At 39.5% G+C, this 72089-nt stretch overlaps 1 protein-coding gene across 4 annotated transcripts; it reads right to left on the bottom strand.

The window, feature by feature from the left end:
• Positions 1 to 18276: 18276 nt before the first annotated feature.
• On the bottom strand, positions 18277 to 65482 carry PLSCR4 (phospholipid scramblase 4). 4 transcript variants are annotated; one of them, XM_051818692.2, is made up of 9 exons: positions 65345 to 65482; positions 49775 to 49802; positions 48153 to 48257; positions 32693 to 32928; positions 27642 to 27684; positions 26513 to 26739; positions 23422 to 23583; positions 21348 to 21506; positions 18277 to 20314 (listed from the first exon to the last, which is right to left on the bottom strand). In XM_051818692.2, the coding sequence occupies exons 2-9, from the start codon at positions 49779 to 49781 to the stop codon at positions 20267 to 20269; spliced, it is 987 nt and encodes a 328-aa protein (XP_051674652.1). In that variant the 5' UTR covers positions 49782 to 49802; positions 65345 to 65482; the 3' UTR covers positions 18277 to 20266. The 4 variants fall into 4 exon arrangements, with proteins under 4 accessions (XP_051674652.1, XP_008264510.1, XP_002716645.2 ...); XM_008266288.4 differs by having other exon boundaries at positions 65327 to 65465; XM_002716599.5 differs by lacking the exon at positions 65345 to 65482 and adding an exon at positions 64905 to 65042.
• Positions 65483 to 72089: the final 6607 nt, after the last annotated feature.

Genomic DNA, 72089 nt, shown 5'->3' with positions numbered 1-72089 from the left:
GAAGGGGAGGAAAGGAGAGGAGAAATATTTTCCATTTGCTGGTTTACTTCCCAAATGCCAGCAATAGCCATGACTGGTCTCCCTTATGTGTGGCAGGAACCCAAGTACTTGGGCCCTCACCTGCTGCCTCACAAGCCTGTTACCAAGAAGTTGGATCAGAAGTGGAGATGCAGGGGCCTGCGCTGTGGCTCACTTGGTTAATCCTCCGCCTGCAGCACCAGCATACCATATGGGCACCGGTTCTAGTCCCAGTTGCTCCTTTCCAAGCCAGCTCTCTGCTGTGACCTGGGAAAGCAGTAGAGGTAGAGGCCCCTGCACCCACGTGGGAGACCAGGAAGAAGCATCTGGCTCCTGGCTTCGGATTAGTGCAGCTCTGACTGTTGCGGCCATTGGGGAGTAAACCAACAGATGGAAGACCTTTCTCTTTGTTTCTCCCTCTCACTGTCTGTAACTCTATCTCTCAAATAAATAAAATCTATTTTTTTTACTTTTTTTTTTTTATTTTTTGACAGGCAGGGTGGACAGTGAGAGAGAGAGACAGAGAAAGGTCTTCCTTTTGCCGTTGGTTCACCCTCCAATGGCTGCCACGGCCGGCGCGCTGTGGCCGGCACATCGTGCTGATCCAAAGCCAGGAGCCAGGTGCTTCTGGTCTCCCATGGAGTGCAGGGCCCAAGCACTTGGGCCATCCTCCACTGCCTTCCCGGGCCACAGCAGAGAGCTGGCCTGGAAGAGGAGCAACCGGGACAGAATCCAGCGTCCTGACCGGGACTAGAACCCAGTGTGCCGGCGCCACAGGTGGAGGATTAGCCTATTGAGCAGCGGTGCCGGCCCTAAACAAAATCTTAAAAAAAAAAAAAAGAAAAAAAGAAAAGAAAAGAAAAGAAGTAAAGAAGTGGAGATGTGGAGATGGGACTCCATCCCAGGTACTCCATACTATATGGGATGGAGGCATCCCAACCAGGAGTATAACCTGCTGTGCCACAATGCTCACTCCCATCATCCATACTCTTTTAAAGATTTATTTATTTACTTTGGAAAGCAGAGTTACAGAGATAAAGAGAAAGAGAGAGGCAGGAGAGAGGCAGAAGTACAGAGAGAGAGATCTTCCATCCACTGATTTACTTCTCAAATGGCTGAAACAGCTGGAGCTGGGCCAATCCGAAGTCAGGAGCCAGGAGCTTCTTCTGGTCTTCACTTAGGGGCGGACTTGGGCCATCTTCCACTGGTTTTTCAGATGCATTAGCAGGGAGCTGGATGGGAAATGGAGCAGCTGGCATCCCGTATGGGATACCGGCACCGCAGGAAGTAGTTTTATATTCTCTGCCACAGCCCCTATCTATACTCTTCTAGATTCCTTTCCTATCTCTGCTTCCAATCCAGCTCCCTGGAATGTGCCTGGGAAGCAGGAGATGGTTCTTGCCACCTAGGTGAGAGATCTGGATGGATTTCCTGACTCCTGGCTCTCATTTCTCTTGGTCTTGGTTATTTTTTTTTTTTTTTCGACAGGCAGGGTGGACAGTGTGAGAGAGAGAGACAGAGAGAAAGATCTTCCTTTTTCCATTGGTTCATCCCGCAATGGCTGCTGTGGGCGATCCGAAGCCGGGAACCAGGTGCTTCTCCTGGTCTCCCATGGGGTGCAAGGCCCAAGCACTTGGGCCATCCTCCACTGCACTCCCGGGCCACAGCAGAGAGCTGGACTGGAAGAGGGGCAACCGGGACAGAATCCAGCGCTCCGACCGGGACTAGAACCCGGGGTGCCGGCGCCACAGGTGACAGGTGGAGGATTAGCTTATTGAGCCGCGGTGCCAGCCAACTGGTCTTGGTTCTTACAAGCATTTGGGAGATGAACCAGCAGATGGAAGATCTCTGTCTCCCTGTCTCTCCCTCTGTTTTTGTCCTTCTGCCTTTCAAATTAATGAATACTATTTCAAAAAATAAAATGAAATCGTGGTGTGCTTTAAAAAATTGTCCTCATAGAGGCCATTATATTTTTTGTCAATATTGAATGGCATTTAGCTCACATTTATTTAGTCCCTGCTTCTTGTTATCACTGTTGCAGACAGGGAGAGTGTAGGGTAAATACAGCCAGCAAGATCTCTGCCTAATCAGTACTTACTATAAGCAAACAAACACATTGTATTTCTGATGGTGCTAAACGGAGGGAATGAGTTAAGTAGTCTGGGAGGACAGGCCTTTCTGAGGAGGTGACCAAAAATGAGTAAGCCTAAGATATGGGAAGGTTAATCTAGGGCTCTCCAGGGAAACAAGGCTTGCTTTATGACAGAAGAGTCAATGGAAAGCCACCAGAGGACTTCAGAGGGGAGTAATTCAGTTTGGTCAGTCTCCAAAGGTGGACTTGAGATCAGTAGTGAATGTGGTGAGTGGTTCAACTGAGTCACAGAGTTTAAGGTACAAGTTGAATTTTGTAGTTTGGGGAATGGAGAGTTATTTCTAAAAGATTATTCCCAAAACTGTGTTATTGAAAGAGACCTGAGAGCTGCCTCTTATCAACCTCACTATAACTTAGGGCACACTAAGAATAAATTTTGTTCATCAAGGCTATCATATTATTTTGCCGCTATCCAGTGGCATTTATTCAGCATTTATTTAGTCACTGCTTGTTGTTAGTTACTGTGTCTTGTTAACTGTGGGAATACATATATGTATGTATGTATATGTATACACACACACACACACATATATACAAACATATAAAGACAGTTATATTGCAAGGTGTCCAGCGCATAACAAATCTTCCCAGGCAGATGAATCAATTAATTCACAAGCTTTTATTGGGATTCTGCTCCCGGGTGAGGTTCCCCAGTCCCAACAGAGCAGGGGCCGGGGAAGTCGTGTGTCAGTGGTTGGGAGGGCTCCTTTTACAGATACGGGCATGGGGGTTAAAGGTTGAGGCGGGTCTGATCCTCACTGATTGACGTTTAGGCACCCCTGGGGACCTTGACAAGGACTTTTCTTCCCCGGAAGTGCGGTTAGGGACTCTCCATTCCCGGAAGTATAGGCCTTCTCTCCTTGCGGATCCCAAAGCTACCAATGTTTCTAAATTAATAAATAAAATTTAATTTATAAAATAAATTTATAAAAATAAAATTTAATTTATCTGGGAATTGGCCATATGAATTATATTTAGGTCAATAACACTGTTACATTTTTTTTTCTTTTTGAGAAGGTTAATATGTTGTTTATTTGTAACATTACACTTTAGAGTTTCTTCATATTTAAACATAGAAGAGCCCAAATAATGCTGTCTCCATGATCTCTAAAAGCAGAAGTGGGATCTGGTTCCTGAATGGAACGTTAGCTACCTAACAGAGGGAAACATAGTATCCTCACACAGTTTCTCCCATTTCATTTACTTTCCCGCTCAGACTTCGGGGATCTTCCCGTAAGTTTGCCTGTGACTCAGCTTCAGTTTCAGATGACTTAATGCTTCCATCCAACCAAAGGAAGGGAACATGATTATTTAACCAATCCACCATCCCCAGTTAGGATGCCAGGGGCCTCAAAGAGGGCTAATCTTGTGGCTTGGCACTTTTCATCCTTTCTTTGTCCTGCTAACCAGATACTTCTTTCATCCCTCTGTGGCATTTCTGGGTCACTTTGCTTTGATCACTCATAGCAGACTATACAAGAGCCTAAGTTACTTTATGTAGAGTTCAGTTTCTATACTTTCTGTTTTCCCCTTTAACCTAGTAAAAATGCTGAGGTTTTCAAAAATCTATTATAATCCACATACACCTATTATCTCATTTGGATTCTCCCAATAATACTGGTATCAAAACAACTCAGACATTATCACTTTAAGTCTAGAGAGGCAGAGGTGGAAGAGTACAGAACTGTGTGTTTAGCTCTGAGCAAAGTGATGGCTGGACTCTTCCCCAAGTCTGGGCCCCATGAAGTCTGGTGCACTCCTGATAATACATCTCAGCGTCTCTGTAGAAAACATCAGTACTTACCAGACACAGACTTCTCCATCCCCGGGTGAAGAGTAGACATTGCTAGGATCTAAGCGTTGTGCTCTTATCGTACATTTGAGTGGCAACTTGTGTGGTTAATTGAAAAATTCTTAAAAATAGAGCTTACAGGTTGGCAGTGATAATAGCCCTTCTTTCTCTTCAGACCCCTTATAGGAGGAAACTGCATGGTTTATCTTTGAAATTGACACTGAAAGCAGCCTTCAGGAGATAAATTGACCTAAATTCCTAGTTTAACAGTGACACCTACACCCACTGATGCTTACATTTCCATGTGAATAAAAGCACATTATACATGGAACTAGCATCCTAGAAGTCCTTGGGCCCCTGCACCTGCGTGGGAGACCTGGAAGAAGCTCCTGGCTCCTGCTTCAGATTGGCTCAGCTCCAGCTTTTGCTATATTTGGGGTGTGAACCAGAGGACAGAAGACCTTCTCTTCTTCTCTCTGTCTCTGCCTCTCTGCAACTCTGACTTTCAAGTAAATAAATAAAATCTTAAAAAACAGGAGTGGAATTTTGAAGTTGTTTGCTTATGTATTGAATTGTGTCCTGGAATCCAGCAAGGAAACCAAAGCAGTAGTTACAAAGTTTAAGACTATTAGGGAAGGGAGATAAGAAAGAGGTGTTTCCGAGTTCTTGGGGATTAGCATGGTGACTGCTCTTTGCTTTCTCCTCGAGTATTCAATCTCTTTAATGCTTCTATACAAACAGAGAAAATCTACCCTGTTCTCCAGTGATTTTGAGAATCCCATGTGGTTTGTTGTACAGTTGCCAGATTTCACAAATTAAAATACAAAACAATTCAGGAAGCTTTCCAAATTACATCTGATTTCCTTCAGGGATATTCAAATCAGCAATAAATGTGTGTGTGTGTGTGTGTGTGTGTGTGTGTGTGACTAAGTCTCAAATGTTGCACTGGACATGTTTCTAAAACTGGTGTCTGACATTCACATTTAACCAGGCATCCTATGTTTCATTTAGCTGCTTGGCAAAGATGGACAAAATAAGAAATTATGTTGTATTGGCTTGCATGTGAATTGGAGGAAAGTTTCCTGGAGGCTTTCAGCTTGTAACAGCTGTGCCAAACTTAGTTGCACATTGGAATCACCTGTGAGGAGCTCCAGATGGCAGTGCAGTTGCTCTGGGATTTGGCCAGGGTGTGGGGTTTCTCAAAGCACTCCAGGTATCTTCTGTGCAGCAGCGAGGAGCCAGGAACTGATGCTGAAGGTTCTTGACCTGCCATACACATAATACACACATAGGGGGCTTTTAAATAACATTCATGCCCTGATTCCATCCTAGGGAAATTAAATCCATGTCTAGGGGCAGGATTCTCATATTGCCACTGGGTAAAACTTTCCAATTAACGTTACTCCAGTGTTAGAGCATTGTAAATTCTAGCCTCAAATGACATTTTCAGGTATTTCCAGCTATAGAAGAGGCACTTGCAAATATAAGAAACTTTTAAAAGTTTATCTTCAAGATTTTTTAGAAAGATTTTTTTTAAATTTTTACTTGAAAGGCAGAGTTACCACACAGGGAAAGGGAGGGAGGAGAGAAATCTTTCATCCATCAGTTTACTCCCCAAATGGCCACAACAGCTGGGGCTAGGCCTGGCCTAAGCCAGGGCCCAGGAGCTTCTCCCAGGTCTCCCACATAGGTGCTGGGGCCCAAGGACTTAGACCACCTTCTACTGCTTTTCCAGTTGCATTAGCAGGGAGCTAGATTGGAAGTAGAGCGTCCAGTACTCGAACCAGTATCTATATGGGATGCTGGCATTACAGGTGTTTACTTACACCACAATGCTAACTCCTATCTTCAATGTTTTAATTTATAAAATTAATATTTACTGTTATAAATTCACACAGTGCAGAAGCCTCTGAAGTAAAGGTAAACTGACCCAGTGTGGCTTCCATGTACTTCACTCTAAGACTTTGATCTATGTGTTTTCTATGGCAAGCATACTATTTTTAAACTATTATAAAGCTTTCAAGCATTTGACAAAATATGGAGAATTGTATAATGAATCCTCTTCAACTCCTGACTTGACTTCAATAAATATCAACAGATTGGCAAGGAAATTATTTATAAAATTTCTAATTGAGGATTAATTTACATACTGTTAATACACAAATCTTAAATAAGCAGGTCAAATATAATTTTTAGTTAATAATTGGGCAGAAATTAAGGGGTAGTGGGTAAAGGAACCATAGGCAGTTTGAGTCCCAGCTGCTCCACTTTCAACCCAGCTCCCTGAGAATGTACCTGGGCAAGCAGTGCAAGATGGCCCAAGTCCTTGGGCCCCTGCACCCACGTGGGAGACCTGGAAGAAGATCTGGCTCCTGGCTTGAGATTAGCCTAGCTCTGGCCTTGCAGCCATTTGGAGAGTGAACTAGCAAATGGAGGATCTCTCTCCCTCTCTCTCTCTCTGTCTCTCCCTCTCTATTTCTTTGTAACTCCGCCTTTCAAATAAATAAATAAATACATCTTTATGAAAAAATTAACAATAATTGTATGTATTTATGGAGTACAGTGTGACATTCCAATACATGCCTTCAATGTGTCCTGATCAAATCAGAATAATCAATATTTCCACTTCTTTGACACTAGCTTATATCAAAGATTATGGCTCCTTTCTTCTGTTTGCTCATGAATATATAAAAGGTTACTGCAAATTGCAGTTACTCCCCTATGCCTTGTAACACTAAAAGCATATTTCTTTCATATAATTCCTATTATTTTTAAATATTATACTCAAATTCATATGTTCACAGCCAGATGGTTTAAAACTTATATCCACTCAAGATGGCCTTCCCAGTCAGCCCATCCCAGACAATGGCTTTAAAGAACTACTATTTGGACCTTTATCATCACAGATTAGTTGTGCCTCACTTTCAACTTCATAAAGAAATCATGTAGTATTTTGTTCAGTCTAGCTAGCTTATTTCATTCATAATCTTTCTTGCATTTGGGGACTACTAGGAATACAGGTACTGTGAACATTATTGTGCATGTTCTGTGGTAAAAATGTTCACTTTTCTTGAGGAAATACTTAAGAGAAGGATTTCTGGGTCATAGGATAAGTATATGTTTGGTTTTAGTAGAAACGTCCAAATGGTTGAAGCATTTTATGAGAGTACCAGTTGCTATACATCCTCAATAAGGTTTAAGTTTAATCCATTTGGACCAGTAAATTTTAAAGTAGGTAAGAATTTGTGTACCTCTGCCTGTTGCTTTCTCCCCAAGAGTAGGAAATAATCACTTCCTATGTCTTTCAACTCTCCTGCATGCTATTTTCATTATCTTGCACCCCATAAAAACCCTCAGAGCTTTCACTGCTCTTACTCTACTGCCAAAGAAATAATGAGATAATAAATAAGGCAGCAAGCATCACCCTGCAAATATTTTTTAAAAAATGTAACTTTGCTCATATTTATAAATCAGGACATTTCACATAGTAATATAGATTTGGGGCTCTTTTGAAGAAAAAGCCAGATCCACATGTGATATTCATTAATGTTGTTTATAAACTATTTTATTTCCTTTCAGGAATGTGGTAAGTTTGCATTTTCTGGCTAGGGAAGTAAGTTATAGCTATAAGACTTGCTTTGGCCAATAAATTGTCATCACAGGGGAGATGTATTACTTCTACACAGATACATTATAACTCAGTCTGTAAGGTGCAGTGTCACTTGCCCTTGCCTTGCAATTATGGAAGCATGGTCAATGTGGAGTCTGCCAGCAGGGGTCCCTGAGTGGGAGTGATGAGTAGACATGTCCTGATGACCTGCATCTAACACACAGTGTAAGTAACGAACACATCCTTTGTTCAAATAGGGCAATAGGACTTTGGGGTTTCTAGTCACCAAGGCACAGCCTAGCCTATCCTGATGGGCAGTCTGTCCATGTAAGTCCAACATGTTCCAGTGGGATAATTTACAGGTGTTAAGTTTTAGTTTCTCCATTTTGAGACCATGTGTGAGCTCCAGTTTTCCAGCGTCTCCAGCACTCCTAACTGGCTCAATGTGTCACTTACACATTGTCACACTTGGCCTTTACATGAAGTAGTTTGTGATAGGACCATGCGTTTTGGACTAGGGACATTGTATGCTACTGAGAAAATCTAGAATACTAAAGGTTTCATTGGGTAACTATTCATGAATTTTAAATAGTAGTCTGTTTGCTGATATCTCTTGAGGCACTCAAGTATAATCTGACACTGCATCAATTCCGTTGTTGTGATAAAATCTAATCAATCTAATTACAGTGATTTAGAAATTCGCTTACATTTTGAGAAAATGGCCCAGAAGAGTTGGTTCATTTGAGAATGAGAAAGGGAGAAATGGATAACTGGAAACTGCCTTCAGAAAGAATACTTCTTCCAAGAGTCAAGTATAGCCACTTGCCAAATTATAAGAAAAGTATTGACAGGTGACTAAGGATGCTTTAAATCTGACAAGAATATACATTAGATAGAAAAGTATAAAGAACCAATTAGAGAACTGGCGCTGTGGTGCAGCCGGTTAAGCTGCAGCCTGCAACGCTGTCATCCCATATGGGTGCTGGTTTGAGTCCTGGCTGCTCCACTTCCTATCCAGCTCCCTGCTAATGAGCCTGGGAGAGCAGTGCAAGATGGCCCAAGCCCTTGGGCCCCTGACCCTACATGGGAGACTGGAAGAAGCTCCTGGCTCTTGACCTTGGTCTGGCCCAGCTCCTGCTGTTGCAGCCATTTGGGGAGTGAAACAGCAGATGGAAGATCTCTCTATCTCTCTCTGTCTCTCCCTCTCTGTCTCTCCCTCTCTCTCTGTAACTGTACCATTCAAATAAATAAATACATCTTTAAAAATAATCAATTAGATTATTATATTTAAATAAATTCATCAACACTTACACATATTTTTAAATGAGCATCTGGCTTCTGGATTGTATATTAAAAAGCATTGATGATGGAAGGTAAGTCTTTTATTACCTGGTTTAGCTAGGAGTAACAAAAACCCCGAGAAGGTGGACATTTTCTGTCTCACATGGGAGTGTGTCATTGCGCAGTCTGTGAATCGTAGAGCAGATCATGGGTCACACAAAGCTTTATCTAAGAAGTGGCACAGTCCCTTCTCTCTTATTCTTCTATTCATGAACAGTTGACAGTGCAAGAAAGGGATTCCAGCCAACACATTCACAGTGGTGTCCACAGAAAGGAGGAACTGATCAATGCAAAGCAAAAGATATGTGTATTATCTTTTATAGAGTCAAGACACTCACGTCTGATGACCAGAACTCTGTCATGTCTCCACATGCAGCTACAAGGGGATACCGTGTTTATTCCAGCATTCACTGTGAATCAGAGAAATCTGAAGCCATAATATCAGGGAAGAGCAAGACAACAGACTTGAGCAAACAAACACAAACTTGACCGCAGTCCCTCCCCTCTCTTGACATTTCCATGTAGAAATTGCCGCGTCAGAAAATAGTCCAGACCACTCTCTATCCCCTCATTTACTTACAGGGAAGTTCATCCAATTCATGAGTTTGAAAGAAGAAACTGGGCGTGACTGGCTCAGCCCCTTCTTTTTGTCTTTCTCTGGGGAGACGGTCGGTTTCTAGGGAGCACACATTCCTAGCTCCTCCATGGGGTACGTTTTACAGGGAAAAGCTTCCCCTGGAGGCTCCTCAGGTTTCCCAGCTCTGCCTGAGATGGTGTGGCAGGGATGGGGGTGGAATTCTGGTTCTGCATTGTTCTGTGAACCTATTGCTGTGGGAGAACTTGATATGCCTTTGAAAACAGTCAGATCAGAGTAAAAATGAGTTTTGTTCCCCTCCTGTGTCAACCTGTCAATTGACTTCATTCAGAATGTAGTATCTTGGAGCACAAGCAATGAAACACAGTTACTCTTTGAAGTACAGAGCCACAGTGAAGAAAACACAACATAAAATCTCTCTGATTTCTGTGTCCAGGCTGGTCCCCTGACAATGTCACAAATATGTACCATGATCTCTTCATAAGCTGAAATGCATAAAGCCATAAAGAATGGAGAGACATAGGCAAACACAGAAAACAGAAAAATAGAAATGTTGTAACTACTAGAAAAAGTAATGAGGCAATTTAAAGGGGATGGAATAAACACAGGCATGGGCAGGAATGATCTTCATACTTAACTGTCATCTGATTTGCCTGAACTCTGAATAAATGTTCCCACATCTCAGCCACGTTGTCTATTGCATGTCATCTGTCAGATCAACACTCATGCTAGGCCATGTCAGGGCAGACTTTTATTCCATGGCCATTAACCATATTTCCTTAACCTTACTCAGGTAATGGCTGGATTCATCTTTGCTCATCTGACATTCCTTTTTGTGTAGACAAAAAAGAATAGGGATATAGGAATATTATTTGTTATAATATGTGTATTTAGATTTTTCTGTGTGGAAGGTATTGATAAAATTTTCTGCTTTGAAGAAATGTAATTAGAAGAAATACCTTACCCACACACATAAATCTATGTTTTTGTTTAAATTTTCATACATATTTTAAAGGTTTATTTATTTGGAAGGTAGAATGACAAAGAGAAAGTTAGAGACAGAGATATTTTCCATCTGTTGGTTCACTTTCCAAATGCCCTCAAGTCCGGATTGGGTCATGCTGAAGCCAGGAGCCAGGAACTCCATTCAGGATTTCCATGTAGGTGGCAAGGGCCCAAGTACTTGATACATTACTGCTGTCTCCCAAGTAATTTGGTTGCAAACTGGATTGGAAGTACAGGGTAGCTGGGACTCAAATCAGGCACTATGGAATGGTGAGCCAGTCTTCCAAGCACCAATTTAACCTGCTGTGCCACAATGCTTACCCCTAAATTTTGTATTTTTATGGTAGACAGTTTAGTCTTGATAAGTAAAAACTCACAACATTTTAAACATGTTCTCATTTTCAAAAGCCATGAACAGGGCGGCCTGCAAAACCTGAAACCAAACAGCATAACCCGTAGAGATAAATTCGGCTCATCAAAGTAGCAACTGTATGATGCCAAGCCAAAAGAAAAGAAATCTCAAGGTCATCTTCTCTTTCACACACTGAATCCAGATTAAAGGATAAACTATCAAAGAATTGGATGCAATAAATTTCATGATTTTTTTTCTTCCAGAACAATGTGACCGATGAGTTTAGACTTCTGTGTCTTTACTGAATTTTTCTCCCATAGTAGAATTAATTTTCCATTTGGTAACAGGGTAACAGTATCATCTACTTTGTGTGTTGTCTGTTAGTGCAGAGCTCAAGTCCCTTAATTGTGAAAGAATGTCTCCATGAGATGCTGGCAGTGTGCCTGGTGGCTGAAGTTGGTATTTTCAGAGACCAGTAAATGTGCAGTAGGCTCTTATAGTCTCTGCAAGAACTATCTGTATGCATTTTATAAAGAATTTGAACTTGGATGTGAGTGGGGGTTACAGAAGATACAAGTGTATCAGTGTATACTTGTATGTACTAATAAGATAACTTTCTCATTTATCCATCACATGACACACACATATTACATATATATGTGTATACATGGTTACATATAGGCATAATTTTCATTTCTCTACTTCAGAGGCAAAGAAAGAGAAACACAGAGAGGAAGACAGGTAAGGAGACAGCCCCTATCTCTGAGTTCACTTCCAAGATGGTCTCATCAATGGGGGCCAAACTGGGATCCATGAGGAAAGTTAGGAATTCAGTCTAGTTCTCCTACATCAATGGCAGGAACTCAGATACTTGAGTCATTGCTACTTTCTCCTAGGATCGGCATTATCAGGAAACTGAGTCCGGAGTGGAGAGCAGGAGTTAAACTCAGCAGGCACTTTGATAATAGGAAATAGGCACTCTTACCAGTCTCTGCACTCGTGGGCAAATCACTGATCCCAGTATAAGTAATTTAAATGTTCTTGTTTTTTTTTTTTGGTAACATTGTAATTTATTTTATTCTTCATACTTGGAAGAATTCTATGAAATTAGTCTGGTTTATTGTAGTAGACTCTATGAGTAGGTGCTTAAAAACGATTTTAAACCTGAAAATATTTTGAACCTGAGTTTTCATTTTTCTGATTAAAATCTCATTATAAAAATGTTGTTTCTTTAAAATGTTTGATATTTATGTTAAGCTTTTGGTGTGGTGGCAAGTAAATTGGAATAAATAATGGAAATCTGTAATTTTAGTTCTTGTTCTACTATTAATTCCAGGTCTAACTTTGGACACATAACCTGGGTCTCTCTCAGTTTCTGAAATTGCATATTGGAGCTTAGAGTGGGCAGTCCTTGATACTCCTTCTAATTCAAAAATTCTTTCATTCTACTCATTAAAACATATATACCAGTACTAATATATTGACTGAAAACAGCACAGGATTCAATAAAGGAATCCATGAGCTAGTGCTGCCCCCTATTGTACATTGTTTTATTCAACTTTTTTCATGTGGGAAGGGGACCTCAAAGCTAGCTAAATATTTTGTCATCCTGTTGCCTATTCCCAGAAAATTTAGCTTTAAAATTTAATTTGTAGTTCTGTTTTATGTCTTATAATGGAAAACTCAAATTATATTTAATGTCAGTTAACACAATTTGAGCAAATGTTTTAAAAACTTTTGGTAGTTCTACAATTTCTGAAAATAAATTTACCTGAGTCTAGAGTGTGGAAGTGCTGGTACCTATTAAATGAGTGTCTTTTACTCAGCTACACGATTAGAAATATTGTTTATTTTAAGATAACCTAAATTTTAAAAATGCGTTCATTGAAAGATAATGTCATCTCAAATAGAAAATATTTAGTTGTGGCTTGCGCCGCGGCTCACTAGGCTAATCCTCCGCCTTGCGGCGCCGGCACACCGGGTTCTGGTCCCGGTTGGGACTCCGGATTCTGTCCCGGTTGCCCCTCTTCCAGGCCAGCTCTCTGCTGTGGCCAGGGAGTGCAGTGGAGGATGGCCCAGGTGCTTGGACCCTGCACCCCATGGGAGACCAGGAAAAGCACCTGGCTCCTGGCTCCTGCCATCGGATCAGCGCGGTGCGCTGGCCACAGTGCGCCGGCGGCGGCGGCCATTGGAGGGTGAACCAACGGCAAAGGAAGACCTTTCTCTCTGTCTCTCTCTCTCTCACTGTCCACTCTGCCTGTCAAAAAAAAAAAAAAAAAAAAAAAGAAAGAAAGAAAGAAAATATTTAGTTGTAAATCAGCTTTAACAAATAGTAATCTTTTTTTTTTTTTTTTTTGACAGGCAGAGTGGACAGTGAGAGAGAGTGAGAGAGAGAGACAGAGAGAAAGGTCTTCCTTTCTCAGTTGGTTCACCCCGCAATGGCCACTGTGGCCGGCGCGCTGCGGCCAGCACACCGCACTGATCTGAAGCCAGGAGCCAGGTGCTTCTCCTGGTCTCCCATGCAGGTGCAGGGCCCAAGGACTTGGGCCATCCTCCACTGCACTCCCGGGCCACAGCAGAGAGCTGGGCAACCGGGACAGAATCCGGCGCCCCGACTGGGACTAGAACCCGGTGTGCCGGTGCCGTAGGCAGAGGATTAGCCTATTGAGCCACAGCGTCGGCCACAAATAGTAATCTTTAAAGTTAAAATTAGTTATATTTATACTAAATCATTTTTCTCAAAAAGTTTTCATTCTAGAAATGTTGCTTTTTAAGAAAAAAAATAGATCACTTTCATTGCTAGCATTGTTACAAAAAATTCCTCTTCCATAAGACACCTGGAAAATATCTCTGAAGCAGAACCTAAAGCTGCTTACATGCAAAGTGCAGCCCTGAGGTAAGAGAATTTAATACAGATAGAAAATCAGGAACAATCTGAAGCATCTCTCACAGGCCTTTCTTTGGATTCCCAGAGAGGGAGGAGTCACCAATCTTCATTCATAACAAGCTTTGATTTCAGCTATTACAAGGAAGCAGGAATTGAGATCCTGGCCTTAAGCCGGGTGTAGCATTGGAACAGAGAACCTCAATAAAATGAGAAACTTCAAAGGGACACTCTGTGGTGCAAAGAGCAATGAGTGAAAAATTCACCCACTGGCAAGCAGAGATTAAGAGTAAGTTTGACTATTTTGGTCCCCACTAGACGTAGGTAAAAATTTGCCTAAAATTCGAAATCAAGATTTGTCCTACTTGTATAGGAGTTCATATGTAAAGAACATACATGAATTGGGAAGCACAAAGCTGAGAGAATAACATAAAAAGTGATCTGCCCCGAGCAGCACCACCGGGCACCAGCAGAAGACTTCAGAGTCTCATGAATAACCTCCATAAGTCTCAGCCTAAAACACACAACCTTGCATGCTACCTCCTTCCCCTTCCTCTGCTTCCTTGCATTTCTTTTTTCTTTCTTTTTAAGATTTGTTTATTTATTCTGAAAGGCAGAGTTACAGAGAGGGAGAGGCAGAGAAAGACAGAGAGCTCTTCATCCGCTGGTTCACTCCCTAATTGGCTGCAATGGCTGGAGCTGTGCCAATCCGAAGCCAGGAGCCAGGAGTTTCCTCTGGGGCTCCCACATGGGTGCAGCAGCCCAAGGACTTGGGCCATCTTCTACTGTTTCCCCAGGCCATAGCAGAGAGTTAGGTCAGAAGTGGAACAGCTGGGTCTCAAACTGCCTCCCATATGGGATGCCGGCACTGTATGCAGCAGCTTTATCTGCTATGCCAAGGCACCGGCCCCTCCTTGCATTTCTATGTCACTAATTAATCAAAATCACCCAGAGATAAACAAATTATGTGGCATAGTGGTTTGGGTTGTAACCTTTAGAAACAGCTTCCTATAATGTTGGTGGTGGGACTGGCTCTGTGGCATAGCAGATTGAACCTCCACCTGCAGTGCCAGCGTCCCATATGGGTACCGGTTTGTGTCCTGGCTGCTCCTCTTCCTATGCAGCTCCCTGCTAATGGCCTTGGAAGGCAGTAAAAGATGGCCCAAGTGTTTGGGCCCCCACACTCACATGGGAGACTCAGAAGAAGCTCCTGGCTTTTGGCTTCAGATCAGATCAGCTCCAGCTGTTGTGGTCATTTGGACAGTGAACCAGTGGATGGAAGACCTTTCTCTCTGTCCCCCCCCCCCCCCATTTCTCTCTCTCTCTCTCTCTCTCTCTCTGAAACTCTACCTATCCAATAAATAAATAAAATCTTAAACAACAACAAAAATGTTGGTGGACATATGGCTGGCTGGGTGATTTTATGTGAGATATCTGCGGCTTCATTTTCTCACCTGTAAAATGGGAGCTATCATGGTAACTTATCTCATAGCATTGTGAGAACTGAGTGAGTTAAAACATGGGAAGTTCTCCAGGCAGAACAGTGCCTCATTTAAAAGAAGTGCTAAAAGGAGCTAGCAGGTTCTATCATCTCCATCATGGTTATTCTAGGTAACTGGTCACCTTGCTTCACCTAGCCCATGATTAGGTTGCTTTCCCTCTCCTTAGGTGCCCAGATGCATATCTAACTGGCCTGGAATTAAACCATGAGGTAAACCCAGCAATTATTCATTTTAAAATTGTATGATTTCATATGGCTGGCTGGTTCCTTTGCTGAAGCAGCAGAACTAAGAATTGCAGGAAAAAATTTAATGGGCAACCATTAAGCTAGCTAATTATAGAACACAGAATTTTCACAATTTTCTTTTCTTTTTTTTTCTTCTTTTTTTTTTTTTTTTTGATATATGCAGTAGCACTGGCATCACCCCAGCCCCAGTACCTACCCACCCTCACCCGACACACACCAGTGCACACTCACTGTCAACCCTTTCTGGGCAACTCGGAAATAGGATTAGAACGATAGATCTAACCAAACATCTGGTTGGAAACTTTAACCTGGGTAGCTCTGCAAGCTCCTGCATTAGCTAAATTCTCCTTGTTCTGCTCAACTTTTCCAGGAGCTAGAATGATATTCACCTTTAATGCAGCCCTTTGATTTTCCTTCATTTCAATTGCAGTAGGGGAAGACAACCTCATAGCAGCCCTTCTCCTTATTATTACCACTTCTATGAAGTTTGTTCTTTCCCTAAAGGGCAGGTTGGTGTTCACCTCATGATGGAGTTGTGAGAATCCAGTAATACACTTTTTAAACAAACAAACAAAAAGAATTGGTGTTTGTTCTATGCAATTATTACTTAGCTTTGCACTGCAGTTCTGTGTTTCCTTGCTTTATCTTTGTAGAGGGATCCAGGACTGTGTATTTATGTCTCTTTACAACCCAGCACAACATCAAACACACATTAGGACTTGCACTCATTCACTCATCAAATATTCACTGCGTTCTTACATGCCCTAAGGTCATTGTTTCCTGTAATAAACAATAAATTCCTTCTTTGCTTGATGAAATTTGCTACCTTGTTCTCTTCAATTGTGATTACCATGTGTTTAGCTTGCAGATAGGGCTATAAAATTCATCTTATTCCCCTCTAGCAGTGCCAGGAAGTTTTCCTGGGCATGACACAACCAGCCTCCCTTGCCTGTTCAATTAAATGGTAGAGCACCTGATATAGTGCTAGTGTCATCGATTCTACTGAATATGCCAACATCCCATTGAGCACGTATCCATTGTAATCCTCAGATGTATGCCTCATTTGTTGTTTATTTAAAAATCTGTCATATCTGCTAGTCCCTAAATGCAATAATTATATATTTTTCATGTTATATTTCCCTCAGCCTTTAGAAATAGCTCCATATCTGATCTAGTAAATAATTTAAAGTAATTATCGATGGAATGAAATCATGGAATGGATGGCAATGTCTTCACTGGCTGCTATAATAAGTATTTCAAACACATATCCATTTACTGTATTTTATTTATTTAGCACTGAGTGAATGCCTATCATGTACTGTAATTAGCTATGCCAAGTGTTTTCATGTTGCACATTGTGCTGCCTTTCTTTGAATACAGATGGAATGTATCATTCTGCTTCTCTCTTTTCTGGGATTTGCAACTTAAAAGGCTTAGATGCAAATGAGAAATGCATTCTGTGAAGTTATGGAAAAAGATCTATTTTAAATATTAGCTATTCCCTTGCCAAACAGCTGAATTTGATATTACTTTATTAAATCCAGATCTATGGGTTTTTTAAGCTTGTTTTTTTTTTTCAACATAAATTAAACATCAGGGAATAAAGACTGAAAAGTACTCAGTTTCCCAATAAGGAAATGATGCCATACCCTGGAATCACTCTCACCCTGCACGTTCTATACTTAAACTTCATTTAACATGGAGTTGGTTGGAAAATTCAGCTAGCAAATCAGTCTGGTGAATTGTTTCTTTATATACTTTTTGGAATGTCTGGTTATTAAGAAAAAATTGTTTAAAATGGACCCTTTGGGGCTGGTGTGGTGGTACAACAGGTTAGCCACAGTCTGGAACTCCAGCATTCCTTATGAACCTTGGTTAGCATCCCTAACTGTTGGGCTTCCTATCCAGCTCCCTGCTAATGTGCTGGGAAAAGGAGCAGATGATGGCCTAAGTGCTTGAGTCCCTGCCACCCATGTTGGGGACCCAGATGGGGTTCCTGGCTCCTGGTTTCTGCCTGGACCATCCCTGGCATTGTGGCTATCTGGAGTAGTGAATCAGCAAATGGAAGAGCTCTCTCTCTATTTCTGTCTCTTTCTCCCTATTTCTCCCTTTCAAATAAATAAATAAATAACTTTCTTAAAATATGGACCTTTTACTAACAACTACAACTACAAATTCTAAAAGATTTCCTTTTTTTTTTTTTTAAGATTTATTTATTTGAAAGGCAGAGTTACAGAGAGGGAAAAGCAGAGGCAGAGAGAAATGTCTTCCACCTGCTGGTTCACTCCCCAAATGGCCACAACAGTCAGGGCTGGGCCAGACCAAAGCCAGGATCCAGGAATTCTTCTGGGTCTCCCACAGGAGAGCAGGGGCCCAAGTATTCGGGCCATTTTCTGCAGCTTTCCCAGGCACGTTAGCAGGGAGCTGGATGGAAAATGGAGTAGCCAGGACATAAACTGGAACTCATGTGGGACACTGGTGCTGCAGGCAGTGGCTTAACAGGCTGGCCCCAAATTCTAGAAGTCTTGTTGTGAGACACACTGATACTAAAACTATATTTGAAATTTAAATGCATGTTAATAACTGGATTAGGCACTAGCATTTATATAACAAAGCTAGTAGCACTATGCAACAATATAGAAATGATTTTTATTAGCATTAAATATATATAAGAACTCAAAGTACCAGAATGAACCTCACAGTTTATTAGAAATTACATAAAAAGTTCCTGTGGGAAAAAAGCAGTCAAAGACTCAATCACAAATCAAGAACAAAATATATTTTACTATTATCCATATTATATTTATTTAGGAGCCAAAACTATATGAGGAAGCATGAAAACACAAATTTAAGAGAACAGCATTATTTACTTTTATTGTTTTTTAGTCAACTCGATCAATAAATCAAACACAATGACATGCCATTAAGAAATATAGAAGTTACACGTACTATATTATAAAAATATGACGTATATTATTATTTTTAAAGAAAACTTGTAACTGTAAAATACATGTCACTACCACAAAAACTAAACAGACATTTAAAATGTTATGTATTATGTTAAATACACATAAATTTTAGAATTATGTAGTCTAAGAAGATAAGGATGCAGGCATGTAAAAAAGTTTCTATGGATAAACTTTCTGAATGCCATTTGTCTGATTTTCTATATAAAAGGTCAGACCTCATTATAGGAAATACATGTCTGTTTAATATCACAATTATATTTTAAAATACAAGACAATTATTATTTTAGAAAGCAGCCTTTACTTTTTTTTTTTTTAAAAAAAAGCTAGTAGCAGCATGTAAAAAGGGCATTATAAAAAACTGAACAGGGCAACTTTTATCATAAAATGATTTTAAGGATTTATTTATTTATTTTAAAGGCAGAGTTACAGAAAGGGAGAGAAAGAAAAAAAAGATCTTCCATCCACTGGTTCATTTCCCAAATAATTGCAACAGAATGGGTTGGGCCTGGCAAAAGACAGGAACCAGAAACTTAATCCCAGTCTCCCTTGTGGGTGGAAGGGGCCCAAGTACTTGGGCCATCTTCTGCTGCCTTCCCAGGCAGGGAAAGCTGGATCAGAAGAGGAGCAGCTGGGACTTGAACCAGCTTTCTTATGGGATGCCGGTGTCTCAGGTGTCAGCTTAACCTACCATGATGCTGGCCAATACAATGTACTTTTAAATCATTGTACTGATAAACTGTAGATCACAGAGAAGTAGTTATGTTTGCAATTTTTATTTTCTTTGTGTAGATACAAAGTTATCTATCATGTAATTGAAAAGTAGCAAAGTGCTGTTATCGCCTTCACTGTTACAAAGTGCTACACAAAATGTCACATTTCAAAATATGTAACTCCTGGAGATCACAAGGCATCTCCTTGATAGAAGAAACAATGATTTTCTATGTCGAATGAAATGAGATATAAAGGATTAACAGGCAATTGTAAAGATTATGCCAAATACATTTGGTACATAAGGGATTTGGGACAAAGAGATGTTTCTTACACAGAAAAGGTATAAATGTATTTAATGCAAGTTTCATATAAGGGCATCTAACTCCTTCAGTTGTTCTGAGATCTTGATTGGCTGTGGCACTGGTCAGTTCTTTCCTGATTGTCTTATGCCAGCGAATAAGGGAATAAGCATGGAAAATATAAACCTTATGATAATAATGAATGTACATGTTATTTTGCAATAAAATCTGGTTTCTCACTGAAATTTCTATATACTGTTCAGAATGAAGTTTTGATGCATGTGTATGAGTAACATTTTCCTGTTAAAATAAAACACAGAATTTCAGTGTGCCTTCCTCACTGTTTAAAGACGAAGAGTATCACAGTTTTCACCTGAATCTGAGTTTGTCTTCTGTAACAGGACATGGTGAAGGGGCAGAGAGGTTTCACAGGGAAAGAGACAGAAACCATGTTACTCTGTTCCAAAAAAGATCCACCGTTTACTACCTATTTAAGTCAGGGCTTTGGGGTTTTCATGTTCCCTTATATCTTCTTTATAACATTTTATGTGTCTGTTCACTTGGCTAATAGTTCTTAGCTTTTCATGAAGAACTCCTAGTCTCCCAAATGGACACTCAATTCAAACATATTTAGATCATGTTGTTGCACAAGCTCTTAGCCTATCTGCCAAAGCTAACATCCAATAAAAACAGGCTGCAAAGCAGAGAACTATACTTGCAAGTAATTGAGGTTGACTCTCAGCCTAATGCAATGTTTATATTTTCCATAACTGATGATTTGCCGTGTCTCTCTAGATTGATGAATGTTGTGGTGGAGATCTTTCAAAATACATGAAGTCCTAAAATTAGAAAGAGAAGTATATGTATGTAGATTAATGGATACTTACATATAACGCATACAATATCATTCTTCATATCTTATCAGGGAAATCTGTTATAGTAAAAAATAAATAAATCTGATAAAATCTTTATAAAGAAGACCTAATGTGACCAACAACAATTACAAACTCAGAACTGTTGGTAGAAAAAATGTGTTCCAGTTTGAGTAACAATGAACTAAATTCCATTATTAAAGGGAGGAAAAAACTGATAACTCTGATGCCACAGCAAAGAATACACTGACAGAGAGGCAGTAAAGAAGGGGAGAAAAGGACATCATCTTTAGAGTTATTATATTTCATTAAAAGAATCAGATGATAGGCATTTTTAGGTACGAGAATAAGTAGCATTGCAAATAACATGTAATGATGGCAGTTACACCAATTGAATATCTAATATCTCCAAGCATTCTCCTGGCTACTTTATTTATGATAGTTACTATTCGTAACCTTGAAAAACCTATTTTTATTTAGATTTTGAATATAAGGAAACAGATTTTTTTTTTTTTTTTTACAGAGTGGACAGTGAGAGAGAGAGAGACAGAGAGAAAGGTCTTCCTTTTGCCATTGGTTCACCCTCCAATGGCCGCTGCAGCCGGTGCACCGCGCTGATCCGAAGCCAGCAGCCAGGTGCTTCTCCTGTTCTCCCATGCGGGTACAGGGCCCAAGAACTTGGGCCATCCTCCACTACACTCCCGGGCTACAGCAGAGAGCTGGCCTGGAAGAGGGGCAACCGGGACAGAATCTGGCGCCTCTACTGGGACTAGAACCTGGTGTGCCAGTGCTGCAGGCGGAGGATTAGCCTATTGAGCCGTGGCGCTGGCTAGGAGACTGAGATTTTTCTTGTGCTAAATGCTTTGCAAAATTATGCAACTAGTAAGTGGCACAGACATAAATTGGCCAGGTTTCAAAACTTATTCCTTTTCCACTGCATTACACTGCTTGTCATCAAAAAGATAAGCCTCTCAGGAAAATTCAAAAACCAAAGGCTTACAATGAGGAAGCAAGCTCCAAAAATCATAGCTTTCATCTTCACGTCCATGTCCATCGGGAAGTGAATGTCAAAGTGGTCAGCATCCCCCATTGCTGATAACAAACCGTTCCACTTCCTAATGATATTGCCAATGTTGGATACACCATCAAGGGATTGAACCTAGAATGTTAAGAATGTAACTTCATGAAAACTGAAAGGTATAACTGTAAGGCTTTAGACTGCTACACAGAAGCAGTTTACACTGAGCTAGCATAAATACAATGCAGGAACAGAATGTCATTAAATAGGATCCAGTTGTGGTAGAGCTGATTAAAACTACCGCTGGAGACACCAGCATCACATATTTCATATAATTACATAATTACAAATGAGGATATTATGGCCAAGAAGGGTTAAGGCCTTAAAGCTGGTTAATACCTAAGCTGGGATACCTTACAATTTTCAGGCTGGTGCTCTGTTTTCATCTTCAAATTATTAGGAGACTTTGTCAGAGGGCATGTGATTTGAATAGATTATGTGATTCTCCATGTTGCAATGGAAGGTGTCACTTCCAATCCAAGAAAACCTACGAGTAAAGTAGGGCACTGGTACTGTGTACTCTGCAAAACTCCAGATTCTTGTGGGCCAAGCCGCACTGTCATTTTCACATGTCAGAGTAGCAAAGGGCTTCAGCTTCTAAGAGGGGCACACTGGCAATTGCCATGGGGAAAACACTTGAATACTAACTTCTAATGTCACTTGGCATAGGAATTGTCACACACTGATTGCTGCAGCAATTGGCTTATCCACATTTTCTAAAATGGTAAATGATACAGTGATAAAAATTAAGAAATGTTTAATAATCATAAGATTTATCATCAGAAAGAGGAAACTTAGTAGATGATGAGCCTTGGTAAGTTGCAGGGTACTCAAAAAGTACTCTTAAGGAAGTCCAAGAAATATTACTAGGAATTTCCTTTACCAGGTGTATAAGGTAATAAACAGCCATTTTGCAGCCACTGTAGACAAGGCAAAACAAAAAGATTGTTCATTTTCTTGAAAGAAAGATAAAATGCAACCTGCTATGCATTTTACCTATGCTATCAGTGTTATCCTATATCTTGAGTATGCATACAGACTTCCATCCTGCAAATAAACAATCTGTAAAACCTTAGAAGTGTTGAGCACTTGTGTTAACTACAACCTATATTCTCATTATGAAAATCTTTGGGAAAATGACTAATTAAATATAGCCAAGAATTAAGGGCATTTGAAAAGCACAGAGACAGACAGAGAGAGAAATGTTCCATCCACTGGTTCACTCTCCAGATGCCTTCCACAGCCAGGTCTGGGCCAGGTGGAAACCAGGAGATTGGAACTACATCCAGGTGCCCCACATGGATGGCAGGGACTCAAATACTTAACTCAAGTACTTGAGCATCACACGCTGCCTTCCTGCATGCACATTAGCAGAAAGCTAAATTGCAAGCAGAGAAGCCAGGACACTGAATCATGCACTCTGATACTGCGTTGTAGGCATTCCAAGTGGTGGTTTACCCTGCTGTGCCATGGCAGCAGCTCTCAAGGTTTAGTATTTTAAATGCTTTCTTTTGATCTTCATGAAACACTGAAATCACAAAAAAGGAGCTCACATTCAGGAAACCATCAATTTGTAACTCTTTCCTCACACAACTTACTTCATTCATGTGAAAAGATCATTCTGGGGTCTGTTGTTTCTTAACGAGTTGTTTACTTACTTACTTACTTACTTGAGAGGCAGAGTTACAGAGAGAGGGAGAGACAGAGAGAAAGGTCTTCCATCCACTGGTTCACTCCCTAAGTGGCCACAATGGCCGGAGCTTGGCCAATTCAAAGCCAGGAGCCAGGAGCTTCCCAGGACTCCCATTCAAGTGCAGGGGCCAAACCACTTGGGCCATCTTCTACTACTTTCCCAGGCCATACCAGAGAGCTGGATTGGAAGCGGAGCAGCTGGGACTTGAACCTGAGCTCATATGGGATGCAGGCCCAGCAGGCGGTGGTTTTACACACTAAGTGACAACACTGGCCCCTAAACAATGTTTTTATAAATGCTCACCTCAAAAACAGAATCTGAACCGCAGCCATAGGTTGAGCATGGCCCACGCACTCGCATTACATTCTCTTTCTTCTCATTTTGGATGCTGTAGACTGCCCTGCACAAATTCCAATGTTCTGCCACAAAGCCAATGGTGACCCCAGGAGGACACTGCACTTCCAGCTGCAAGTGAAACAGTGAAAGAGCTTAGGAAGCTGTGTATCTACAAATCCATAGAGTTACACATGCACGGATTGGAGAAATTATTGCTGAGAGAAAGTCTCCCATTTTACCAGTTCCATCCTGAGGGCTGTACTGCAGTGAGTGGTCTTAATTGGTGAGTTTCACGTTTCCCTTCAGGACAAAGAGCAGGCATTATTACTGCTTGCTATAAAGCAGCCAGGTGCCCAAGTTCTGTTTCTAAGCTACATGTCCAGCATCACCAGTACTCTTCCCATCAATCCCTAGAATTCGGGAGCACGGGGGAGCAGCACTAACATGCTGATGTTCATGCTGCTTGCTGTGCTGTAATAATGTCCCTTGTCACTAATCTAAGACCCTGTGTCTTCTGACACAACTCATGACATGCTAACAAGATAGCTTCTTAGATTTTAAATTGGATGAAATAGAATCTCAGATATGACAATTATAAAAGAAAACGAAAGAGAAAGGTTTTCTGGAAAGTATATACTGTGAAAACAACAGAGTGTGTATATCGGTATATAAAATCATTTTTCAAGAATTTTAGAGGATTGTTCACTATCTTGTTTTAGCTAATCATCTTTACAGTAGTCCATGTGAAGGACTTTAATAACAAGACTCATAAAGATTAAATTATTTGGCAAAAAGCCCCAGATAAAGTTTTATTCACTATTTCTCTGCTATTATACATATTTTCCTAAGCATTTTATGAATGGACTACCCAGGACACGGGACAGGATGATTCAACTTCATGAACTGTCAAACTAAGATATTATTATTGTTCATATTCTTGGATGCAAACTCACTCCAATACACAAATATGTAAATTTGATTGCTTCCTAAAACTGAAACCTCCTATAAGTCTGAAAATTATATAAAAATAAATTACTTTTAAAAATTTCATCATATCATACCTCTCAGCCATAAAAAGGAATGAATATATTAATAAACATACATTCAATATATAAATAATCTTTATAAATTAATATAATTAAATATTATATGAATAATATAAATATACAAAATTAATATAGATATTAAATAAATGTCAATTGTATTAATATACGCAAATAACAACTTGTATGAATCTCAAGGTAAAAAACTAATCCTGAAAAGGTTACATACTATGTAATTACATTTCTAGAAAATTATTGAAATGACAAAATTATACAGATGGAGAACAGGTTAGCAGTTCCCAGGGGATAGGGATGAAGAGAAGAGAGGAAAGTGATGTAATAAAAGGAGATTGGGGATGTGCATTTGACATACAGTTAAGACGCTGCTTGGGATGCCCCATCCCATTCAGAGTGCCTGGGTTTGAGTCCTATTCACTTCCAATTCCAGCTTCCTGCTAATGCACATTCCAAAAGGCAGCAGATGGTGCCTCAAGTAATTGGGTCCCTGCCACCCACATGGGATACCTGAATTAAGTTCCAGGCTCCTGGCTTTGGCCTGACTCAGCCCTGGCTGTTGTGAGCATTTTTGATGTACACCAAAGAAAGAAGATCTCTCTCTGTCTGTCACTATCTCTGTTTCTTTCAAATAAAAATAATTAAGAATGTAAAACAGAAAAGAGGGATTTTATAGTGATGAAGCTGTTTGGCAGTGGTGGGGGATACAGAAATTGTTACAGCCGATAAAACTAAATAAGCACATGCACAAAAGAATACAAGCAAAACTGGATAAGTATGAAAAAAATCTAGATAATAATTAGATAAAGTTTCATAAATTAGGATAAATTTGTAATATTGATTGCTTTACACTATCCTGGCTTTCTGTATTCTCAGAAGGCTTTATTTGTAGGCTTCCATTTAAAAATCTCAAGTCACAGATATAAAGAACAATGCCTATTATTTCTAAAATGATCAAAGATAAGAGGTACAGATTTACTTCAAATATGTTATTGCAAAGACAATAAGGATAAAGATATGTTTGTTATTGCAAAGATAATAAGGATAAAGGAGCAAGATATCTGAGAACAAATATCATTCATTGAGCATAATACTACTTACAGGACATCATAAACACAGTATTCCAGACATGCATTTACTCTTTAATCCCTTAAATAATAAGTTATCCTCTCAGATAGGTACTATCAATATCTCCAATTTACAGGTAAATCAATTCAGGCATAGAAATGGCTATAAGTAAATATTTAGTAAATGCTGGTACTGAGCACATAACTGACATATCCTAGTAATCCTACGTGGTATTATTTTATCCAGTTTATGAATCAGAATACCAAGGATCAAAGAGTTTAAATAAATTACCTAGATTTAAGTAAGCACTGTATCTGAAATCTAAACCATGCTTGACTTCTCCACAGTTTTTCCTCTGTAACAAACAATTTTCTTAGAACTTCACAGGTAATAAAAAAGTAACCCAACTGTAAATGAACACACCTACATTCTAGTTCCAGTTCTGTCATCTGCCAAATGTGGCACCTACTTCAACCTCTTAATCTTTGTGAGCTGCTCTTTACCTGTAGAAAAGGGGGATGGGATAGTTCCAAGGTACCTGTGAGCCCTGCCAATTTTAAAGCGTATGTTTCAACTTAGCATTACCTTATCTGGTGACACACAGGTACCTTTAGAAAAATGTAGGTGACTACTGTCAATCTCCGTAAATTTCTAAATCAGTAGACACAACTTACAGAATTGCTGTCATTCCCTGCACAACCCTAATTTGTGCTTGATCCGCTGACTTTCCCTTGAACAATGTGAACCCACAATAAAAAGCCCTCTGTGATTTCCTTGATGAGATTATTTGAATTCCTTCCTCCTCACAATCTTCTTCTGCTGTGAGTGACAGCCACTGAAAATCCTATCCTGTATAGTTTGGAAAGAGCACAACCATTCTGTAAAGAGTTGGATCAGGAAGAAAACAGTAGATTAGACTTCCATTCTCTGACCTCTTGCCTGGCCGAGGGGCAACAAAAGCAGCAGCAGGTGCATCTGAAAGGCCTCTGCATTGTCATAATTTCTCGTCCCATGAAGTCAGTGACCCGAAGGACGAAGGGCCTTAATGTCCGGTAGGCATTCCTGGTATAGTCATCGGTGTCTTCAGTTACAAAGTAAACCATCTGGTTTGCGTTGTTTTTAATATCATATCTGTTATTAGTTTCAAAATGTGTTATCACTAAAACATAAAGAAAGAAAGCCATCTTGAATTAGAACTATACAAATGAGCAACCACAAGTCTCTGTTATTTCTTAGGAGCTTAATTTAAAAATTTCAGTTGAAAATATACCATTGATTAAAACACTAAAAAAAGGGTCCTATAAATATTTAAGTAATGCTGAACATGTAAAACATTTACCTTAAGAAATTCACTGTAAAGTGCTTTTTAAAAACAATTCTACATAAAAGCAAAGATTGAGACACTCTTCCTGAAGTATTTGAAATCAGAACAATTATAAAACCACTTAAGTGGAATTACAAATTGGACCATAGATTAATCAGCTCATAACATATGCCACAATGACTAGCTGCATCATTAATTTCAAATAAAAAAACCAACCAAGAAAAGTGAAAGGCCCTATGTGGTGGAGAAACAAATATGTAAAGCCAGCACAGTGAGGGTCAGAAATCTCATCAATGAAAACTGAGAATAGACATCCTTTTGACCACGATCATTTCTTTTTTTTTCCAAAGCAAGGGCACTGAACCAGAACTCAGCATCTATAGATTTGAATCCTCCTCTGCCATGTATTAGCAGACTATAGTGCCCCTGCTAGCTCATTTGGCCTCTTAAGTCTTTCTTTTATTCACCTATGAAAGGTGACTACAAGGAGGAAGAATGAGCATGGGGGATGTTGACCAGATAAAATGTAAGTCCTGTTCAAGCTTATGAGCAAATGATAAATATGCAGATAAACTTATTCAAAATGATGTGTCTTATTACTTTCTTAAAGATAGGATAATAAGAATAGTCTTTTCTCTTTAAACTACTAAAATTGATCAGCTAAAGAAAGAATTATATATTAGACAATGCAAACATCCACTTGATTAAAATACTGAATGCTACAAAATTATACATACTTTCCAGAGGCTCAAAATGTTGAAGAACATGTATGTTGTCCAACTGTTGGGAAAAAATAATGAAATTAGAAGCTAGAAATAACAAAATTAAATCAAATTAGTATTAGAAAAGAAACTGATGAGATGGGTATTAAAATAATCAATTGATACCAAAATGTTTTTGAAACTGAAAAGAACAATTATCAAATGAAATTAGCTTGTCTACATCTGATCAGATGGATAGTAGTGGACTTATTCAGACAAGACAAACACTTTCCTTAAGTTGCACTTAAAAACAAAATTAAACAAAAGAAGGGCAGGTGCTTGGCCCGGCAGTGAAGACATCACTTATGACTCCAACATCAAATATCAGAGTACCTGGCTTTGATCCCAGCTCCGTTCCCAATTCCAGCTTCCTGCCATTGCCCACCCTGGGAGACAGGGGGTGATGGCCCAAGTGGTTGGGGCCCCACAACCCATGTAGGAGACCTGGGTTGAGTTCCTGGCTCCTGGCTTTGGCTTCATACAGCCATGACTGTGGCAGGCATTTGAGAAATGAGCTAGTAGATGGTATGGGAGGTCTGTTTTCTGTCCATCTCTCTCAGTCTGCCTTTCAAAAAAAAGTTGCCTGATATATCAAAAAAAAAAAAGTCTAGTTGCCATAGTAACAGCATCTTGAAGAAGCGTATTTGTATTGATTGTTCCTAGATGATTCCCTACTGACATCCCAATCAGACTGAAGATCAAGTTCAGAACAATTTAACAGGGACAAACCAGAGAGAAGGCAATTCTCTCAGTGACTTAGGAACAGCCAACAAGCCAGGGTGAGTTCACATGGAGTGTCCACTGAAATAATTTAACAGTAACCTCTGGGAGGGGCCAATATACAGAGCGAGGGCCTGTGAGGGCAGAAATCACATGAATAGAATTAGGGGAAGGAAGAGAGAGCCTTCTTAGAAAGCAATCCATGAAGAGGGAGGATGAGAATACCACCAGAACAATCTGTAACTTAACTTAGGAATCACTCTAAAGATACTTTGTTGGGGCTATAATTTGCGATTCTTGGAAACATTCTAGTAGAAGAGAAGCAACCTCCTTGAGGATAAACCGATCAATTCTACATAACTTTAGATCCTTAGAACGTCCCAAATCCCTGAGTCTGGAGTATGGCTTGAAATGTCATATTTCACAAAATATTCATTGTATACACTAACTAATAACAAATAAATGAATGTGGGATTAAATAAAATTTAAAAATATCTGAACATGAATGTTTTGTCATAAGATTAATTAGAGGAGGGTGTAGAAGGACAAATCCATGCTTAAAAACTTTCTTATATGAAAATACAATCAAGTGAGAAGACACACATGTCTCAAAAAATATGAAAGTGGCTACCAAAATGTTACAGTCCCTGTTAAAAATCTGGGATACTGAAATCTGGAACTACAAAATAAAAATATTCACTACTTTAAAAAAGTATATACAGTAGATGAAAATATTCTGAAATGATGCCTATAAACATGGAAGAAGTTTACTCAATAATATCCTACACCTGTCAAGGAGTAGTTCATGGACAAATTAAGGTAAAGAAAGACAAAAGTCAGTATTCTAGAAATAATATCCTCCTGCTACTCTGGATCTTAAGGATCTCACAAAAATCCATGCAATGCATGTATGAGATCTCAAAAAAAGACTATGGTAGACAGAGGAAAATTATTGGCTCCATGTCTTATATACAAGAAGGAGTTTCAACAATAACATTTACACAGCTATCATCCACTATTCAGGACCACTGTGCCAAAAATATTGCAAGATTTATTTCATTAATGACAAATTGGTAATGTAGGTATTATCTGTACTCTATTATAGGTGATGAAATGCAAACTAAGACTCAAGGTTTTAGTTAGTAGGTACTGAAGAAGGGTTAAAAACCTAGTTTGGGTATTGGCGTTGTGATATGGCAGATTGAAAAGCTGCTTGGGTGCCGGCATGCCATATTGGATTGGCGGTTTGAAGTCTTAGCAGATCTGTTTCTAATCTGGCTTCTGCTAATGTGTCTGGAACTACAGGGGATGATAGTTCAAGTACTTGGGTTCCTGCCACCACCGTAGGAGACATGAAATTTCAGGCTCTTGGCATTAGCCTGGCCCACACCCAGCTGTTGCAGCCATTTGGTGAATAAACCAGAAGATCTGTTGCTCTGCCTTTCAAATAAATAAATCTTTTTTAAAAGACACATTTGTGTAGTTCCAAATATGTGCTTTATTTGTTTTCTTTTTCATTTTGTTAATTAGAAATATTCCTGAAAGGAAAAATGGAACTAAATATGTTAATTTAACTTCAATCAGTGTAATAGAAGAAATTGAGAAATTGTTTTATAATACTTAACACAGCTACACATCTTTAAAAGATAAATTATTGCTGAGGATATTAGACTGCCAAGAATAATTTCTGTATTTATCAACAAGTATATAATGAAACTTTCTAAATTTGATTACCCATAAACACTTCATAATTTTGTGAAATAGTGTAGGAATTTATTCCAGCATTTTATCTGAGTGGCTGGCTTTTTGTATTTTGTCAATAATTTGCCCAAACAATAATTTAATTAAGTTTTTGGCAAATGTAAAATCACAATTTTTCTTTTTTTTTAGATGTATTTATTTATTTATTTATTCTGACGGAGTTACAAAGGGAGGGGAAACACACACACACACACACACAGAGACAGAGAGAGAGAGAGAGAGAGAGAGAGAGAGAGAAATCTTCCATCTGCTAGTTCACTCCCCAGATGGCTGCAATGGCTTGTGCTGATCCAGGTTCAAGCCAGGAGCCAAGAGCTTCATCCAGATCTCCCACAAGGATGGCAGAAGCCCAAATGCGAGGACCATCTTCTACTGCTTTTTTCAGGCTATTCACAGGAAGCTGAATCAGAAGTTGAGTTTCCAGGACACAAAATGGTGCCCATATGGGATGCGGGCATCTCAAGTGGTGGCTTTACTCACTATACCACAATGCTGGTCCCCAAATTCAAAGTTTTTCTAATCTAACTGGTAAGCATACTTCAAAAGCTTTGTGAAAAAAGAAATACAAGATAATGCACATTTCCATGAACTTTTTGAAGATCCATTGTGTTAACTTTCATACATCAACACTATAGTATCATGCCAATGGATTTCAATAGGCAAAACAAACACAGTCCCTCCCTATCAATATACAGAATTGAGAAGAGGAATGTGTCAACTCCACGGAATATTTAACTATCTGGGGAGACAGGTATTGAGTTGCAAAGTTCTGCTTAGGGTGTTTTTCTTTTCTTCTTTTAAATTTGCATTTATCTGAAATGCATAGTGACATAGAGGGAGAGGCAGGAAGAGACAGAGATAGAGAGAGAGAATCTTCCAAGCTCTAGTTCAGTCCCCAAATGCTTGCAAAGGCCAGGGTGTTGTCAGGCTATCCTCAGGAACTCCATCCCTGTCTCCCACATGGGTGGCAGCACACAAGAACTTGAGCCATCATCTGCTGCCTCTTAAGAGTGTGCATTAGCAGGGAGCTGGAATTAGGAGCAAAGCCAGGACTTAAACACAGGCACTCTGATAAGGAATGAGGCTATCCCAAGCAGTGTCCCAAACCTTACCCCAAACATGCACCTCTGCTTTTATAAATATTTTTTTAAAAACGTATTTATGTATTTGAAAGGCTTATTTATTTATCTGAAAGGCAGAGAGACCGGGGTAGGGGAGGGTGGGAGAGAGAGAGAGAGAGATATGCCAGGAATGCAATTCAGGTCTCCCATATGGGCAGCAAGAAGCCTGTTATTTGAACAATCTCCACTGTGCCCAAGGGTCTGCAATAGTGAGAATCTGGAGTTAGGAGTGGGAGCAGCAGGGAACCCAGGCACTCTAATGTGAGACAGATATCTTAACTCCCTCTGCTAACCTTCCAGTAGTTTATGATGTTTTCTAATACTTCCTGTTTCCAAAAGCAAAATAAGATTCAGAAAGGGACTTCTGCCACTAGTTTTCCATTGTTTTCATTACACAGGTTTTTTTTTTTTTTTTTTTAGTTTTTGATGTGGGTTTTCAAATAGCATCATTTGCACCCCAACTTTGCACATTACGCTGGTTTTTGCATCAGAATGTCTTTGCAGATAGAAATTCATGCTTTTCTGGAACTTGGCCTGAAGCAGTATTCTCGGTAGTATTCTTGTTATGTTTTGGGGAGTGGCAGAAGTGGATGGTGAACATTTTGGGTTGTGAGGAAAAGCAGTATGCTAAGGCACTCAGTAACTCACCCAGTGTCTAGTGCTCTGCTCTTTCTTATGTTGATTTTCTTCATGTTAACTCTTGCAAGGAATTGGCATCCATGATACCTTTTTTCTATGGCTATCACTATTCCTATTTTTCTACTACCTTCAAAAATACATCTTGAGTGTTATAAAACTCTACATGGATCCTTTTATGAAAACAATACTCATTTCAAGGGCCGGCGCCGCGGCTCACTAGGCTAATCCTCCGCCTTGCGGCGCTGGCACACGGGCACCGGGTTCTAGTCCCGGTTGGGGCACCGGATTCTGTCCCGGTTGCCCCTCTTCCAGGCCAGCTCTCTGCTGTGGCCCGGGAAGGCAGTGGAGGATGGCCCGAGTACTTAGGCCCTGCACCCCATGGGAGACCAGGAGAAGTACCTGGCTCCTGCCATTGGATCAGCGCGGTGCGCCGGCCGCGGCGGCCATTGGAGGGTGAACCAACGGCAAAGGAAGACCTTTCTCTCTGTCTCTCTCTCTCTCACTGTCCACTCTGCCTGTCAAAAAAAAAAAAAAAAAAAAAAAAAAAAAAAAAAAAGAAAGAAAAAAAAAAAAAAAAAGAAAACAATACTCATTCCACAAAAGACATCCCTCTTCACATTCTGGAAATCAGTACCACAATGGAAGAGTCTCATACATTCCTATAGTCTCATAAATTGGGCAACTGTCATCACTGCTCCATCTTATTCATGCTACCCAGCCTTTGACTCCTCTCAGATCCCCATGGTCATCCTTCATAAGAAAATTATCTGGATTTGCATGCCATACCTGAGCTAAGTATTCCAGACCTGGAGGGCAGTTTGGCATAGGAGGTGGTCCTGGCATCCATGTTATTGGAGCAAGCTGATTCGGCATAGGATATTTGCCAGGTTGATATTGGATGGGATAAGCAGTACCAATTGGCTGGTACAAGGGGAAGGTACTGGGCTGCTGCAGACTATAGTATCCTATAGGCAAGCCTGCTGGGTAGCCTGTAGGTAGGGGAGCAGCTTCTCCTGGGGGTCCTGTGTTCAAAAACAAATGAAAGTGCTAAACATTATTATCACTACAATATATCGAAAGTTAACATGACTTTTTCCATGGAGACAAAGTAGGTCAAAAAACATGTACATGAATAGGATATGCTATTCCATTTTCTGAGTGTGCACTGTGTTCCAACAACACACTAAGTGGATGATTTACATACAAATTAACTTAGTCCTCTTAAACCTTATAAGATAGTTATTTTTTACTTCAGAGATGCATAAATAAGGTTTGCAACACAAAGTAACAAGTTAATCTCCCAATGCATGAGGTACCTCCTTTGGAGACAGCAGCTACACTTTATTAGGTTGTAGTGGGATTAGCACAAGGCCTAGCACATAATTATCACTGTAGAGTTTTGTTACTTTATTCTTGTTATTGCTTAAGGTCACAAAGATAGTAGGGTTACTTTACTTCCAATGTTGGGCTGCCTTTGATTCAATCACTTGTTTGTATCTTCATCTAGTTCTCAGAGTGTTGCTTACATCCTGATATCTTAGATTCAATTTATTAAGCTTATTGTCTTAGAAATTGGCGCGGATATGACAAAACACAAGAATGCACTTGCTTAAACAAGCATTTGGCCTCCAAGTTCTGGGAACCAGGAAGTCTAAAATCAAGTGCTAGGCATGGTCAAGCCTGGTGAGAGCCCTCATCAGGGTTTGCAGATGACTGACTTCTTCCTATGTCCTCACTGGGTAGAGAGGCAGAGATTCTCCTTTATGTTATCTCTTTTAAGGGCACCAATCTCACGATGAAGGCTCTACTCTCATAACCGAAATATCTCTGAAAATCCTCATCTACAAAAACTGTAGTGTGGGGAATTAGAGCTAAATTACGTGAATTTGGGTGAGGGTATATGTGTTGCGGGTAGGAGGGGAGGTGATACAAATATCCAGACCATAGCAGTTATCTTTCAGCTGAAGCCCTGTGAACAGAAAAGCCACAAGCAGCCCACAAGCATTTTTCTCTGAACTGCCAGGAGGGCCACAAGCAGATAAAAAAGGCTTTCTTCTTTCAAACATTTAAAAACAAGATGTCTTATGGAAAGTCTTGTAAAAACAAATTGCAAGCTATTTGGTGTTAAGATTTAAATATTGATATGTTTTGGTTAAAATCAAGCAAAATCAGCTTTATAATAGCCGAGAATCCAAATATGATGAATCCTTGCTGGTTGTACGTGAGGGAACTTGAAACAATGGAACTAGATTTTCTAGATTATCAAAGACAACATTTAGAATATACTACTCTTAAGTTTAGACAAAAGTCATTTAAACGACATACTGTTTTTAAATTCTAGCTCAATACACCAACTGCTCTAAAATAATGTGAAGTGGTCAGTAAAACTGCAGCTGTCTAGACCATCTTCTGTTCTGCATCAGAAACTCTAAGGCAGAAAAATATCTTCTTTCAATGATTCTATTATAAAATAGAGTCCAGTGGCTTTTAGTGTATGCTCAAAGTTGTAGAACACAAAATACTATCTAAATTCAGAAGTCTCTTCACCCCAGAAAGGACACACAATGATAGCAATTCCCTTTCCTCCCTCCCCACAGGCCCTGAAAACCACTGTCTCCAAGAATTTGCTTAATGTGGACATTTCATGACAATGAAATCATAGAATGTGTATGGTGGTTTCTTTAAGCTAGCACGCTTTCAATGGTTACCTATGTTATAGTATATACCAGTACATTTCTTTTTATGGCTGTCTAATACTTTATTATATGGGTATATTAACATTTTATATAGCATTTATTTTTAAAATTTGCATTTATTTATTTGAAAGGCAGAGAGACAAAGATACAAAGACAGAAGAGACAGGGAGAGAGATGAAGATAGAAAATCAGAGACAGCAGAGAGAAATCTTCAATCTGCTGGTTCTTCAATCTGCTGGTTCACTACTCAAATGCCCATAAAAACTAGGGATAGTCCAGGCTGAAACCAAGAGGTCAGAACTCAGTCTGATTCTCCCACATGAATGTCAGGGACTCACCTACTTGATCCATCACCTGCTGCCTCCTAAGGTATGCATGAGAGAAAACACTAGAATCTGAGGTGGAGCTAGGACTCCAACTAGGACATTCCAATATGGGATGTGGGCACCCTATGTGGCATCTTAATCTTTTTGCCAAATGTCTCTCCCACTGCATCCTTTAGCAAGTTGATTGGCATTTGGGCTATTACAAATAATGCTTCTGAGATCATCCAGGTACAGATTTGTTGTGGATATATGTTTTTCATTCTCTACCCATGAGTGAACTTGGCTTGGGTATTTAACTTTGTGAGTAACTGCCAAAATGTTTTCCAAAGTGACATCACCATCTCACATTCCTATCTGTAGTGTATAAGAGTTCTAGTTTCTCTACATCCTCATTAATACTTGTTTATTGCTTGCCTTTCACTTCACTCATGAAGTGATACCTCACTGTGATTTTGATTGAATTTTCTGAACACTAATGATGTTGAGCATCTTTTCATATTTTGGCTACTTGTACAAATGCTTTTGGAGAAATAGCTACACAAATCCTTTGCCCATGGTAAAATTAAATTGTTTGTCTTTTTGCTGCTGCATTCAAAGTGTTCTTCATATGAGCATATTCAAGATGAAAGGCCCTTGCCGAAAAAGATGGTTTACAAGTATTTCCTCTCATTTTCTAAGCTGCCTTTTCTTTTTCTTGATAGTATCCTTGAAAAAAATTGAGTTTTATTACATAAATTCAATTGTGCTTTGCTTCATTACACTTTGCAGATAATTATGTTTTTTACAAATTGAAGGCTTGGGCAACCCTATATTGTGCAAGTTTATTGGTGCCATCTTTCCAACAGCATGTTCTCAATTAGTGTCTCTATGTCACATTTTGGTAATTCTCAAATATTTCTAATGTTCTCATCATTATCTCTGTTTTGGTGATTTGTGATCAATGCTGTTTGATATTATTATTGTAATTATATTGTGGTGCCATGAATTGCATCCATATAAAATTGTGAGCTTAACTGATAACTGTGGTTTGTGTTCTGACTGCTATACTGACAGCTGTTCCTTCAGCCCTCTCCTTCTCCCTAGGTCTCCCTAGTCCCTGAGATAGAACAATACTTAAATTGGGGCAATTAGTAACTTATAATGGCTTCTAAGTATTCCAGTGAAAGGAATAGTCATGTATTCTACTTTAATCAGGGTGGGAAACCTTTTTTCTGCCAAGGGCCATTTGGATATTTATAACATTCACAGGCCATACAAATCATCAACTTAAAAGTCAGCCTGCCATAGATTTACTGAATTTTGAGTCCTGCTGTGATTGCCTTGGCAGGGCCAAACCAGATAATTTTGCAGGCCTTAAACAGCCTGCTGGCTACATGTTCCCCACCCCGGCCTTAAATCAAAAGCTAGCAATGATTAAGCTTAATGAGTAAGGCATGTTGAAAGCCTGGATAGGCCCAAAAAACTGTAACTCTTGTGCCAAGCAGTGCAGTTGTAAATGCAACAAAAAAGCTCTTGAAGGAAATTAAAAGTTCTGCTCCAGTGAATCTACAAATGATAAAATAAATGCAAAATGATAGCACATTGCTGATATAGAGAAAGTTTTCGTGATCTGGATAGAAGATCAAATTAGCCACAACAATTTCTGAAGCCAAATCTATTCTACAGCAAGCTGCTGACTCTCTTCAAGTCTATGCAGGCTCAAAGAGGTGAGGAAGCTGCACAATAAAGTTCAAAGCTGGTAGAGCTGGTTCATGAGGTTAAAGGAAAGAAACCATTTCCATAACACACAAGTGCAAGATAACACAACAAGCTATCCAGAAGATCCAGCAAACACAACTGATGAGTGTGGCTACACTACACAACAGATTTTGAACGTAGTCTAGACATCCCTATAGCAGAGGAAGATCCTACCAGGATTTTAATAGCAAAAGAGCTCAACACCTGTTGTCAAAGATTTAGAGGAAAGACTGAGTCTCTTGTTAGAGGCTAACGCAACAGGCGACTTTAAGTTGAAGCCAGTATTCATTCAACATTCCAGAAATCCTAGGGCCCTTCAGGAAAGAAATTTAATCCATTCATACCTATGTTCTATAAGTGGAATCAGATATGGCATCATATCTATTTACAATATGGTTTACTGGATTATAGTAAGACCACTGTTGAAATACACTGCTCAGAAAAAACCCTCTTTTAAAAGTGTTGCGGCTCACTGACAATGCACCTAGTTATCCAAGGGATGATGGAGACGTACAATGAAATTTATGTTGTTTTCACGGCTACTAACACAACACTGATTCTGTAATCCATAGATCAAAGAGTAATTTTGACTTTCAAGTCTGCTTATTTAAGAAATATATTTAATAAGGCTTATGCTGCCACAGACCATGATTCCTCTAATAGATCTGGGCAAAGTAAACTGAAAACCTTCTGGAAAGGATTCACCATTCTCAGAGGAGGCAAGAATATCAACATTAACAGAAGTTTGGAAGAAGTAGACTCAGGCCCTCAGAGTGACCTGAAGCGGGCTCAGATTCAGTGGAAGAAGGCACGGCACACATAGTAGAAATATCAAGGGAACTAGAATTTAATGTAGAGTCCGAAGACGTGACTGAATTGGCACGATCTCATGATACAACTTAAAATAAATCTATTTATTTTATTTACTTTAGAGGCAAAGAGACATACAGACAGATCTCCCATCTGCTGGTTCACTCCCCAGATACCCTCAATAGCTTTGGCTGAGCCAGCCAAAGCTGGGAGCTGGGAATTCAATGCATGTCTCCCATGTGTGTGGCAGGAACCCAACTACTTGATTCGTCCTCTGTTGCCTTCTGAGTGTGCATTAGTAGGAAGCAGGAATGAAGAATGTAGCCAAGTCCTTCAATATAGGATGCTGGCATCCCAAGAGACCTCTTCACCACTAAGCCAAATACCTGTCCCATCATGGTAGAACTTTAATGGGCAAGGAGCTAATTCTTACGGATGAGTAAAGGTGCCACTTTCTTGCGATGGAATGTATCCCTGGTGAAGATGTTGTGAACATGGTTGAAATGACAACCAAGGATTCAGAACATTACATAAACTTGATTGACAAAGCAGTATCATGCTTTGAGAGAATTAATTCCAATTTGGAAAGAAGTTCTGTCCATGAAATGCTATCAAACACCATCATGTGCTATGGAGAAATCATTTCTGAAGGAAAGAGTCCATCGATGTGGCAAACTTCATGATCATCCTACTTTAAGAAACTGATCTGGATGGCTTGCTACAACATCTACATAAAATATCGTATGTTTTCCCTGATCTGTGGAAACTAATAGAGTACCAACAATGTAATGTAAAGCAGTGAAATTGCCATTTGGAGATTCAATGACTGCTTACAGTCCTTATCTCTACTGTAGAGGAACAGTGCTTTTTCTTGTTACCATTTGTTGAACTCTTTACTTAGTGTAGGGTTAATCTTATAGTAAAACTGTAAAGTAAACTGAAAATAGATCTTTGTAAAAATTAACAGTGGGCGGAGGGAGGGTAAGGTGGGAAATATCACTAAATCTATATCACTAAATTCCTAAATCTAGATGTATGAATTTACTGGAAATTTGTTTATCTTGAATAAAAAAAAGAAATTGGCACAGCCACCCCAACTTTCAGCAACCACTACCCTGAGAAGTCTACAGCAATCAACATGGAAGAAACACCCTCCACCATCAAAAAGTGCGTAATTCACTGTAGGCTGAGATGATCACTGGCATTTTTTACATTAAGTATTTTTAATTGAGGAATGTACTTTTTTAAACATAATGTTATTGCACACTTCATAGACTAGTACAGTGTAACTTTATACTTTTATATGCTGCAGGAAACTTATGGTGATCATGAACCACACCTGCAGTGGTTGCTATTGGTTGCTGTGTTTTGGGTGTCATAGTAAACCAACTGTTACTTAATCTAAGGTCCTGAGTATTATATATATACATCTTCTAAAAATTTTAAGCTTTCCAATCAGTATTGATACATTTTCAGTTAATTTTTGTACACAGTAAGAGACAATATTTCAAACTCACTATTTTGCATCTTAATATTCAATTGTCTCAGCAACATTTGTCTTTCCCCACTAAATTATTTCAGCAATATTGTTGAAAATCAATTGACCATGGATGTTTGGGTTTTTTTCTATTTGTTGACTAAATATTCTATCTCATTGGTCTACAAGTCTCTTCTTATGCCAGTACTGTATGGTATTGTCTGCTATAGCTTCATTGACAGTTTAGAGATTGAATAATGTGAATCCTCTAAATACTTAATCTAGGATTGTTTTTAAGATTGTTTGATTCCAATTTAATCCCATCAAGGTGGCATGTACCAATTCCATCTCAGTAGTCCAAGTGATCAATTTCTGTTCACAATTGATCGTAATGATAGGTCTAAGAGTCAAAGGGATCACATAAACAAGACTAGTGTCTGCAAATACTAACTGATAGAATCAAAAAGGGAGAGAATGATCCAACATGGGAAGCAGGATACACAGCAGACTCATAGAATGTCGGATGTCCTAAACAGCACTCTGGCCTCAGAATCAGCCCTTAAGGCATTCGGATTTGGCTGAAGAGCCCATGAGAGTATTTTAGGCATGGAAAGCCAAGACACTCGGGGAAAAAAAAAAAAAAAAACTAAATGAAACATCTCTGTGAGTGAGATCCCAGTGGGAAGAACAGGTCATCAAAGAAGGAGGTAACTTTCTCTGAAGGGAGGAGAGAACTTCCACTTTGACTATGACCTTGTCTAAATAAGATCAGAGTTGGCAAACTCAAAAGGCCTCCATAGCCTTGGCAACTCATGACTAGAGCCTAGGGTGATTACTGACGCCATAAACAAGAGTGTCAATTTGTTAAGTCAACAACAGTAGTCACTCTGCACTGTGGGATTTCTGTCCTAAATGTGCTGTACATTGTGAGTTAATGTTATAACTAGTACTCAAACAGTATTTTACACTTTGTGTTTCTGTGTGTGTGCAAACTGTTGAAAGCTTTACTTAATATATGCTAAATTGATCTTTTGTGTATAAAGATAATTGAAAATGAATCTTAATGTGAATGGAAGGGGAGAGGGAGCAGGAGAGGGGAGGGTTGCGGGTGGGAAGGAAGTTATGGGGGGGGGGAAGCCACTGTAATCCATAAGCTGTACTTTGGAAATTTATATTTATTAAATAAAAGTTAAAAAATGCTATATGACCAAAATATTACAGAGTGATGAAAATCATGCAAATATTTTGTATTCCCAACTTGGAGTATTGAATTTAAAATAAAAGTGTTGTTAATTACAGAAGAAAAAAAGATTGAGTCTTTTACATTTTCAAGTGTATCTGAGGATCAGCTTGACGATTTTTATAAACATATACACACAAAAAATAGTAAGCCGACAGGGAAATTTATAAGAATTACATCATATCTTGATAGCTACTTCAAGAATATCACCATTTAACAATATTTAACAATATTTACTTCTCAAATCTATGAACATGAGATACCTTTCCATTTATTTGTCTTCTTGAATTTTTTGAACAATGTTTTGTAGCTGTCAATGTCCATGTCTTATACTCTTAATTATTAGAGTACTGTATTATTTTTATGTTACTATATGCAGAATTCCAATTTTACATTCATAAGCAGATTGTTCATTGCTAGAGTATAGGCATACAATTTTTATATTAATCCTCTATCCTATCAACACAACTGAACTCATGTCTAGTGTTGTTTATTTATATGTGTGTGTACATGTGTATTTCTTAAGATATTTTTTATATATATTATATATAATATACATATATGAGATGAGGTCATTTGCAAGTAGTGATAGTTGTAGCCCCTTCCTTTCAATCTGAATGACTTTATTTCTTTTCTTGCCTAATTTCTCTGGCTAGTACCTCCAGTGCAAGTTGTATTGAAGCAACAGGAGAAAATATCCTGTCTAGTTATTGGTATTAAAGGATATGGCTTCAGTCTTTACTAATAAGTATTATGTGGTCCAGGAGCTATTCAAAGATGCCCCGTATCAGGTTCAGGAAGTTTGTTCCCATTCCTAGAGTTTGTTGATTGTTTTTATTATGAAGTATGTTGGATTTTTTCAAAGGCTTTTTCTGTATTTATGAATGTGATCATGTGCTTTTTTTTTTTTTTTTTTTTTTTTGGACAGGCAGAGTTAGACAGTGAGAGAGAAAGAGATAGAAAGGTCTTCCTTTCGTTGGTTCACTCCCCCCAAATGGCAGATACAGCCAGCGCGCTGCGCCAATCCGAAGCCAGGAGCCAGGTGCTTCCTCCTGGTCTCCCATGTGGGTGCAGGGCCCAAGGACTTGGGCCATCCTCCACCGCCTTCCCAGGCCACAGCAGAGAGCTGGACTGGAAGAGGAGCAACTGGAACAGAATCCGGTGCCCCGACTGGGACTAGAACCCAGGGTGCAAGCACCACAGGCAGAGGATTAGCCTACTGAGCTGTGGTGCCGGCCTATCATGTGCTTTTTGTATTATTTTCTCAATACAGCATATATGTTGACTGATTTCCATTAATAAACCAATTTTTCATCAGTTGGTCATGGTATATAATCATTTTTCATGTTGCTGGATTTGGTTTGCGAGTATTTTGTTGCACATCTGTGCATCTATATTTATAAAGTATATTGATCTCTACTCTTCTGGTAATATCTTTGTCTAATTTTGCTAATTTGGTAGTACAAGCATCATAGAATGAGTTGGGAAAGTTCACCATCCTTGTATTTCTTTGATTAAAAATTTTATTAGGCGTTTAGTAGAGTTCACTAGTGATTCATATAGGCCTAAGAATTATTTTGTGGAAGATTTTTAAATTACCAAGTCACTCTTCTTTTTTGTTACATAAATCTACTCAGATTTTGTATTTATTTTTGAACATGTTTAAATTGTTTGTGTATTTCTAGGAATTTGTCTATTTCACTTTGATTTTATAATTCATTGGCATACAATTGTTTATAGTATCCCTTTATAATATTTCTGATGTCTGTAAGGTTGGTAGTAAAATCCTGTCATTCCTGATCTTAGCAATTTGAGTCAGTTCTTTTCTTTGAAGTCAATTTGACATGAGAGGTTCCTTAGTTATTTTTCCCCTCTATTTCATTTATTACTGTTATTTTTTTTCCTGTTCTAATCTTTATTACTCTCTACTGTTGGTTTATGGCTTATGGTGAAAGGTAGAGTTGCTGATCTTTCACTGAGCTCTTGTTTTTTTAAAAAAATGTGCCGCATAGAGTTTTAAATTTCCTTCTAAGTACTGCTTTTGCTAAATCTCATAAGTTTGGGTATACTGTATTTTGTTTTCATTCATCTCAAAGTATTTCTTTTAAATTTACTTGTGATTTTTAGGCCCTATAAATGCTGTTAAGTTCCCTTATATTTGCAGTTTTCCTCTGTTATTACTGATTTTGAATCTTACTAAATTGTGTTATTTCAGTTATTTTAAATTCATTGACTTGTTTTATGGCCTAATCATTACTTCCTGAAGAATGTCCCATGTACACTTCAGAAGAATATGTGTTCTGCTGTTTTTGGTGGAGTGTTCTCTAGGTAGTTATGTCTATTTTTGACTTGTCATGTTGTTCAAGTCTTCAATCTCCTTTCTGAATCTCTGCTTAGTCATTCTAGGTCTAGTATTATTTCAGTCTCAACTATCATTTGTTATATTATCTGTTTTGTCTTTCACTTTTGTCCATTTTTCTTTTGTGTATTTATGTCTACCTTATGTGTATATATATATATATATATAAATGTACACATAATTGTTCTGTCTTCTTAATGGACCTTGAATAGCAATTATTTTCTGAAACTAAATTTTATCTGTTATTAGTATAGCTCTTCATCAACCCTTATCAGCTAGTGAATTTAAGAAATATTGCTCTGATGATCTTTTACAAACTGAATATACATTTGTAGGCTGTACAATTTAAAGATTCAAATTGCAATTGTTAAAAGTAAATTGAATTAATATGAAACAAAATAGAATATGTCAAATTGCATTGTTAATATACTATATACTCACTGTATTGAACATTCCTTAGTAAAACTTGTGTTATATATAAATATTCACATATACAAACACATTAATGTATTCATTGCTTATTGTGGATTATCATAGATCAAATGAACAGTATTTGAAAGCCAATGATTTAAATAATATAAAGAAAGTAAAAATTCTATTCAGGAATGGAGAATATAGAGACAATGTTCACCATGATCTATAGTCACATCAGAGCTTGTTTTCACCATGGTGAAACAAACAGTTCTCAGCAGATTTTCTTCTTCCTTGTTTTTAAGTTTTCCTTCTTGAGGAAAAAAACAAATCTTATCTAAATAAAAGTTAAATTCTAGTGTCTTTCTGAAAATTACCATATTTTCTTGTAATGTTTTACACACATAGTATGTTTTCTTGTATATCTGCTCAAAAATGATGGAGTTGTCAGTTTAGATGACAGAGATGGTTTTCGGTTTTGCTGAGTATGCCCTGTTTTGAACACTGTGGTGCCCTTAGTTCCCCCTGTCGAGGCTAGGGAATCTGGTGCCTTTTTTTAATCAAAGAACAATGCCACACAGCTTTTATATGGTATTGATATCCCCTAAAAATGTGAACAGTTCCACTGGTAGCTGTTTTTTCAGAAGTCATTCCTTTAGAAGGAAAAAGACTTGAGGGAGTGGGGAGAGTGGGGAGACCATGCTCTCTTTCTCAACCCCCCTAGAGACATGGTCTTGCATACAATGCAGATCTGGAAGGAGCTCATGTTAGAGTAGCCCACACTGGTTACACAAACACACACCGCTGGGCTCCTAGCACCCTCCAGGCACTGCTACAGTGATTTTGCAATGATTGAATCTTGTAAAATTTCCCTCAATCCTATTTGGTAAGTATTATTATAATCCTTAATTTTCAGAGGAAAATTGAGGCACAGGAACGTTAAGCAACCTGCTGAAGATCCCTGGATAGTAAGCAGCAGAACCGGGATTACAATTCAAGCATTCTGAATACAGAGGCACCCTTAACTAACTTACGACAATACTCTCTCTAGATCAGAGGCAAGAAGGAGAAACTCCCAAGAGGGGATGCTGCAGTGGGCTCTGGACCTGTAAACTAGAAGAGCAGATCCAACTGCAGATTCTTTTAAATCTTTAAGTTCTGCATCCCCACCTCCAGGAGACATCAGAAGGGCAAAATTGTGGTCTGCAGTCAACCAATGCTGAGAGATCCAGGCACCACCAGGAAGGGAGGTTCCTCAGGACTCCCCGGAGTTCTCAGGGTTAGAAGTGGAGCAAACATGGCAGTTTCTGCAGGACAGATTGCTCAGAGCCTCACTCTATGATGTGGATGTGAAAGAGAGGAAAAGCCTTGAAGCTGATCAAATATGGGACATTCTGGCTACTCATAAAATCCTATTCATAAAAGTTATAAACTGCAAAACAAATTCTGCTAATGATATTTTATGATAACGCTATGAGATAAGCCTAACATTCCTTTATCTGGGAAGCATTACTCAAACACATTTCAAGGGCCAGCTATATGCTGGTTGTCAGACAGATGTACAAACACATGCATGTTTCTGAGGGCACCCACTTCTGTGGAGGAGACACAGATTTACAAAGCGAATGGTTATCATGAAGCAAATAACTGATGGAAGTATACGACATGTGTAGTGTCTTTAAGAGATTACAAGGCAGGCCTTGAGTGCAGCACCTAAGACACAGCTTGGGATGCTCATATCCCATATGGGAGTGTAGGGGTTCGAGTCCCGTCTCTGCTTCCTATCGAGTTTCTTGCGAATGCGCACCTGAGGCTGCAGGTAATGAAACAAGTACTTGAGTCCCTGCCATCAATGTGAAAAACCTGGATTGAGTTCCCAGCTCTTGGTTTCAGCCTGGCCCAAAACCAGATGATGCAGGTATTTGGGGGAGTGATCCCTCTGGTAGAAGATCTCTTTCTCTTTCTCTTTCAAATAAAATGAAATTTTAAAAGTTCATGGAAATGTGCATTATCTTTTTAAAAACTTATTTATTTATTTTAAAGGCAGAGAGAGAGAGAGAGAGAATCTTCCACCTTCTGGTTCACTTTCCGAATGGCTGCCATAGCCAGGTCTGGTCCATACTGACGCCAGGATCCATGAATTCTATCCAGATCTCTCACATGGGTGGCAGGAATCCAAATACTTGGGCCATCATTTGCTTTCTGGCCAGCTGCATTATCAGGGACCTGGAACAGAAGAGAAGCAACTGTGGCTTGAAGGAGCACTGAGATGTGCTATGCCCACATCACAGGTGGCTTGATTCAGTGCACCACAATGCCCACCTTGCATTATCTTTTTAAGTGGGGAATGGATTAGAAAGCAGGAGCACTTAAGCTATGCAAAGAAGAAGATACACAGAAAAAAAGGATAGAAGTGTTAACGCATTAGACCTAGCCAGCACCTCCCAACTAGGGAAAGGTTTTATAAGGAAACAGACCAAATGAGCAAGTACACATAGGAAGTTGGTACTACACGGAGTAAAGGTTGTGTATAGTTAGTAGACAAAGTTAGAGAGAAAAATAGCAGGGAGCACAGATGACAGACCTTACACTCTGTGCACGGAAAGTGGAGTGATGAGTGTCACATTCATACAACTCAATAAATGAAATAAGATTAGGAAGGAGGTACTGATAAGGGTTCAGATGGAAGGCAAGTTTGGTTTTTGGCAAAAGCAGCAGAAAGTGGAGAAACTTTAGCAAGGTGATGATTAATTTACTATTTTTTATACAAAAGAAACTCATATAATAAGGTTTGAGGATCAAAAGAGCTAGAAAGAGAAATATAATTTAGATTATGGGGCTATTCTGTATATATATTATGCTTCTAAGAAAAATGTACACAACTTTATGTTATAGGATGATTTCATTATAAGTATATGCTATCTAGAGTTAAAAAAAGTGAAGGAGAAAAAACATGACCAAATAATTCATGAGGAAACTGGAATATTATACTCCCTTCTGAGCTCTGAAATTGCTGTTAAGTGTTCTGATTGGTTCTACAAGAAAAGAAAATAGCACAAGCTTAACATCTTGTAACTGAAGTATCTCAGAGTTCTTTAAGTATGTCATTGTGCAATGGAGCTCTGAAGCATTGTCCTGCCAATGACAGTGTGAGACACACTGCTGCATGAAACTTGAGTTGTCTTAGTTATTTTTAGCAATATCATCTTTTTAATTTCAAGAAATCATGCTAATTTCCCTTTAAATAGATTACCTATAATAATGACTTCTTTATTACCTAGTCCTCTGGTTAATGGACAGAATGATTTTCAATGTGAGCACATATCCAGTAATATCATTCTAATGGAAATTGTCTAATTGGATTGAAATGTTAATTAAAAGCCAAATAATTCATGGATAGTATTTTCTTAATGCAAATTAAAACAGTTATCATAAGTATATAATCGGGGGCTGGGGCTGTGGCATAGCTGGTAAAGCCGCCACCTGCAGTGCTGACATCACATATGGGCGTGGGTTCAAGTCCTGTCTGCTCTACTTCTGATCCAGCTCTCTGCTATGGCCTGGGAAAGCAGTAGAAGATGGCCCAAGTCCTTGGGCCCCTGCACCCATGTGGGAGCCGCCAAAGAAGCTTCTGGCTCCTGGCTTTCGAATCGGCTCAGGGCTGGACGTTGTGGCCATTTAGAGAGTGAACCAGTGGATGGAAGACCTCTCTCACTCTCTGTCTCTGCCTCTTCATAACTCTACCTTTCAAATAAATAAATAAAAATATTTTTAAAAATTAGTATATTATCCATCTTGGCTAAGATCAATGTTAAGTATATAGTGCTTGCTTCGACAGCACATATACAATTATAATTATATAATCCAGCCACTAGGTGGCAATCACAGTGCAGTTTTACTATACTTTATGAAGGAAAACTCATATGTTCTGCACTATACTTTTTCAACTAAGCTTGTCAATTAATTTGAAAAGACATCTCCTCACGTGCTAATATTCTGATAAACAGAATAGAAGATAATTTCCCAAATAATCAGAATATGATTTACAATCAGTGTTCCCTAAAAATGGTAGAGTTTCTATTGAAATGGAATAAAGATTCTTGGATGCAGAGTGATTGTTGAATACCGGATGGATGGTGTACATTATGTTGAAAGTCACCGCAGTAAAACAGGAAGAAATGTTTAGATGACATGAAACAATAATTTAGGACTGTCAATACCTTGGATTCAGGAAAGACTGAACCAGTAGAGCTATAATAAGATCTTATCTGAACAGCATGCCTACACACCAGGCACAGGCGAAAGGAAACCAGGCTGAGTTCCATGGGTCATGTGTTCAGAGTCAATGCATCTTTGCCACCACCTTTTGGACACCAGGGTTTATTTTGCCCCGTTAGAGTTAATACAGTGGCTCCCACCTCTACATAGTCCCTTAAATATATACTTAAGGAAACATTACTATACTATACGCTTTTTTTTCTAAGTCATTAAAATGTGCTTTTTCTAAGATACCAGTTAGAACAATGTCCTTAGTCAAAATCAAATGTAGCTTTAATTTTAAGAATTTTACACATTGCCAAAGGGCTTCCTAAAAAGAAAATGACCACTCAGATTTACGTGAGCAGTGTGTGAGTACCCAGTGCTCTGTCACCACCAGCAGTTTCTGCAGACTTCTAGAAACACCTGGAAGAAAGACAAGCTCCTTCATCAGCACCCAAGACCATTCACTTCCATTTCTCCACAATGCTTCTGACATCTGTGCCAGGCAGGCTACTTGCCAGATGCTTGTGACCAAATGATTTTGGACTCAGGATTTTCTATGCAAGGCACATTTCCTTTCCTTTTGACAGCAAAATTCTTGTTGTGACAGCAAAATCTGATTTTCTTAATCAGGGCTTTTCCCAAATCCCAGACAGGATGGGGTGCCATCTTTTGCACCCAAACAGGATTCTCTTCCTGTTTCCACCCTGGACCATGGAGAATGCCATCAGCAGGTGTTCTTTGTTTGGTTGCCTATACATTCTAGGTAGATAAGGGTATATTCTAATCAACGCATGGTAAACTACTTAGCATCCTATGACACTCCACTTTTAGTAATCATTTAGTTCATTAGTTAGTTTAAAAGGCAACTTTAACTATTAATATGGTTTTCTTGAGGGAGAAAAGGTCCTTTCTGAATATTGAACCTACCTGGTACAAAATGAGAATTGTAGTCAGGAGGAGCAGCAGGCATGGGGTCTGGCAATTTCATCTGATTTTCCATTTCACCCTCAGTTTTCTCAGAGGCTGTAGGTACTACACGTTGGCAGAGAAGGGAGGACATGATCATAGGGTAATGAAACACATTTTTAACTTGTTAAGCATCAAAGAATAAATCAAGATGAACACTCATATTGCTTATAAAAACATAACTCTTCATGACAGGCATCAACCTGTTATTAAATTTTATGTCTTTTCAGGCTGAACATGGATTTAAAAAATAAAAACTAAAGGCTTATACTGTGCTTGCGAGCAAAACAAAGACTAGTTGTTCAGCTGACCCAATGCTCACTCCTACCTACATGGTAAATTCCCTGAACAAGTAGCAAAAGATCTTTTTCCTATTACATGAATATAATATGGAAAACACAGGCATACATAGATGGAGAAAATATGATTTTCCCCTAAGCCTTTGAGGAAAGTGTTATCTAAATAAACTCAAAAGATAACACTATAGTTAACGGTTTAAAAACCAGAGGTGCCACACAACAGTCGATTAGAGGTAGTTAAGTCTGTATCACCAAGTGACTTGCATTTTTACTGTATCCTTTCCAAAAGTAGCCTAGGTCACAGTAATTGCTGCAGGGCAAGTGCTATGGTTTGCATATTGTTGGGGAGGGTTCCAAAAGGCACATGTGTTCAAGGCTTGGTCTCTGGGGAGGTGCTATTAGGAGTATGAGAACTCTGGGAGGTGGGAAGGTTAGAGGGAGGTCCTTAGACCTTCAGGGAGATGGTCTCAGAAGGTAGTGCTGGTGGGACTCCCTGTAGGTCTCAGAAGAGAGTTGTCAGACAAGCCCGAGTTTGGCCCTGTCCACTCCCTGCCTCCTGGTTCACCGTCTGATCCTCCCTCTGCAGGAGCTCAACCATCTGCCACGGCACCATGGTCAAAGCCTGTATAAAACCTTTTATACTTTCAGCCTCCAAAAATGTCAGTTACATAAACTGTACCTTCGTCATCTCAGGTCTTTACTGTAGTAACAAAAAGCTCATTATTACAGTTACATTTTAGGATGTTACACCTTGTGTTTTTGTTAAATTAGAGAAATTCCTCTCTGGACAACACTATAAGGAAAAGCTCTGTGTTTCCTAACCAACTGGTTGACTGTTATCCAATAGAAAACACAAACTGCATAATTGTAGTGTTTCTCTTTAAATCACTAGAAAACTCAACACCTGCTTTCAGCTCTCCTCCATCACGCCCTGGTGTCATCGCAGGCTCTTTCTTTTAATCACTGTCACTGCTCTCTGCAGACTTCCTTCCACATACATACTCTGCCTTTTCCTAATTTACCCTACATACCTTAGAGAGCTTTTCATAGATTTGTGCCAATATAAGTCTCCTTTAAATTCTTTTTGGACACAGATAGATAGAAATGTTCTATGAGTAAATGTACATATGTATTCATATACATATATATTCACACACTCATGTAAGTTCCTAATGAAAATGACAAACTTCAAAGCAAAGGAAATTCCATTTTTAAGGAAATCACTAACACAATTCACATTTTTAAAATATATAAGCATATTCAAATTAATTCATAAAGACTTACCTGACATTTTGAAGAATTCCAATTAACCCTAAAAAGAAAACATTTAGTGGCTTAAAAATACGTATGCACAATATAGTTACTATTATGCACATTAATTAATGATGGACATTACATGCTGTTATATAGTTACTATTATGCACATTACTTAGTGACAGACATTACATACTGTGTGATTTTTTAAAATTTCTGTATATGCTTTCAGTAGTTCAACAAATACTTACTTAGTACCTCTTATGTACCAGGCAATGTTACAGATGTTGAGAATACGGAAATAAACCAGATACATACTCTATTGCCTACTCTACTTGTTTATATTCTAGTTAGATGAGTTTTTTTTAAAAAGTCAACAATTATGTTACATTTAGATATAGTTAAGAAGAAAACAAAAGCTTTTTTCTATAAGAATGGATCGAAATGCTGTACATAAAGTGACTTTTGATCTATTGGAACAATGAAAGAAAGCACTACATTAAAATTACAGAATATCACAAAGACATAAAGGTAAGTAGAAAGGTGCAGAGATGGTAATGAGCTTGGGATATTCAAGGAAGAGAATGAGAAAGAAGCCAGGTGTGACTGGACCACGGTGCGTGAAGAAAATGTGATAAGAGAGGAAGACAGAGGTCTGATCTCAGCTGAAGGTCATGGCAATGTGTTTGGAATTTGTTGCAATTACAACTGGAAAGTATCTGGAGGAGGACGCTTTTCATCAGTGGAGTGATCAGACCTGACTTATGCTGTTATCTCAAGAGGCGAAGAGTAGAAGCACGGAGCCGTGACGAGGGCATCGGGAGTTCAGGCGAGAGTTGATGCTGGCTAAGACATGGGAGGGTGACAAGTGGCCAGAGGTATGACACAGTTTGGAAGCGGACACTGTAGGAGTGACTGATGGACTAAGGAATAGAGAAGAGTCTACAACTCTACCTGTCAAATAATGAATAAAAATCTCTCATTTCTAAAATAAAACTTAACTGAAAAAAATATAGAATTCCAGGCCTGATAATCTTTAACACAGTCCCAATTGATCCTTATGATTAAGCATGCTTGAAACTGATGAAATGTAAAGGAAAATAGTTCTGAATGATGCCTGGCAGGATTTAAGAATCCAAGTATGACTCAAGTTGAATAACAAGTGAAAAAATCACAATCAGTAAAGGAAAACATACTACACCTTGCCTCACAAGTTGCAGGTGCTCCGGGAATCTTTTACCTTCCTTCTCCTTTGAGTCACTAGTGTTTTTTTTTTTTTTCCTTCCATTCTATATTCTCTCTTCTCTTTATTGTGAAATTTTAAAATACAGTTTTAGCGGAAATGTTATGTGAGGCAGGATAACATCTAGCTGGTGCAACATTGTTATCTTAATCCTTCCTTAATATTCAGGGCATCTGTTCAGATTTCCCTGTCTTTTCACAATAGCAAAAAGTGTTGTCCTTGAAGAAAGTGACAATTGCCTTCTATTACACAGAAATCAGAGTAGAAAGCTGAGCTGTGTCTTGACTATGGACCAGAATGACTGGTCCAGGGGGCCCTTAATTACAGAGACCTCTGCATTTTCAAGTCTCAGGATGCCCACAGGGGTCTCTAAGCAGACTAGAAGGCAGTAAAGAGGGAAAGCAGTCATGGATACCACTTGCTACCTCCAAGAGTGTAGCTGTGTTCTATGCTTCCTCTTCAATTTTACTTTTGTTAATGGTGACACACTAGCAGGGCCCCATCAAACTGCAAGTTTCAAAGCCCCACAGCAGGGATATTTTTAATCCAATCACAAAATCCAGAAGGAAGTAAGGTCTTCACACTTAGGCATTTCATGGATTAAGCAAGGACAGTTATGGCCATGTGAGAATCTCTGGATTCAAGGCTTGGGCACCTATCTGTAGTCCAAAACTCTAGCCATGCCTGTGTCCAGTGCCTTCAGCAGGGAGCAGATAGAAAAGAGAGCAAGTCCCTTTTTAGACAATTCCTTCTGCTTCTTAGGCACAAGAGAAGTACTCTGGAATCCCAGATCTATCCCCAGTAGCTGGGTTACCTTGAGTGTCTGTCTGCTCTTAGGTTATTCTGTGTATCATGGTTGTGCTGCCAGTTGCATCAGTTTCACAGAAATATTACATCTTGATAGCACTTAAAGAGTGCCTGGGGCATAGCAAATCCTTGATAAATTCACATTATTACTATTATTCCACTGGTAAAAAACACCAGCTGATGAAGCGATCCAAAACCTGAATGTCTATGAAAAGGTAATATAAACAAAGGCTGTCTGCCAGTGAGCCATTCTGCATGCCTTGCTGCTCATCCATGTGCAGGAATGCATGCTGGCTTCTAAGCTGACACCACTAGCATCTACCTTCCACTGCCAGTAAGATTCTCACAGATATGGTTCATAAACAATGTCTAATGAGTCTCAAAGTGAAAAAAACCGTGAGGAAAAAATGAGCACTGTGCTGAAGGGCGTCTTCCTGTTTTCAGCTAAATGAAAGACAAATGAGTGAGAGTACAGCTTGTCTACAGGATTTGCTTTCATTTTAGGATAGTGACATTGATTATATTAATCACATGAATAGATTTATCTTCTAATTGACTCAGAGCAGACAATTAAAATTATAGTAAGGAACTCTTCTAAAATTAGAAGATTATAATGTTCATTATACATCTTAAGTAAATATTGAAGTTTTTTATAATTCTACACTAGGAAATATTGAATATTTAATACTAGTATAGTACCAATGATTAAGTATACTGAAAGTAGATCATTGTAAAAATTGAGAATGAGAATCTGAGAGGGAGGAAGAGAAGGCATGAGGGCAGAAGGGATGGGGTATTCGACTATGTTCCTAAATCTGTATATATGAAACTTGTATAACTTACCTAAAATTTTAAAAAAGTATACTTCATTGTATGAAATGCAAATGAGATAATAAGAGGGTACTTTAAAAAGTTTGTGGAAAATGCAATTGGAACATATTTATCTTGGAGCAAAAAAGTGAAATTTATGCATACAACGAATCTTCAAAGATTTCATGGAAAATGCATAGTATGAAAAAACCACATATGGATATCAAAAAAATTTTGCATCAAAGCAAACTTACCTTTTAATTCAAATTTTCATAAAATTTTTAAGTATAAATTTATATGTATATGTATATGTATATGTGATTAGAATATTGCATTTGATTTACTTGAAAGCCATGATGACACTCTTTAACACATTAAAAAGGTTGATAGTTTTCAAATGTCCACATTTTAACAATTTCATATTTCACAATGATCCAAGTTAGGTGAAAATAAGTTTGTATGGTTGGTATGCTAATAGTTCTAAGAAAAAAATATATGATTTACTTAAAAGAATTATCTATCAGCTTTTGCTAATGATCTCATATCAATTATTTTCTTCTGTCTCCATTTTTGTTGGTACATGAATCTTAGTGTAGGATAACAAAAAACATTTTCCCAGTCTTTGTCCTGGATTCAGGTAGACATCTTCTAAGCCCTAAGAATCTCTGAATGATAGGAGTATCTTTGTTGTCCCTGGCAGGGCCTTGGACCTCATCTCAGCTGATGCTAGGATAACTCAGGATGTAGGCTGTTCCTGTCGGGAAGACCCACCATGTTTTCAGCAATTTTGCCTGAGTCCTATTTCCAGGGAGGTGGGGGCTGGAGACTAAATTCAGCCATGTGACCAATAACTCAAGCAACCATGCTTACATAATGAAGACCCAGTGAAAGTTCTGGACACTGAGGCTCAGGAGGCCTTCAATGTTCCTGGGGGCCACACATCCTAACTTCACAAAAGGACATGGAAGCTTGGTGTTCGGGACCTTCTTAGACTTCACCCTATGCCTTTCTGTATTTGAAGGACCCTGACTTTTATCGTTTATAATAAAACTTTAATCATAAGTAGAGCACTTTGATGAGCTCTGTCAGTCATTCTAGCAAATGATCAGATATGAGAGGGTACTAGGAATCCCTGAATTCTCTAGAAATGTGAGTGACCTGGAGAACTTCTATGTGGTTGGTGTCTGAGGTGAGGGCAGTCTTGTTGGGAATTGTGCCCTTAAAGTGGCAGTCTGTGCGCACTCTGAGTAGTTACTGTCAGGCCTAAACTGCAGTAGTTTCCTTAGTTTATTGAAAAAGCAGGCAAAGGGGACCAGCATTGTGACACAACAGGTTAAGCCACCACCTGTGATACATATTCCATATAGGCACAGGTTCACATCCCCGCTGTTCCACTTTCCATCCACCTCCCTGCTAATGTGCCTGGGAAAGCAGTGGACACAAATGGCCCAAGTGCTTGGGCCCCCGCCACCCACATGGGAGATCTGGATGAAGCTCCTGGCTTCAGTCTGTCCCAGCCCTAAGTGGTGAACCAGTGGATGGAAGACTTCTGTCTCACCCTTTCTCTCTGTAACTCTGCCTTTCAAATAAACAAATAAATAAATCTTAGGAAAAAAGCTAAACAGTTATAATAATGTGTATGTGTGGGGTGTGTGTGTGTGTATGTGTGTACGCACGTGTATTTCTGATTATAGTAGCAGGGGCATAGGGGAAGATGACCAGAAAAAATACAATCAAATCAGAATCAATTTTGCATTTTTTTCTTTGGTATCCCTGGCCTGGTACTGTTTTGAGGCAGCCTAAATACACTAGCAGGCATCAGCTGCAAGGATATCTCCAAGAAGCCCTCCCATTCTGGCTTGGGCACAAGGGGAGGATTTTATAAAGTTCAGAGAGAACTGGAGAATTCCTCAGTATCTCTCCCTTTTCTCCACCCGTTATGTTTCAGCTCGTAACAATCCCACTGTGAATAAAGTACTAAATATCAGAGGATGCCCACAGTGGTGGAAAACACAAAGGGAGGGGACTCTTTCTCTTGTTTCAAAGAGCTGTGGTCCCAAGTGGATAGGGTGAACCACTGCCACTTCTTTTCTGTCTCTGCCTTACTGAGACTGGGCTATGAATGCAAGTGAATTTGTGGGAAGTACACAGCAGAAACAGACAAATAAAACCTCATTTTGCTGGATGGAAAACAAAAAAGGAGAAGCCTAGAAGACTGGAAAATAGCAAGGAGACCATGAGAGGGCAGCTTGGGAAAGGGTCCCCATAAAATTGTTTGTGAACTCCTGGACGCATCTCTGAGTGGTGCAAGTATGAATCTGAACCAAATGAAGATGCTGAGAACTGAAATAAAAGGAGACCACTCTCCTGCTTTCAGACTGGCCCTGGTCTGTATACACGTATCAGAGAACCAAATATCACAGCAAAGACTTTTTAAAGGAAACAGACATTGAAATCATACAGAACGCTGGCTTGAACCCAACTGGGTCAACAGCCTGCCAAAAAAAAAAAAAAAAAAGCAAGTCAATTTTCTCCATAGTATTTAAACCAGACTCAAAATCTCAAAAAAAGTATTTAAAATGTTTAGGATAAAACACAAAATTATAGTACATAAAGAATCAGAAATATCTGTACACATGGGTGGGGAGAAGCAGATAAAATGAAAAGATGCCAATGCCAATATGACAGTGAAATTATCAGCAAAAAAATTTAAAAGCAGTGATTTCAAAAATGCTCCAAGAAGTAGGGGAGGAGGAGAAAAGACTGAAAATATCAGTAAAAAAATAAAAGACAGAAATGAACAAACGAAACTTCAGAATTGAAAAATGCAGTAACAAAACGTTACCTTTCCTACCTCCTGGCCCTGTTGGGTGTAGTCATGGGATTTTAGGCACTGCTATCATGCACAAGGAGGAACAGAGATGAGGTTAGGTCTGGAGCAAAAATTCCTGAGCTACAGGAAGCATCCTGGTCTCAGGAAGGAGGTGCTGAGCTGAGCTGAACCAGGCTCAACAGGGCCATCTGTCCATCTTTTCCTCCTGGGCCTTCCTTCATTACCCATATTCATGGGTACTTTGGGCCTTTTGTCCACAGCTTCCTATTCTAACTTCCCTCTAATGCTCACCCTAAGCAACAGGTGATGGCCCAAGTACTTAGGCCTCTTCCACTCACACCAAACTTGCAGACTGAGTTCTGGGCTCCTGGATTTGGTCTGGTTTATTCCTGGCTGTTGCAAGCATTTGGGGAGTGAACCAGTGGGTACAACACCTCTCTCTGTTTCTGTGTTACCCTAACTTTCAAATCAATAAATAAATCTTTAATAAAATGAATATCAATCTTTCCTACTTTTAAGAAATAGGAGGTAATATACACCAACTTATTTCATCAAGTTACTATGATTCTGATATAAAAATCAAAGACATCACAAGAAAAGCCACACTAATGCCATTAAAGAAGTCTCAACAAAAGACTAGAACACCGAATCCAGAAACATTAAAAGGATAATACATAATTTATCACTAGTAATACAATTCTTTAATCAATGAAAATACAGTAATAAAAAGGACAAAACCAACATGTCATATTAATGGATTGCAGAAAAAGCATCTGACAGAATCCAGAGCACTCTCTTAATAAAAGCAACACTCAGAAGTCTAGAAATGCAAATTTCTTAATCTAATAAAGGCACCTACAAAGCATGCTACACTAACATCTTACCGAAGGGAGAAAGGCTGACCACAGACTTCTCAGACAAAAAGACAGACAAGAGTATTCACGGTCCCACTTCTAGCCAGTATTATACTGAAATTCTAGCAGAATGACATTAGAAAAAAAGAAATGTGACATACAGAACAGCAATGAAGAGGTGTGACATTTCTTGTGTATAGAAGTTTCTAAGGAATCCACTAAAAACTATTTAAATTAATGGCAGGCATTTTGCATAGTAGTTATGCCCCATATTGGAGTGCCTGTCTATGCCCCACATAGGAGTGCCTGGGTTCAAGTCCTGACTCTGCTCCTGCTTTCTGCTTTCTGATGTACAATCTTGGAGGAGGCGCATGATGGTCCAAGTACTTGAGTCCCTTCCACCCATGTGAGAGATCCAAACTGACATCCCAGCTTCTGAATTTGGTATGACACAGCCCTGGCTGTTACAAGCATTTAGGGAATGAAGCAGCCACTGGGAGATGTTTTTCTTTCTTGCTGGCCCTCAAATAAAATAATTAATTTAAAAGAAAATTCATCAATAGGCAGAACACAAAATTAATATGCAAAAAACTTTAGCAATAAGTACTTACTTAAATTCATTCTAAAATCTCCTCTGGGGTCAGCATTGTGGCACCACAGGTTAAGACTGCAACACCTGCACCCCATATCACAGTGCCAGTTAAAGCAAGTCCAGGCTGCTTTGGTTCCGATCTAGCTCCCTGTTAATGCATCTGGAAAAGCGCAACTACTTGGGCCTCTGTTGCCAATGTGGGAAACCCAGATGGAGTTTCAGGATCCTGGTTTTGGCCTGGTCCAGCAGCTATCTGAGGAGTGAACCAGCAGAAGGAAGATCTCTTTTTCTCTGTTCCTGTCTCTGTCACTCTGGCTTTTAAATAAGTAAAATAAATCTTAAAAAAGCCTCTTTTGTGAACAAAAGTAAATTTCCTCTAAACAAATGCAAAAAAAAACCCAAAACATAGTATAAAATTTTTGGTTTAAGTGATACCTTCTCATTCTTACTGAAACACAGGACAGAACTAGTAGTAATTGTAAACTACACAAAAATCTAGCATAATGTTTTAGTAAATACATCATAGTGAAACATGATAATCATATTCCTGGGGCCGGTGCCGTGGTGCTCTAGGTTAATCCTCTGCCTGTGGCGCCAGCATCCCATATGGGTGCCGGTTCTAGTCCTGTTTGTTCCTCTTCCAGTCCAGCTCTCTGCTGTGGCCCGGGAGGGCAGTGGAGGATGGTCCACGTGCTTGGGCTCCTGCACCCACATGGGAGACCAGGAGAAGCACCTGGCTCCTGGCTTCAGATCAGCACAGCTCCGGCCGTTGCAGCCATTTGGAGACTGAACCAATGGAAGGAAGACCTTTCTCTCTGTCTCTCTATCTCACTGTCCGTAACTCCGCCTCTCAAATAAATAAACAAAATCTTTATAAAAAATCATATTCCTCTAAAAATCCTGCAACAAATATTTATAAAAATTACAAAATATGTAATATAATCTGGATAATTATGACAGTTAAGTTTTTCAAAGTATGAAAACTCTAAAAGAAATAAAATATAAATATTTCCTCTTTAAATTTTCTATAAAAATATATAATAAATCTTGTAATCTGAGGTTTAAAAATAAAAATAAGGAAAATTGACTTATGTAGTGAACTTGGAACTAAAAAGACTTCAAAATTCTTTAAATATGAAAGGTCTATGCATATCCTTCCAAATACAATTGTCTTTAGAACTTTTAATCCGAATTCTTGGCTACTGTGGTATATTGTGCTGATTAGTTTTATGGGTTTCTTGGTTTCCAGGTAACAAGACAGTTGAGTCGGCTCAACATAAATGAATTAAAGTCCAATGGCAGTGAAGGATTCAGACATTTCTGTTTTATGTTACGGAAGCTTAACAAGTTGCTGTCTCATGGAACAGAACAGCAATCCAACTCAAAAAGCAATTACAGAGACTTGTGTTAACAAGTCACACTTAGGTCTGTTGGTATAAAGTATGTCAGAAATGTCACTTAAACAAAATGTTTCATTAGATATAGATACACGTAATGCGCAGTTATCTGTACCTCTGCATAAAACAAATTCCATAAGAAACTTGCAAAGAGGAAACAGCAATTAACTCTCATTATGAACAACTCTGAAAACGTTGGAAAAATCCATTAAAGTTACAGTGTTTCAAAATTTTTTAGTTTATTTACTTGAGAGGCCATGAGACACAGATAGAAAGATTGATAGTTTCCATTTGTTGGTTATCTTCCCAAATACCTACAAAGGCTGGGACCAGGGCAAGGCTGAAGCTGGGAGCTGGAAATGCAGGCCAGATCTTCCACATGGGTGGCAGGAATCTAATTACTCTGGCTATCACTGCTGCCTCCCACAGTCTGTTGGCAGGAAATTGAAGTCTGGAGCCATTGCCAGGAAGTCAATACAGGTATCTGGTACTGGATACAAGTATTCTTGACTGTGAGGCTAAATTCCTGTTCCCTGAAGTGTTACTTTCATAGCCCATATGAATATATTGATATTTTATTCATATTATGAATTGTTGCAAAGATGTGTACAATGGAATATTTCCTTCTTTTTGACAAATGTTAAAGATTTTGAAGGTTGGCTATTTGATTTGATTTTTTAAATAAAAGATGAAATTAAATGGAAGCAAACTGATAAGCACAGTCAATAGATAACTTTAATCAAAAAAACTATTTCCAACTGCTTAACAGAGTTATCAGGTTTCTCCATTTTAGCTTCCATGAGGAATAAAGGCATTTGGTTCATTTTCAAAGTAAGGTGTTCAGCTGTGAGTAGAAAATTACTAACAACTAGCTCCTATAACAGCTTGCAAATGTGTGGAAAGTTACAAGTAGCTTGCTAGCATAACAGCTAGGTTACAAATTGCAAAGGAAATGCACCTGGGAAGTCCCAAAGCAAACAAGCTGTTGAGCAAAAAGAATGTTAGGGGTATCTAATATAACAAAACTAAAATTGATGGAGATTAATAAAACTTTTGTGACATTTGGGAAGATTGTAACCCCACAGTACTTGGCCAGTAAGGAACTGGGGGAGAGACCTACATGCTAGGGAATAAACTTGCATGCTTTAACTGCACCAATCTTGCAGTTGCTTTAGCCACAACAAATCATTTTTATTTGTATGTATCTCATAAATACAACATTAGGAACATAGTAATTGTTCCCACTATACCTGTACTCCCGCTCACTCCTCCCCCATCTTCCTCCTCCCTCTCCAGTTTAGCCAGATCAAAAAAAAAAAAAAAAAAAAAAAGAATAAAGAAAAAAAAAGAAAGAATGGAATAAAAAAAAAAACTAAGAGAACTTGCAACATATCTTGCAAGATAATTAATAAAGTTTTGCTTCGCTTTGATTCCAGGGGCTGAGTCCATCCTTTGAGTGGACAGGTGGGGGTATTTCCCACACTTTCAAGTGGGAAATATTTTTGTTACTTGGAGTACAAAAGCTATCTGAAGAACAACAGTCTCATGATGTTTATGTAACACGTTTAAGGAACATATTACCACACCAATGCTTTGGAAGATTATGAAATAATGCCTTATTGTGTCATTTTCTGGCCCATTTTTTAGCAATAAAAATTATAGAACAGGATGTCATGTGGCTTATAATCAAATCATTGGTAAGAAACTTTACATTTAAGATACACTTTAAAATAATAAGCGTTATCTACAAATAATAATTCATTCAAGCAATATACACATTTACATCATAAAAAGATCATTCCTACCTTAACCTCATTTTCAACTCTTCCTCCCACAAGAGAATTTCTAAGCATACACAAACTAATACATACAGCTTTTAAAACAAATAGGTCTTCTTTATACTTTTCTGCATATTCCCTTTCTCACAAGTATTATTAAGTACATTTAAGTTCATAAAACCTTATCCTTTTTAATGACTATACTATAATGTATTTGCTTAGTAATGAAATTTTAAATTATTTCTCCAAATTTATGCCATTATAAGCAACAGTGATGCAAAAAACATATTTTTGTGTACCTATGCATTAAATTTCTGGAAGCACAACTGGTGATCAGTATTTTGTGGGATTTTTGACAGATAATGTCAAATTATACTCCTAAATATTTGCATCAATTCATATACCAAACAAATTAATTTCTAATATAGTATTGTGCCAAATTTTTTGTCATTTTCAATCCAATAGGTCAAAAAATGTTTTATTTTTTTCTGTATCTTATCATGAGGAAGTTTAGCAGATTTTATTATCTGTTTAAAAATTCTTTTCTGGGTCAGATGTTTAGCCTAGTAGTTAAGATGCCAATTCCTACATCATTGATAACCAGCTCTGGATCCGGACTCTATCTTCCGGCTAAAGCAGAAACTGGGAGATATCTGTGGTTACCCAAGTAATTGCATTATTTTCACCTTTCTGAGAGACCTGGATTGATTCCCAGCTCCTAGCTTTGGCCCAGGCCCAGCCTCAGTCACTTTGAGCATCTGGGAAGTGAATCAGCAGGTAAGAACTGTTTCTCCATCTCTCTAATAAATAAAAATTTTAAGAGGTCATTTGTATCTCATTTTTGTGACCTGCCTATTTGTCATTTGTCCATTTCTCTGGTTGTGGGTTTTTACTTGTTTATTTGATAGGAAGAGACAGAAAGAAGAGAGAGAGGAGAGAGAGCGCGCACGAGAGAGAAATCCCATCCATTGGTTCATCCACCAAATGCCTACATAATGGCCAGGTCCAGAGCCAAGAGCCAAGAATGTAATCCTGGTCTTCCACACCAGTGGCAAGAACCCAATTACTTTAGCCATCACTGCTCTCTCCCAGGGTCTGCATTGGAGAGAGTTAGGAGCCAGAGCCAGTAACCAAATCAAAGAAATCGGATGTGGGACATAGGCATTTGAACTGCTAGGCTAAATGTTCATTCTCTTCCTCTCTGTGTGTGTGTGTGTGTGTGTGTGTGTGTGTATTCTTCATATGATGACTTATTAAAACCTTAGGTGAATATTCATTTTTTAAAATGTGCCATTAGGTGTGGTTCTGTGGCTCAGATGGTCAAATTCCAGCCTGGGATGTTCACATCCCATTGGAGTGCTTGGAATCCAGGCCACCTCTGCCTCTGCTTCCTGTCCAGCTTCCTAATAATATGTCTTGGAGGCTGTAGGTGATGGCTCCAGTCCCTGTCACACATGTGAGAGACCCATATGAAATTCCTGGCTTCTGGCTTCAACCCGGCTCAGCCCCAGCTCTCGTGGGCATTTGGGAAGTGAACTGGTGTGTGGAAGCTCTTTCTCTTTGTCTCTTTCCCCCAGTTGCTCTGCCTTTCAAACAAATAAAACTGAATACAAAAACATAAAATCTGCCGCTTGCCCTGTGTTTTTGCCATGCAATTAAACATTTTTATAATCTATTTTCCATATCTTCCTTTTTAAAGGAAAGCATATGTACCTACATATGTACATGCTGCAAAGGTGAAGTTTAGTACAATGCTTGTGAAATATGCGTATGAACATTCCCATATTTTCTGCTTATAAAGAAAATTAACGGGTTATGAAATCTTCCCCGTAAAATTTTTCACTTCTGTACCTACGATGAACATCATAACCATCAATATAAAGGAAGGAGGAAAAGTAAGGGATTTTCCAAAGAAATCAAAAGAGGACATTCAAAGAGAAAGAAAAAAACGACAACACTATGGAATGCATTATGGAAGATAAAATATTTCTTTCATAGGAATTACAATTCATCTATCCAGGATGAAAATTCTGTACAAATTACTAATCACAAGCTTTATCAGGAACTTTATTTTTCTTATTATAGTGAAACCACTTTTTCCTTGTAAATATACATTATTATTAGTATTCTATAGTATTAATTATTAGTAATCTATAGTATTATAGAAATATGGAATCAGGAATTCAGTCTATATACCAAATTATTATTTATAATAACATTATGCCTTGGTACATATGTAGATGTATACATGCGTACTGTATGAACTTGTTTTCATTCCTATTTAATTTACAATACATGTTGTATCCATGTTGCACTCTTTCAACCTCTTCATGTCTTTAACAATATATTATTCCCCTCTAAATGCACTATAAATTATATAACTAAATCTCATTAGCTGGTTGTAAAATTGTGTGCATATTTTCTAGATTACACACTGTACTACAATAGACATCTCTGACACAGATTTTTATTTGTCAATTTGGTGTTACGTCTTGTGGGGTAAATTCCAATAAGAAATGATCATTTGAAAATTTCAATAGCTGTTAAGAAAAGTTGTATCAATTCCGATTTCCAACAAGTTTGTAAAAGTACATTTCCTTCATCGAATTATCAACACTGAGTAGTATCACAGTTTCAAAATTAGTAAAGCATGCAAAAATTTCTCTCTTTAACTGCATTGTTTAGATAATTAGTTTGGCTGAAGCTCTTCATTATGATTATAATTTGCATTTTTTTGCTTTGATGGACTATCCTCAATGAGTTTGCTGATTTTAAAGGTCATTCAGAGTTCTCGGCATATTATCCAAATTATCTTTTTCTATTAGCAATATTCTTTTGTTTTGTATCTATTTTGGCATGCAAATATTCATAAAAATCATGTCCCTACATGGGTTTTTATTTTTTTAAGATTTATTTAATTATTTGAAAGGCAGAGCAGCAGATAGAGGAGAAGACAGAGGAGAAACAGAGCGATGTGCCAGCCACTGGTTCACTACCCAAAAGGCTGCAACAGCAAGTTTTGCAGCAGGCTGAAGCCTGGAGCCAGGAACTCCATCCTCGTCTCATATTGGTGGCAGGCACCCAAGGACTCGGTACCTTTTCTGCTGCTTTCCCAAGCCCACTAGCAGGAAGCTGGCTCCCAAGTGGAGGACCCAGGTTTCCAACTGGCAATACGGGATGCCGTAGTGAGCAGTGGCCTCACCTGCTGATTACAATGTCAGCCCTCTCCAGGTTTCTGTATATGCTTAGAAATGCTTTTCTCACATTTCATGCGCACAAATATACATTCAGGTTTTTACTTTTAGTTTTTTTTTCTTTTTCTTTTTATTTATTTATTTGACAGGTAGAGTTACAGTGAGAGAGAGAGAAAGGTCTTTCTTCCGTTGGTTCACCCCACAAATGGCCGCTACAGCTGCCGCTGCGCAGATCCTAAGCCAGGAGCCAGGTGCTTCCTCTTGGTCTCCCATGCGGATGCAGGGCCCAAGCACTTGGGCCATCCTCCACTGCCCTCCCGGGCCACAGCAGAGAGCTGGACTGGAAGAGGAGCAACTGGGACCAGAACCCGTGCCCATATGGGATGCTGGCGCCACAGGCGGAGGATTAGCCAAGTGAGCCACAGCGCCAGGCCCTATTTTTAGTTTTCATATATATAATTAGTATAAGTGGGCCATCCATACTACATATGTGCACTGAGAGTAATGAATTCCATATTTGTTATTAGTTTTCCAAATAAATATCTGGCTGTACAAGAAAGATCAATTAATTTCTCCTCCATGATCATATTTTGAGTGTCTATCAAGTTGAGTTTTTCTTTTACTCTTAAACGGGCTCTTCAGTTTGATTAATGTGTTTAGTAGTCATCTCTTCCATTGTCTTAATCATTATAGCTTTAAAGTATGTTTTATGACATAGTGAAGTTTCCATATACACACACACATAAATGCACACACATTTTAATTGATATTTATCTGGATATTTAACTGGATATTCAGTTAGGATTCTATTTAATTTATATGTGATTTTATATTTACCTAGATTAATGCCATGCATTTTATTGGATTCATATATGTATACATTTAAAATATTTACATTTATTACATTTTTACATTGTTTTAAAAATGGATTTTTACAATTTTGCATTTTCCTGCCAATTTGAAGTTCATTTTGTTTTACTGTATTTTTTTAGTTTATGTACAGGACACCAATTGATTGACTTCTATAAATTAAGTAAAACGCAACTGGAAACTTTGCTAAACTCTCCTTTCTGTGAGCTTTGTGGTTGTGTCCTGGGGGACAACTCATTATTGGTAAACAGACAGATAATCTTTGTCTTCTTTTCCCATCTGAATGTGTTCTTCCGCATGATGTTACTGGCCGGTAACAATTCACAATAAAGTTACAGACTGATGCTAAGCCTCCTTATCTTTTAAGGAGCATGGAAGGATGCTTGAGCGTCATGCCTAACCCTGAGAGCAGACAGCTAAATGGAGGTTATCTATCATCTATCTATATCTACCCATCTCTATTATAGTAGCATGAATATAAGACAATCAACAGCTCTTTAAAAAGTTCATTAACCACCTTTACTGTATAATACCTTAATCACCACTAATTTTGGTGGCTCCACTTTTAAATAGCTAACATAAAATTTAAAATAACTAAATTGCAGATCTTAAAAGACGATAAACAGGCCATAAAATAAAAGAAGATGTCTTGAAATACGTTTTATTTTTTTATAAACAGGACACGTGCTCCTCCTCCCCTTACAAATAAATTACGTTTCCCTGTTTGCTCAGATGGACCCCCACCTGGCCAAATCTGTGCAGAAGTTGTAACCCGTTTTTACCTGCGAGTGTGGCCGGGCCCAACGCAGTGAGAGGCGCCAAGGGGAGCCAGTCAGGCGGGACGAGACCCACGAGACAGAAACGCGTGGGCAGCCAGGGCAGCGGGGCGAAGGGCTCCCGCCTGCGCCAGAGCGCCCGTCACCTCAGGCTGGGGGAGCCTCGCCCGCGGACAGCCTGCACCAGGGCCTCTACCGCCACCTTCACCTCCAGGGCGGGCCACCACCAGCCCAGGGCTGGAAACCGCTCACTGCCAGCAAACGCGCCACGATCCCTCCGTCGGCCGCCCTGTAACTTCCACAACCACCTGAGGATGCCCGGCCGTGCGGAGCCGGCCTGGGACTGCGCGCCCAGGACGCTGCGGTGCCGCCCGCGCTCCCCGCGACCACCACGCCGAGGTCTCGGCCACCTGGCCCGCCACACTCACCGCCCTCCCGATGCGCACCAGCTACGCCAGACGCGGAGTCCCAGTGTTATCCGCGGAGGAAAGGGAGAGATGAGAAAGCGGGGAAGGCGGACGGAAGAGGAGGATTTTCCAAATTAAAACCAGAGTGTGCGCGCGGAGGGGCGGGCGAGGCGCGGGGCGCAGGGGCGCGGCCCTGGCTCGCCTGCACACTCCCCCGCGTAGCGCCCGGCTGCTCCGGACTCGGAACCCGGTACCCGGCGGCGCTGGGACAGCGGCTGCCTGAGAGTGCGGGGTCCTGGAAGGGGTGGGGCGGCTGAAAGCGAAATCTCGGGAAGGAAGTGCAGAGGAAAACAAGTCGCAGCTAACGCCAGGTGGAAGAGAAAGATAAGGGCCAGCCCACCCTCGCCTGCAGCCACCGGGGTGGGGGTGGGGGGGGGAGGTTCTAGAACCCAGCAGAGCTCTGCTAACCGCGCCGTGGGCCTTGGAGGGACCAGAAAGCGCTCTTACGCAACAGCCTTTTACTTTGCCTTTGCTCCCACCCCAGACCCTTGGCTTGGAAAGTTGGCCTTGGCGATGAAGTGCTGGCTGGAAACACTGGGCAAGGGGCCCAGGCGTTTTGTTTTCTTTTCCACAGGATCGGGGGAGGCCAATTCGATGCGGGAGTGAGGGAGGGTGGGAGCGACGCCAGGAAAAGGGGAGTGAAAGGCAAGGTTGCTGGTGTTTTCTGACGTTGAGAGGAAAATGCGCACTGTTGGTTTTTCTCGGTAGGCACAAATACTTCGTTCATAATAGTGGGATTCAAGTAGGACGAACAAAACCCTAGCAGGAAGTGGGAGAACCTTAATGTCCTCTGACCTTTTAAAGACTCAGAACTGGAGAGAAGTAACTCTGATTAAGCCCAGAAGAGGACTTGGTACTGCTCCACTGGGGGAAAAGTTTGAGTAGGAGAATGTGGGATGGAGTTGTAGAATTTTCCATTTCCACGTGTTTGCATACTGTTTGTATTTGTGTGAGAATAGATTTAAAATTAGTATTGTATTTCTCTGTCATAATTGACTTAGACATGTCTCAAATGCAGAAATAGCATTTAATTGAAAACATAAAACAGAGAAACCGATGCCAAGCCAGAGCAAAATATAGTAGTATGTATTCACATTGTTTTAAAGGCTTGAGAGAGACAAAGAAAATTAAACTTATGAACTTGAGCGTCTAATGTGGTCACAAGAATCAAGAGCAAAATCAGGCTTGTGAAGATGGACAGATCATGGAAGCCGTATCATAGACTCCAAATCACAGGTTTTGACAGGAAGAGGAATGATCCAAACCCATATCTTTCCGAAATTGCTGACATGACCTTCCTACTTTAATACTTCCGGGATGGTGCCGTCACTGCTTTTGATACTAACCCTATTTCAGTGTCTCTATTACTCTTCAGCGATATCTTTGTATGAGTTCCTTTTCACTGGTTGCTCTTATGTTGTCAGAAAGACCACGGTACCACCAAAGATAAACTAAGAAATTTGCAACAGCACTTTTTACTTCCTCAATCTTCTAAGCCATTGTTGTTTTTTTAAAAATACACATGTAAATTATATGCTATTCAAGAAAATGTAATCAGTGTTGCTTAAGCAGTCAGTTGTTTTTTCCTGAAATTAAAATAAGACTATATGATACTTTTTTCACAGTCGTTCGACACTCAACAGTGAGGACATATTTTTAGAAATGTGCAAGTGTGGTAGGCTATACTTGCATGCACTTGTGTAGTATGATACACAGCTGGGCTCTATGTTATAGCCAGTTGCTCCAAGATTACCAAGGTGTACAGCGGGTTACAGAACTGATTAATGTAAGCAATTGTAACACAATATTTGTGTAGCTTAACATTTACATATAGAAAGGGTACAGTAAAATATGATACAATGATAAAAAATATAGCACATCTGTGCAGTGTTGGAGATTTCTCGGTGAGTCCCTGAGTGAGTGGTGAGTAGTAAGGCCTGAACAACCCCGTGTACATTTAAGATACATTTATTTTAAAAGTTTTTTTTTAAATTATTTTATTTATTTGAAAGGCAGAGTTACAAGGACGTTGGAGAGGGTAGAGAGGTCTTCTGTCAGCTTGTTCACTCCCAAAATTACCACAGTAGCCGAGGCTGAGCCAGGTAGAAGCCAGGAGCCTGAAACTTCTTCCAGGTCTCATACGTGGGTGTAGGGGCCCAAGCAGTTGGGCCATCCTCCACTGCTTTCCCAGGCACATTAGCAGGGAGCTGGATCAAAAGTGAGCAGCCAGGACTCGAACCAACGCCCATAAGGGATGCTGGTATCCTAGGCGGTGGCTTTACCCGCTATGACACAATATCAGCCCCACTTTAAAAGTTTTATTTCTGGAGCCAGAGCCGGCGCTGTGGCACAGCAGGTGAAGCAGCCACCTGCAGTGTAGGCATCCCATATGGGCTCTGGTTTGAGGCCAGGCTGCTCTACTTCCAATCTAGCTCTCTGCTATGGCTTGAGAAAACAGTCCTTGGGCCCTTGCACCTGTGTAGGCCAGGAAGAAACTCCTGGCTTCTGGCTCCTGGCTCCTGCCTTTGGATTGGCCCAGCTTTGGCCATTGTGGCGATCTGGGGAGTGAAGCAGCAGATGGAAGACTTATGTCTGCCTCTGCCTCTCTCGGTAACTCTGCCTTTCAAGTAAATAAATAAATCTTTAAAAAAAAGTTTTATTTCTTCAATAATAAATTAATCTTAGCCTACTGTAAAATTTTTGCTTTATAAACTTTTTCATTGTTTTTTAACTTTTGACTTACTTGTATTAACTAAGCTTAAAGCACACTATATAATTGTTCAATCTATTTTCTTTGTTAGATTTTTTCTACTTTTTAATTTATTTGTTTATTTATTTTTTACTACTTGAAAGTGTTTGCTAAAAATCAAAGCATACATAGTAGGCTAAGCCTCGGTCTGCAGTGCCGGCATCTCATATGGCCGCCAGTTTGAGTCCCAGCTGCTCCTCTTTTGATCCAACTCTCTGCTTACAGCCTGAGAAAGCAGCGGAGGATGGCCCAAGTGCTTGGGACCCTGCACCCACATGGGACTAGACCCCGAAGGAGCTCCTAGCTCCTGGCTTCCTGTCTGCCTAGCTCCAACCACTGCGGCCTTTGGGAAGTGAACCAACGAATGGAAAAGCTTTCTCTCTGTCTCTTTGTCTCTCTCTCTTTCTGTGTGCCTGTAACTCTACCTCTCAAATAAATAAATCAGTCTTTGAAAAACAACAGCAACAACAACAGAACTAAAACACAGATGTACTTATTAGCCTAGGCTTACACAGAGTCTGGATAACCAATGTCCTGTCTTCTCCCTCTGTTACCACACTGGGAGGTCTTCAAGGGCAGTTACGCACATGGAGCTGTCGTTGCCTGTGATAACGGTGCCTTTTTTTCTGGAATGTCTTTTGAAAGCCCTGTGTGTCTCTTCCAAGAGGTAGCAAGCTTTCGGAAACTGGTCTATTGTGGGGCTTGCTTTGTTTCTTTTTTAATCATGGACTTTTTTTTGTAAGCAGATAATGCACCATGAGCATTCCTCTCTATTAATGAAAACCATGTTTTCAAACTTTTAAGGAACTTATTGAAGTCTATAAAAGATTCTGATGAACTTTGGTGAATTTTCTTGGAGTTTTTTTTTTTTTTTCAACAGTTTCCCTTTCTCTTGCTTCTTCAGGTTTGTGTGTATTCACTAGGTGATTGGAACTCATCGATTTCCTTATAAATTATGGACCCACCATCATATTTGCAGTCTTGTTGACTGGAACCTGCCTATGTGGGTCATTATTGCATTTACCTTATATACACACAGCTTCATGTGTCCCTCATTTTTTCTTGTAGACCTGAGTTCTGTCGATGGTTGTGACTCTTCAGCTGGAGACTTTCGTTTAGTATTTCTTGTAGTGAAGAAGAGCTGCAGGGAAAATTTTTGCAGCTTTTTTGAAATCAGAAAATATTATTATCTTATTTTCATTCAAAATAACTATCTCCAATGTGTGTCAAATTCTTGGTGGACATTTTTCTTTTATTCTCCAATAACTTTGACCTTTGCTTTTATTTGGTGAAACTATATTATTGGTTTCAATTTTAACTTCTTTTTGTAGGCATTTTTTTTTTTTTTTTTGACAGGCAGAGTGGACAGTGAGAGAGAGAGACAGAGAGAAAGGTCTTCCTTTGCCGTTGGTTCACCCTCCAATGGCCGCCGCGGCTGGCGCGCTGCGGCCGGCGCACCGCGCTGATCCGATGGCAGGAGCCAGGAGCCAGGTGCTTTTCCTGGTCTCCCATGGGGTGCAGGGCCCAAGCACCTGGGCCATCCTCCACTGCACTCCCAGGCCACAGCAGAGAGCTGGCCTGGAAGAGGGGCAACCGGGACAGAATCCGGCGCCCCAACCGGGACTAGAACCCGGTGTGCCGGCGCCGCTAGGCGGAGGATTAGCCTAGTGAGCCGCAGCGCCGGCCCTCAATTTTAACTTCTTTTTAAAAAGATTTTTTTATTCATTTGAAATTCAGAGCTACAGAGAGAAGAAAGAGAGAGAAAGATCTTCCATCCACTGACTAACTCCCCAGATGGCCTCAACATCCAGGGCTGGGCCAAGCTGAAGCCAGGAGCCAAGAGCTTCTTCTGGGTCTCCTTTGTGGGTAATAGGGGTTCAAGGACTTGGGCCATCTTCTGCCTTACCAGGCCACTAGCAGGAAGATGAATTAGAAATGAAGTAGCTGGGTTGTGATTCGTTGCCCATATGGGATGCCAGTATCACAGGTGGTGACTTTACCTGCTATGCCACAACTCTGGCCCCTCAATATTAATTTTTTTAAAAAAATTATTAATTTATGTAAAGGGAGCAAATTTCATGTATTTCATGTATGCAGTTGAGGGATCATGGTGATACTTCCCCTGCTACCCTCCCTCCTTCACTCATTACCTCACTACTAGAGGAATTAATATTTGGTAGATGAGCTTTTATTCCCTGACCTCAGTTATTCATGTATAGTAAGTTCTCTGGTTAAGGGTAAGCAAAATAGAATTGATTGAATTTTTTAGCCAAAAAAATGCACAGAAGTAAGAAGTAATAGCAACCTTAAATTGGGAGTGGATAGAGTAGAGCATAGTGGGAGAGAGGCTTTTCCTAGTGACATAGTATTGAATTGTTGATCCATAATACAAACAAATTAGCCATTGTTTTCAGTGCTAATACTTTATGCTCTCCTCAAAGTTTTGGGATTCAAAGCACTCTATGGATTACACAATGATCAGACCTTTTCTCATAGGCCACTTGTCTTTTAACCAGTCAGCATGGGAAGAGTATTTGAACAATGGGACATATTTCAGTTTGTGCACTGTATTAGACAGGAACATGTTGCCTGCAACAGTGTGTTTAAGGGTGCAGTTCCTCATTATCAGATTCCTCCTCATGAATGGACTTGACCCAAATGAAATGGACTCATGTTGCAAACTAACTCCTCTGGCCTACTATTCAGGAAAATCACTAGAACCAATTGTTTTATAATGAAATTATTTCTCTCTAGAGTATTATATTCATTCGTTTTGTTTTGATCTGGCAAATAACTGAGGTTGGTTACTCCATAAAGAAAGGAATTTTATTTGGCTCACGATTCTGGTAACTGGAAGTCCAAATGGCCTGGTGTTGGTATTCTGGCAAGAGCTTCCTGACTGCATGATAATATTATGGGTTATTGGAAAAGGGCCTGGCCAACAGCAGATGGGACCAGGTTTATGGACTTGCTTCACAGTCTCTTGCAGGACCTAGTCTATTTCTGGGAGACCTACATTAATCCATTAATGAGGAAGAGACCCTAAGACCTTCCACTAAGCCTCATCTCTTAAAAGTTCCTCTACTGGCTGGCATTGTGGCATAGTGGGTAAGGCGACTGTGTGCAGCTCCGGCATCCCATATGGGCACCAATTCATGTCCCAGCAGCTCTTCTTTTGATCAAGCTTTTTGCTAATGGCCTGGGACAGCAGTCAAAGATGGCCCAAGTGCTTGGACCCCTGCATCGGTGTGGGAGACCTGAAAGAAACTTCCGACTCTTGGCTTCAGATTGGCTCAGTACCAGCCCTTGCAGCCATTTGGAGAGGGAACCAGCAAATGGAAGACCTTTCTCTCTGTCTCTCTCTCTCTCTCTGTAAGTCTCCCTTTCAAACAAATGAATAAGCCTTTTTTAGAAGATAAAAGTCTTCAGACCTCAACACCACTACATTGTGCTGTAAATTTCCAAATGGGAAGCTTTAGGAGACAAACAACATTCAAGTCATAGCAAATGCCTACCATGGACGTTTTCTGTGCTTTTTGGAAACATATGCACTGACTTGGCATTAAATTACAGGTCTCACACAGGAACTCAATGGAAATCTAAGAAAACAATTTAGGGAGTGGGCATTGCTCTGCACTGAGTTAAGCAGTTGCTTGGGACAACTGCCTCCCATGTCATAGTGGCAGTTCAAGTCCCAACCACCCCACTTCTCTCCAGCTTCCTGATAATGCATCCTGGGAGACAGTGGATGATGACTCACCTGCTTTTGTCCCTGCACTGACCTTGGAGGCCTGGATGGAGTTCTGACCTCCTGGCTTTGCCCAGCCCAGCTGTGGCTGCTGCTGGCATTTAGGGGTAGACCAGCAGATGGAAGTGTTTTTTTGCTTTTTTTTTTTTTTTTTTGCTTCCTTATTCTCTTTCTGTCATTCTGATTTTCAAGTAGATACAAATAAATAAGAAGGAAATTTAATTTTT

This window comes from Oryctolagus cuniculus, chromosome 4 (assembly GCF_964237555.1).
Source record: "Oryctolagus cuniculus chromosome 4, mOryCun1.1, whole genome shotgun sequence".
Classification (NCBI taxonomy): Eukaryota; Metazoa; Chordata; class Mammalia; order Lagomorpha; family Leporidae; genus Oryctolagus; species Oryctolagus cuniculus.
This window is presented reverse-complemented; position numbering and strand designations above follow the sequence as displayed.

Excerpts from the sequence above, each read along its gene's own strand:
- PLSCR4 (XM_051818692.2), bottom strand. Across the intron at positions 27,685-32,692 it reads GTCTGGAATACTTAGCTCAG|TTGGACAACATACATGTTCT; the intron begins GTATGGCATGCA and ends TTTTCCCAACAG. Across the intron at positions 23,584-26,512 it reads GCCCCTCGGCCAGGCAAGAG|CTGGAAGTGCAGTGTCCTCC; the intron begins GTCAGAGAATGG and ends TTTCACTTGCAG.